The sequence below is a fragment of the Triticum aestivum genome, chromosome 3D (genome assembly GCF_018294505.1).
Source record: "Triticum aestivum cultivar Chinese Spring chromosome 3D, IWGSC CS RefSeq v2.1, whole genome shotgun sequence".
In the NCBI taxonomy this organism is placed as follows: domain Eukaryota; kingdom Viridiplantae; phylum Streptophyta; class Magnoliopsida; order Poales; family Poaceae; genus Triticum; species Triticum aestivum.
Genome location: NC_057802.1, coordinates 361,942,254 through 362,013,694, shown reverse-complemented (window position 1 = coordinate 362,013,694; position 71,441 = coordinate 361,942,254). Strand labels below are relative to the sequence as shown.

Sequence of the window (71,441 nt, the reverse complement as noted above, 5' to 3'; positions counted from 1 at the left end):
CTCTTCGAATTATCAGTTTGGTTTGGCCTACTAGATTGGTCTTTCTTGCAATGGGAGAAGTGCTTAGCTTTGGGTTCAATCTTGCGGTGTCCTTTCCCAGTGACAGTAGGGGCAGCAAGGCACGTATTGTCTTGTTGCCATCGAGGATAACAAGATGTGGTTTTTATCATATTGCATGAATTTATCCCTCTACATCATGTCATCTTGCTTAAGGCGTTACTCTGTTCTTATGAACTTAATACTCTAGATGCATGCTGGATAGCGGTCGATGTGTGAAGTAATAGTAGTAGATGCAGGCAGGAGTCGGTCTACTTGTCTCGGACGTGATGCCTATATACATGATCATACCTAGATATTCTCATAACTATGCTCAATTCTGTCAATTGCTCAACAGTAATTGTTCACCCACCGTAAAATACTTATGCTCTTGAGAGAAGCCACTAGTGAAACCTATGGCCCCCGGGTCTATTTTCCATCATATTAATCTTCCAACACTTAGTTATTTCCGTTGCTTTCTACTTTGCTTTTATTTTACTTTGCATCTTTATCACAAAAATACCAAAAATATTATCCTATCATATCTATCAGATCTCACTCTCGTAAGTGACCGTGTAGGGATTGACAACCCCTTATCGCGTTGGTTGCGAGGATTTATTTGTTTGTGTAGGTGCGAGGGACTCGCGCGTAGCCTCCTACTGGATTGATACCTTGGTTCTCAAAAACCGAGGGAAATACTTACGCTACTTTGCTGCATCACCCTTTCCTCTTCAAGGGAAAACCAACGCAGTGCTCAAGAGGTACCAAGAAGGATTTCTGGCGCCGTTGCCGGGGAGGTCTACGCAAAAGTCAACATACCAAGTACCCATCACAAACCCTTATCTCCCGCATTACATTATTTGGCATTTGCCTCTCGTTTTCCTCTCCCCCACTTCACCCTTGCCGTTTTATTCGCCCTCTCTTTTCCGTTCGCCTCTTTTTCGCTTGCTTTTTGTTTGCTCGTGTGTTGGATTGCTTGTTTGTCACGATGGCTCTACCTAGATTTGGTGATCTTCACCTTAAAAGGTTAGAAGAGATCGAAAGCAACGTCAGGAGTTTTATGGTTTTGCAATTTGAGCATAATAATTTCTTCAGAAACGAGCTTAAGGAACAAAAAATCTTTATGAGTTATATGAATAAAGAGCTCGATGATATGTCTAAAGAATTTGATGGTTTGAGATCCCAAATTGCTCGTCTTGAAAAGTTGATAGCTGAAATATCGGATAAGCAGGCTACCTCACTTAATAAGATGGCCGCTAAACCGGATTTCTATGAAAATAAAGATGAAGATCTAAAAGTTATTGATGTGTCCCCTATTAAATCTTTGTTTTGCAGTATGAATCTTGATAATGATGGGACTGAATATGATCCACCTTTACCTAGAAGGCGTTCCAAAAATTCGGAGTTTTTAGATCTTGATGCTAAAATTGATAAAAGTGGGATTGAAGAAATCAAAACATTAGATGTTAATGGACCCACTATTTTGGATTTCAAAGAATTTAATTATGATAATTGCTCTTTGATAGATTGTATTTCCTTGTTGCAATCCGTGCTAAATTCTCCTAATGCTTATAGTCAAAATAAAGCTTTTACCAAACATATCGTTGATGCTTTGATGCAATCTTATGAAGAAAAACTTGAGTTGGAAGTTTCTATCCCTAGAAAACTTTATGATGAGTGGGAATCTACTATTAAAATTAAGATTAAAGATCATGAATGCTATGCTTTGCGTGATTTGGGTGCTAGTGTTTCCACTATTCCCAGAACTTTGTGCGATTTGTTAGGTTTCTGTGATTTTGATGATTGCTCTTTAAATTTGCACCTTGCGGATTTCACCATTAAGAAACCTATAGGAAGAATTAATGACGTTCTTATTGTTGCAAATAGGAATTATGTGCCCGTAGATTTTATCGTTCTTGATATAGATTGCAATCCTTCATGTCCTATTATTCTTGGTAGACCTTTCCTTAGAACGATTGGTGCAATTATTGATATGAAGGAAGGGAATATTAGATTCCAATTTCCATTAAAGAAAGGCATGGAACACTTCCCTAGGAAGAAAATAAAATTACCATATGAATCTATCATGAGAGCCACTTGTGGATTGCCTACCAAAGATGGCAATACCTAGATCTATCCTTGCTTTTATGCCTAGCTAGGGGCGTTAAACGATAGCGCTTGTCGGGAGGCAACCCAAATTTATTTTTAATTTTTTGCTTTTTGCTTCTGTTTAGGAATAAATATTTTTTCTAGCCTCTGGTTAGATGTGTTTTTATGTTTTAATTAGTGTTTGTGCCAAGTTAAACCTATAGGATCTTCTTGGATGATAGTTATTTGATCTTGCTGTAATTTCCAGAAACTTTCTGTTCACGAAAATAATTGTTAAAAATCACCAGAACGTGATAAAATATTGATTCCAATTGCTGCTTATCAATAAACAAATTTCCTAGGTCTTCCTATTTTGGCTGATTTTTTGGAGTTCCAGAAGTTTGCGTTAGTTACAGATTACTACAGACTGTTCTGTTTTTGACAGATTTTGTTTTTCGTGTGTTGTTTGCTTATTTTGATGAATCTATGGCTAGTAAAATAGTTTATAAACCATAGAGAAGTTGGAATAAAGTAGGTTTAACACCAATATAAATAAAGAATGAGTTCATTACAGTACCTTGAAGTGGTCTTTTGTTTTCTTTCGCTAACGGAGCTCACGAGATTTTCTGTTAAGTTTTGTGTTGTGAAGTTTTCAAGTTTTGGGTAAAAGATTTGATGGATTATGAAACAAGGAGTGGCAAGAGCCTAAGCTTGGGGATGCCCATGGAACCCCCAAGATAATCTAAGGACACCATAAAGCCAAAGCTTGGGGATGCCCTGGAAGGCATCCCCTCTTTCGTCTACTTCCATCGGTAGCTTTACTTGGAGCTATATTTTTATTCACCACATGATATGTGTTTTGCTTGGAGCGTCTTGTATGATTTGAGTCTTTGTTTGTTAGTTTACCACAATCATCCTTGCTGTACACACCTTTTGAGAGAGACACACATGATTCGGAAATTATTAGAATACTCTATGTGCTTCACTTATATCTTTTGAGTTATATAGTTTTGCTCTAGTACTTCACTTATATCTTTTAGAGCACGGTGGTGGATTTGTTTTATAGAAACTATTGATCTCTCATGCTTCACTTATATTATTTTGAGAGTCTTAAAATAGCATGGCAATTTGCTTTAATTAATATCATGAGAAATTTGATGCTTGATAATTGTTTTGAGATATAAAGGTGGTAATATCATAGTTGTGCTAGTTGAGTAATTGTGGAACTGAAAAATACATGTGTTGGAGTTTCTGATTCCCGTAGCATGCACGTATGGTGAACCGTTATGTAACGAAGTCGGAGCATGAAGTATTTGTTGATTGTCTTCCTTTGTGTGGCGGTCGGGATCGCGCGATGGTTAACTCCTACCAACCCTTCCCCTAGGAGCATGCGTAGTAGTACTTTGCTTCGAGGGCTAATAAATTTTTGCAATAAGTATATGAGTTCTTTATGACTAATGTGAGTCCATGGATTATACACACACTTACCTTTCCGCAATTTTCTAGCCTCTTCGGTACCGCGCATTGCCCTTTCTCACCTTGAGAGTTGGCGCAAACTTCGCCGGTGCATCCAAACCCCGTGATATGATACACTCTATCACACATAAACCTCCTTATATCTTCCTCAAAACAGCCACCGTACCTACCTATCATGGCATTTCCATAGTCATTCCGAGATATATTGCCATGCAACTTTCCACCATTTCATTTATCATGACATACTCCATCATTGTCATATTGCTTTGCATGATCATGTAGTTGACATTGTATTTGTGGCAAAGCCACCGTTCATAATTCTTTCATACATGTCGCTCTTGATTTATTGCATATCCCGGTACACCGCCGGAGGCATTCATATAGAGTCATATTTTGTTCTAAGTATTGAGTTGTAAGTAAATAAAAGTGTGACGATCATCATTATTAGAGCATTGTCCCAAGTGAGGAAAGGATGATGGAGACTATGATTCCCCCACAAGTCGGGATGAGACTCCGGACTAAAAAAAGAGGCCATAAAAAAAAGAGAAAAGGCCCAAATAAAAAAATGAGAGAAAAAGAGTGAAGGGACAATGTTACTATCCTTTTACCACACTTGTGCTTCAAAGTAGCACCTTGATCTTCATAATAGAGAGTCTCTCATTTTGTCACTTTCATATACTAGTGGGAAATTTCATTATAGAACTTGGCTTGTATATTCCAATGATGGGCTTCCTCAAATGCCTGAGGTCTTCGTGAGCAAGCAAGTTGGATGCACACCCACTTAGTTTCTTTTTGAGATTTCATACACTTATAGCTCTAGTGCATCCGTTGCATGGCAATCCCTACTCCTCGCATTAACATCAATTGATGGGCATCTCCATAGCCCGTTGATTAGCCTCGTTGATGTGAGACTTTCTCCTTTTTTTGTCTTCCCACATAACCCCTACCATTATACCTTATTCCACCATAGTGTTATATCCATGGCTTGCGCTCATGTATTGCATAAGAGTTGAAAAGGCTGAAGCGCGTTAAAAGTATGAACCAATTGCTTGGCTAAAACCGGGGTCGTACATGATATGAATATTTTGTGTGGGGAAGATGGAGCATAGCCAGACTATATGATTTTGTAGGGATAACTTGCTTTGGCTATGTTATTTTGATAAGACATAATTGCTTAGTTAGTATGCTTGAAATATTATTGTTTTTATGTCAATATTAAACTTTTATCTTGAATCATATCAAATCTGAACATTCATGCCACAATAAGAAGAATTACATTAAAATTATGCCAAGTAGCATTCCACATCAAAAAAATTGTTTTTATCATTTACCTACTCGAGGACGAGCAGGAATTAAGCTTGGGGATGCTTGATACGTCTCCAACGTATCTATAATTTTTGATTGCTCCATGCTATATTATATTCTGTTTTGGACATTATTGGGCTTTATTATTCACTTTTATATTATTTTTGGGACTAACCTATTAACCGGAGGCCCAGCCCAGAATTGCTGTTTTTGCCTATTTCAGAGTTTCGCAGAAAAAGAATATCAAACGGAGTCCAAACCGAATGAAACCTTCGGGAACGTGATTTTTGGAACGAACATGATCCAGGAGACTTGGACCCTAAGTCAAGGAAGCTTCCAGGAAGCCACGAGGTAGGGGGCGCGCCTACCCCCCCAGGCACGCCCTCCACCCTCGTGGGCCCCATGTTGCTCCACCGAAGTACTCCTTCCTCCTATATATACCTACGTACCCCCAAACGATCAGATACGGAGCCAAAAACCTAATTCCACCGCCGCAACCTTCTGTACCCACGAGATCCCATCTTGGGGCCTGTTCTGGAGCTCCGCCGAAGGGGGCATCAATCACGGAGGGCTTCTACATCAATACCATAGCCTCTCCGATGAAGTGTGAGTAGTTTACCTCAGACCTTCGGGTCCATAGTTATTAGCTAGATGGCTTCTTCTCTCTTTTTGGATCTCAATACAATGTTATCCCCCTCTCTCGTGGAGATCTATTCGATGTAATCTTCTTTTGCGGTGTGTTTGTTGAGACCGATGAATTATGGGTTTATGATCAAGTTTATCTATGAACAATATTTGAATCTTCTGAATTCTTTTATGTATGATTGGTTATGTTTGCAAGTCTCTTCGAATTATCAGTTTGGTTTGGCCTACTAGATTGATCTTTCTTGCAATGGGAGAAGTGCTTAGCTTTGGGTTCAATCTTGCGGTGTCCTTTCCCAGTGACAGTAGGGGCAGCAAGGCACGTATTGTATTGTTGCCATCGAGGATAACAAGATGGTTTTTTTTATCATATTGCATGAATTTATCCCTCTACATCATGTCATCTTGCTTAAGGCGTTACTCTGTTCTCATGAACTTAATACTCTAGATGCATGCTGGATAGCGGTCGATGTGTGGAGTAATAGTAGTAGATGCAGGCAGGAGCCGGTCTACTTGTCTCGGACGTGATGCCTATATACATGATCATACCTAGATATTCTCATAACTATGCTCAATTTTGTCAATTGCTCAACAGTAATTTGTTCACCCACCGTAAAATACTTATGCTCTTGAGAGAAGCCACTAGTGAAACCTATGGCCCCGGGGTCTATTTTCCATCATATTAATCTTGCAACACTTAGTTATTTCTGTTGCCTTTTACTTTGTTTTTATTTTACTTTGCATCTTTATCACAAAAATACCAAAAATATTATCCTATCATATCTATCAGATCTCACTCTCGTAAGTGACCGTGTAGGGATTGACAACCCCATATCGTGTTGGTTGCGAGGATTTATTTTTTTGTGTAGGTGCAAGGGACTCGCGCGTAGCCTCCTACTGGATTGATACCTTGGTTCTCAAAAACTGAGGGAAATACTTACGCTACTTTGCTGCATCACCCTTTCCTCTTCAAGGGAAAACCAACGCAGTGCTCAAGAGGTAGCTGGCGTGCCCTCCATCCTCGTGGGCCCCCTGTTGCTCCACCGACGTACTCCTTCCTCCTATATATACCTACGTACCCCCAAACTACTAGATACGGAGCCAAAAACCTAATTCCACCGCCGCAACTTTCTGTACCCGTGAGATCCCATCTTGGGGCCTGTTCCGGAGGTCCGCCAGAGGGGGCATCGATCACGGAGGGCTTCTACAGCAACACCATAGCCTCTCCGATGATGTGTGAGTAGTTTACCTCAGACCTTCGGGTCCATAGTTATTAGCTAGATGGCTTCTTCTCTCTTTTTGGATCTCAATACAATGTTCTCCCCCTCTCTCGTGGAGATCTATTCGATGTAATCTTCTTTTGCGGTGTGTTTGTTGAGACCGATGAATTGTGGGTTTATGATCAAGTTTATCTATGAACAATATTTGAATCTTCTCTGGATTCTTTTATGTATGATTGGTTATCTTTGCAAGTCTCTTCGAATTATCAGTTTGGTTTGGCCTACTAGATTGATCTTTCTTGCAATGGGAGAAGTGCTTAGCTTTGGGTTCAATCTTGCGGTGTCCTTTCCCAGTGACAGTAGGGGCAGCAAGGCACGTATTGTATTGTTGCCATCGAGGATAACAAGATGGGGTTTATATCGTATTGCATGAGTTTATCCCTCTACATCATGTCATCTTGCTTAAAGCGTTACTCTGTTCTTATGAACTTAATACTCTAGATGCATGCTGGATAGCGGTCGATGTGTGGAGTAATAGTAGTAGATGCAGGCAGGAGCCGGTCTACTTGTCTCGGACGTGATGCCTATATACATGATCATACCTAGATATTCTCATAACTATGCTCAATTCTGTCAATTGCTCAACAGTAATTTGTTCACCCACCGTAAAATACTTATGCTCTTGAGAGAAGCCACTAGTGAAACCTATGGCCCCCGGGTGTATTTTCCATCATATTAATCTCCCATCAACAAGCTATTTCCGTTGCCTTTTATTTTACTTTCTTTACTTTGCATCTTTATCATAAAAATACCAAAAATATTATCTTATCATATCTATCAGATCTCACTCTCGTAAGTGACCGTGTAGGGATTGACAACCCCTTATCATGTTGGTTGCGAGGATTTATTTGTTTGTGTAGGTGCGAGGGACTCGTGCGTGGCCTCCTACTGGATTGATACCTTGGTTCTCAAAAACTGAGGGAAATACTTACGCTACTTTGCTGCATCACCCTTTCCTCTTCAAGGGAAAACCAACGCAGTGCTCAAGAGGTACTAAGAAGGATTTCTGGCGCCGTTGCCGGGGAGGTCTACGCAAAAGTCAACATACCAAGTACCCATCACAAACCCTTATCTCCCGCATTACATTATTTGGCATTTGCCTCTCGTTTTCCTCTCCCCCACTTCACCCTTGCCGTTTTATTTGCCTCTCTCTTTTCCGTTTGCCTCTTTTTGCCCGTCTCTTGTTTGCTCGTGTGTTGGATTGCTTGCTTGTCACGATGGCTCAAGATAATACCAAATTGTATGACTTTACCAATACCAACAACAATGATTTCCTTAGCACTCCAATTGCTCCTCTTACCGATATTGAATCTTGTGAAATCAATGCTGCTTTGTTGAATCTTGTCATGAAAGATCAATTCCCCGGCCTTCCTAGTGAAGATGCCGCTACCCATCTAAATAGCTTCGTTGATTTGTGTGATATGCAAAAGAAGAAAGATGTGGATAATGATATTGTTAAATTGAAGCTATTTCCTTTTTCGCTTAGAGATCATGCTAAAGCTTGGTTTTCGTCTTTGCCTAAAAATAGTATTGATTCTTGGAATAAGTGCAAAGATGCTTTTATCTCTAAATATTTTCCTCCCGCTAAGATCATCTCTCTTAGAAACGATATTATGAATTTTAAGCAACTTGATCATGAACATGTTGCACAAGCTTGGGATAGGATGAAATTAATGATACGTAATTGCCCTATGCATGGTTTGAATTTGTGGATGATTATACAAAAAATTTATGCCGGATTAAATTTTGCTTCTAGAAATCTTTTAGATTCGGCCGGGGGAGGCACTTTTATGGAAATCACTTTAGGAGAAGCTACTAAACTCCTAGATAATATTATGGTTAATTATTCTCAATGGCACACTGAAAGATCTACTAATAAAAAGGTGCATGTGATAGAAGAAATTAATGTTTTGAGTGGAAAGATGGATGAACTTATGAAATTATTTGCTACTAAGAGTGTTTCTTCTGATCCTAATGATATGCCTTTGTCTACTTTGATTGAGAATAATAATGAACCTATGGATGTGAGTTTTGTTGGTTGGAATAATTTTGGTAACAACGCGTATAGAGGAAACTTTAATCCTAGGCCTTATCCTAGTAATTCCTCCAATAATTATGGTAATTCCTACAACAATTCTTATGGAAACTTTAATAAGATGCCCTCTGAATTTGAGACTAGTGTTAAGGAATTTATGAATTCGCAGAAGAATTTCAATGCTTTGCTTGAAGAAAAATTGCTTAAAGTGGATGAATTGGCTAGGAACGTCGATAGAATTTCTCTTGATGTTGATTCTTTAAAGCTTAGATCTATTCCTCCTAAGCATGATATCAATGAGTCCCTCAAAGCCATGAGAATTTCCATTGATGAGTGCAAAGAAAGAACCGCTAGGATGCGCGCTAAGAAAGATTGCTTTGTGAAAGCGTGTTCTTCAAATTTCTATGAAAATAAAGATGAAGATCTAAAAGTTATTGATGTGTCCCCTATTAAATCTTTGTTTTGCAATATGAATCTTGATAATAATGGGACTGAATATGATCCACCCTTACCTAGAAGGGGTTCCAAAAATTCGGAGTTTTTAGATCTTGATGCTAAAATTGATAAAAGTGGGATTGAAGAGATCAAAACATTAGATGTTAATGAACCCACTATTTTGGATTTCAAGGAATTTAATTATGATAATTGTTCTTTGATAGATTGTGTTTCCTTGTTGCAATCTGTGCTAAATTCTCCTCATGCTTATAGTCAAAATAAAGCTTTTATCAAACATATCGTTGATGCTTTGATGCAATCTTGTGAAGAAAAACTTGAGTTGGAAGTTTATATCCCTAGAAAACTTTATGATGAGTGGGAACCTACTATTAAAATTAAAATTAAAGATCATGCATGCTATGCTTTGTGTGATTTGGGTGCTAGTGTTTCCACGATTCCAAAAACTTTATGTGATTTATTAGGTTTCCGTGAATTTGATGATTGCTCTTTAAACTTGCACCTTGCGGATTCCACTATTAAGAAACCTATGGGAAGAATTAATGATGTTCTTATTGTTGCAAATAGGAACTATGTGCCCGTAGACTTTATTGTTCTTGACATAGATTGCAATCCTTCATGTCCTATTATTCTTGGTAGACCTTTCCTTAGAACGATTGGTGCAATTATTGATATGAAGGAAGGGAATATTAGATTACAATTTCCATTAAAGAAAGGCATGGAACACTTCCCTAGAAAGAAAATAAAATTAACTTATGAATCTATTATGAGAGCCACTTATGGATTGCCTACCAAAGGTGGCAATACCTAGATCTATCCTTGCTTTTATGCCTAGCTAGGGGCGTTAAACGATAGCGCTTGTTGGGAGGCAACCCAGTTTTATTTTTAGTTTTTTTGCTTTTTGCTTCTGTTTAGCAAAAAAAATGTTCTAGCCTCTGGTTAGATGTGTTTTTATGTTTTAATTAGTGTTTGTGCCAAGTTAAACCTATAGGATCTTCTTGGATGATAGTTATTTGATCTTGCTGAAAATTCCAGAAACTTTCTGTTCACAAAAATAATTGTTAAAAATCACCAGAACGTGATAAAATATTGATTCCAATTGCTGATGATCCATAAACAAATTGTCTAGGTCTTCCTATTTTGGCTGAATTTTTGAAGTTCCAGAAGTCTGCGTTAGTTACAGATTACTACAGACTGTTCTGATTTTGACAGATTCTGTTTTTCGTGTGTTGTTTGCTTATTTTGATGAATCTATTGCTAGTAAAATATTTTATAAACCATAGAGAAGTTGGAATACAGTAGGTTTAACACCAATATGAATAAATAATGAGTTCATTACAGTACCTTGAAGTGGTCTTTTGTTTTCTTTCGCTAACGGAGCTCACGAGATTTTCTGCTGAGTTTTGTGTTGTGAAGTTTTCATGTTTTGGGTGAAAGATTTGATGGATTATGGAACAAGGAGTGGCAAGAGCCTAAGATTGGGGATGCCCATGGCACCCCAATATAATCTAATGACACCTAAAAGCCAAAGATTGGGGATGCCCCGGAAGGCATCCCCTCTTTCGTCTACTTCCATTGGTAACTTTACTTGGAGCTATATTTTTATTCACCACATGATATGTGTTTTGCTTGGAGCGTCTTGTATTATTTGAGTCTTTACTCTTTAGTTTACCACAATCATACTTGCTGTACACACCTTTTGAGAGAGACACACATGATTCGGAAATTATTAGAATACTCTATGTGCTTCACTTATATCTTTTGAGTTATATAGTTTTTGCTCTAGTGCTTCACTTATATCTTTTGAGTTATATAGTTTTTGCTCTAGTGCTTCACTTATATCTTTTAGAGCACAGTGGTGATTTTGTTTTATAGAAACTATTGTTCTCTCATGCTTCACTTAGATTATTTTGAGAGTCCTACAAAACAGCATGGTAGTTTGCTTTAACAATAATAGGCATTCAAGATTAGTAAAGAGAAAAAGAAATTTTCTTATGAGTGTGTTGAATACTATGAGAAGTTTGATGCTTGATAATTGTTTTGAGATATGAAGATGATGATATTAGAGTCATGCTAGTTGAGTGGTTGTGAATTTGAGAAATACTTGTGTTAAAGTTGGTGATTCCCGTAGCATGCACGTATGGTGAACCGTTATGTGATGAAGTCGGAGCATGCTTTATTTATTGATTGTCTTCCTTATGAGTGGCGGTCGGGGACGAGCGATGGTCTTTTCCTACCAATCTATCCCCCTAGGAGCATGCGCGTAATACTTTGCTTTGATAACTTGTAGATTTTTGCAATAAGTATATGAGTTCTTTATGACTAATGTTGAGTCCATGGATTATACGCACTTTTCTTCCTTCCACCATTGCTAGCCTCTCTAATACCGCGCACGTTTCGCCTGTATCATACACCCACCATATACCTTCCTCAAAATAGCCACCATACCTACCTATCATGGCATCTCCATAGCCATTCCGAGATATATTGCCATGCAACTTACCACCGTTCCGTTTACTATGACACGCTCCATCATTGTCATATTGCTTTGCATGATCATGTAGTTGACATTGTATTTGTGGCAAAGCCACCGTTCATAATTCTTTCATAGATGTCGCTCTTGATTCATTGCATATCCCGCTACACCGCCGGAGGCATTCACATAGAGTCATATTTTGTTCTAAGTATTGAGTTGTAAATGTTGAGTTGTAAGAAAATAAAAGTGTGATGATCATCATTTTTAGAGCATTGTCCCAAGTGAGGAAAGGATGATGGAGACTATGGTTCCCCCACAAGTCGGGATGAGACTCCGGACTAAAAAAAAGTGGCCATAAAAAAAGAGAGAAAAAGGCCCAAATAAAAAAAATGAGAGAAAAAGAGAGAAGGGACAATGTTACTATCCTTTTACCACACTTGTGCTTCAAAGTAGCACCATGATCTTCATGATAGAGAGTCTCCTATGATATCACTTTCATATACTAGTGGGAATTTTTCATTATAGAACTTGGCTTGTATATTCCAATGATGGGCTTCCTAAAAAATGCCCTAGGTCTTCGTGAACAAGCGAGTTGGATGCACACCCACTTAGTTTCTTTTGTTGAGCTTTCATATACTTATAGCTCTAGTGCATCTGTTGCATGGCAATCCCTACTCGCTCACATTGATATATATTAATGGGCATCTCCATAGCCCGTTGATACGCCTAGTTGATGTGAGACTATCTTCTCCCTTTTTTGTCTTCTCCACAACCACCATTCTATTCCATATATAGTGCTATGTCCATGGCTCACGCTCATGTATTGCGCGAAGATTGAAAAAGTTTGAGAATGTCAAAAGTATGAAACAATTGCTTGGCTTGTCATCGGGGTTGTGCATGATTTAAATATTATGTGTGGTGAAGATAGAACATAGCCAGACTATATGATTTTGTAGGGATAACTTTCTTTGGCCATGTTATTTTGAGAAGACATAATTGCTTAGTTAGTATGCTTGAAGTATTATTATTTCTATGTCAATATTAAACTTTTGTCTTGAATCTTTCGGATCTGAATATTCATACCACAATTAAGAAGAATTACATTGAAATTATGCCAAGTAGCATTCCACATCAAAAATTCTGTTTTTATCATTTACCTACTCGAGGACGAGCAGGAATTAAGCTTGGGGATGCTTGATACGTCTCCAACGTATCTATAATTTTTGATTGTTCCATGCTATATTATATTCTATTTTGGACATTATTGGGCTTTATTATACACTTTTATATTATTTTTGGGACTAACCTATTAACCGGAGGCCCAGCCCAGAATTGCTGTTTTTTGCCTATTTCAGAGTTTCGCAGAAAAAGAATATCAAACGGAGTCCAAACGGAATGAAACCTTCGGGAACGTGATTTTCGGAACAAACGTGATCCAGAGGACTTGGACCCTACGTCAAGGCATCAACCAGGAGGCCACGAGGTAGGGGGGCGCGCCCTCCACCCTCGTGGGCCCCCTGTTGCTCCACCGACGTACTCCTTCCTCCTATATATACCTACGTACCCCCAAACTACCAGATACGGAGCCAAAAACCTAATTCCACCGCCGCAACCTTCTGTACCCGTGAGATCCCATCTTGGGGCCTATTCCGGAGCTCCGCCGGAGGGGGCATCGATCACAGAGGGCTTCTACATCAACACCATAGCCTCTCCGATGATGTGTGAGTAGTTTACCTCAGACCTTCGGGTCCATAGTTATTAGCTAGATGGCTTCTTCTCTCTTTGTGGATCTCAATACAATGTTCGCCCCCTCTCTCGTGGAGATCTATTCGATGTAATCTTCTTTTGCGGTGTGTTTGTTGAGACCGATGACTTGTGGGTTTATGATCAAGTTTATCTATGAACAATATTTGAATCTTCTCTGAATTCTTTTATGTATGATTGGTTATCTTTGCAAGTCTCTTCAAATTATTAGTTTGGTTTGGCCTACTAGATTGATCTTTCTTGCAATGGGAGAAGTGCTTAGCTTTGGGTTCAATCTTGCGGTGTCCTTTCCCAGTAACAGTAGGGGCAGCAAGGCACGTATTGTATTGTTGCCATCGAGGATAACAAGATGGGGTTTATATCATATTGCATGAGTTTATCCCTCTACATCATGTCATCTTGCTTAAGGCGTTATTCTGTTCTTATGAACTTAATACTACAGATGCATGCTGGATAGCGGTCGATGTGTGGAGTAATAGTAGTAGATGCGGGCAGGAGTCGGTCTACTTGTGTCGGACGTGATGCCTGTATACATGATCATACCAAGATATTCTCATAACTATGCTCAATTCTGTCAATTGCTCAACAGTAATTTGTTCACCCACCGTAATACTTATGCTCTTGAGAGAAGCCACTAGTGAAACCTATGGCCCCGGGGTCTATTTTCCATCATATTAATCTTGCAACACTTAGTTATTTCTGTTGCCTTTTACTTTGTTTTTATTTTACTTTGCATCTTTATCACAAAAATACCAAAAATATTATCCTATCATATCTATCAGATCTCACTCTCGTAAGTGACCGTGTAGGGATTGACAACCCCTTATCGCGTTGGTTGCGAGGATTTATTTGTTTGTGTAGGTGCGAGGGACTCGTGCGTGGCCTCCTACTGGATTGATACCTTCGTTCTAAAAAACTGAGGGAAATAATTACGCTACTTTGCTGCATCACCCTTTCCTCTTCAAGGGAAAACCAACGCAGTGCTCAAGAGGTAGCAATGCCCAAGACAAATCTGCGCGCCGGACTCCTTGTCATTGAAGCCAGGTTCAGGGGCTACTTGATACGTCCATTGTGACGCCCCCGATTCAATCGTACACTAATCATGCACGCAAACGTGTACGATCAAGATCAGGGACTCACGGGAAGATATCACAACACAACTCTAAAGCATAAATAAGTCATACAAGCATCATTATACAAGCCAGGGGCCTCGAGGGCTCGAATACAAGTGCTCGATCATAGACGAGTCAGCGGAAGCAACAATATCTGAGTACAGACATAAGTTAAACAAGTTTGCCTTAAGAAGGCTAGCACAAACGGGGATACAGATCGAAAGAGGCGCAGGCCTCCTGCCTGGGATCCTCCTAACTACTCCTGGTCGTCGTCAGCGGGCTGCACGTAGTAGTAGGCACCTCCGAGGTAGTAGGAGTCGTTGTCGACGGTGGCGTCTGGCTCCTGGGCTCCAGCATCTGGTTGCGACAACCAGGTAGAAAGGAAAGGGGGGAAAAGAGGGAGAAAAGCAACCGTGAGTACTCATCCAAAGTACTCGCAAGCAAGGAGCTACACTACATATGCATGGGTATATGTGTAAAGGGCCATATCGGTGGACTGAACTGCAGAATGCCAGAATAAGAGGGGGATAGCTAATCCTGTCGAAGACTACGCTTCTGGCAGCCTCCATCTTGCAGCATGTAGAAGAAAGTAGATTGAAGTCCTCCAAGTAGCATCGCATAGCATAATCCTACCCGGCGATCCACTCCTCGTCGCCCTGTTAGAGAGCGATCACCGGGTTATATATGGCACTTGGAAGGGTGTGTTTTATTAAGTATCCGGTTCTAGTTGTCATAAGGTCAAGGTACAACTCCGGGTCCTCCTTTTACCGAGGGACACGACTATTCGAATAGATAAACTTCCCTGCAGGGGTGCACCACATAACCCAACACGCTTGATCCCATTTGGCCGGACACACTTTCCTGGGTCATGCCCGGCCTCGGAAGATCAACACGTCGCAGCCCCACCTAGGCACAACAGAGAGGTCAACACGCCGGTCTAAATCCTATGGCGCAGGGGTCTGGGCCCATCGCCCATTGCACACCTGCACGTTGCGAGGGCGGCCGAAAGAAGACCTAGCCTAGCAGGCGTTCCAGTCCAATCCGGTGCGCGCCGCTTAGTCGCTGACGTCACGAAGGCTTCGACTGATACCACGACGTCGAGTGCCCATAACTGTTCCCGCGTAGTTGGTTAGTGCGTATAGACCAAATGGCCAGACTCAGATCAAATACCAAGAACTCGTTAAGCGTGTTATTTTGAAGTAACCGCGGACGCCGTCCAGGGCCAGGCCCACCTCTCTCCTAGGTGGCCTCAACCTGCCCTGTCGCTCTGCCACAAGATCCACTCGCGGGTACTCCTACGAGACGACCCGACTTTAGTCACCACAGGTATCATGTATAGAGTATATAAGTATATACTCGTGATCACCGCCCAAGTGATCACGGCCCGATAGTATAGCACAGCAGATGGACAAGAATGTAGGGCCACTGATGGAAAACTAGCATCCTATACTAAGCATGTAGGATTGTAGGTAAAGGTAACAACAGTAGTAGAAAGGACAGGCTATGCATCAGGATAGGATTAACGGAAAGCAGTAACATGCTACACTACTCTAATGCAAGCAGTATAGAGAAGAATAGGCGATATCTGGTGATCAAGGGGGGGGGCTTGCCTGATTGCTCTGGCAAGGAGGGGTCGTCAGCAGCGTAGTCGATCGGGGCACCAGCAGCGGCGTCGGTCTCGTAGTCTACCGGAGAGAAGAGGGGGAAGAAACATAGAATAGAATGCAAACAGATGCATAACGATGCATGAGATGACAAAGCGTGAGGCTAGGTGTGCCCAAACGCGGTACTAGGTGATACCGGCAAAAGGGGGGGACATCCGGGAAAGTATTTCCGGTGTTTCGCGTTTTCGGACAGATGAACCGGAGGGGGAAAGTTGCGAGTTCGATATGTTAGGGATGTGTGGCGGACGAACGGGCTGTGTATCCGGATTTGTTTCGTCGTTCTGAGCAACTTTCATGTAGAAAGTATTTTGATCCGAGTTACGGATTATTTTATATGATTTTCTAAAGTTTTAATCATTTTCTGATTTTATTTATTTATTTAAATCCAACATTATCCAGAACAGTTTGGGATGACGTCAGCATGACGTATGTGTGATGTCAGCAGTCAACATTGTGGTTCACTGGAGTCAAAACTGACTTGTGGGTCCAGTGGGACCCACATGTCATTGACAGGTGCACTAACAGGGGGTTTAGACTAACTAAATGGGTTAATTAGCGGGCGGGGCCCAGTAGTCAGTGGGAGATTTGGGATTTAATTAACTAATTTAATTAATTAGCAATTTATCTATTTACAAAAATGTTTTAAACGACGCGGGCCCGCATGTCAGTGGCAGTAGCTGCCACATCAGCGCAGTTGACTTCGGTCAACGTGGCCAGTTGGGGCCCCAAGGCCCACATGCAGTGACCCAGGGGTGGCCCCAGGTGTGCCAGCTCAGCGGAGCCGCTGGAGTAGCTCTGGCGAGCTCGCGCGCAGCGGCCGAACGCCGGCGAGCATCGGGATTCACCTACGGGGCACCAAATCGGGCGCCGTCTCCTGCATTCGAACGAGGGGAGTGCCCCGCGTCTATCTACGGCGTCGGAACGCGCGGGGGTGGCCGGAAACAACGCCGGCGACGAGCGCAGCGGACGGCAGTTCTGGCGCGGACGGGGATCGCGCGACGGGGCGTTCGAATGATGCGAGTTTGGGACCGAACAGACGAGCGCGTCGAGGCGCGTCGAACGGTGGAGGGGGCTTGGCTGGAAACGGCCAGAGACAGCGGTGGCAAGCGGCGGAGCAGACGCCGGAGTTCGGGCGTCAGTGGATCCAGCGCTAGGGGGCACGGGGAGGCATGTGCGCGTGCGCGTTCGGCTCCTGTGAGCCCCAGGAGCACGATGTCGGGCTCAAGCGAGCATGACGACGGCTGTGGCGACGGCCACAAGCTCGTCGGCTGCGGACAGAAAATGGCGCGGTGGCAGACTAGCTACGGCGCGCGAGGGACCTATCGAGGAGGAGCAGGAGGCAAAGGAGCTCACCGTGCAGCACGCAAGATGGCCCGTGGTGGTTTAGTAGCAGCAGGGTCGACGGCGCTCGTCGGAGACGCGCCGGGGATCCAAGGAAGAAGACGAGGCCGGGGCAGCGTTCAAGGGAGCCCGGCGTCCTGCGGCTTGTCGGGGAGGCGTAGTCCAGGGAGGCGGAGCGAGCGGGCACGTCGGAGAGGTGCGGAGGTCGTGGTGGCCGCGAGTTCTACGGCGGCGCTCGGATGCGGTGGGGAACGAGGGGGGAAGAGAGGTGGATCTGAGGGGGGAGGCGCAGAGGCCGAGAGGGAGAGCGGGGGCGAGTGGGAGGCGGGATCGAGGAGGCGGGGGCGTGGCGGCCTTATCCTCTCCTCGACGCCGGCGAGGGGGTCCGGTGGCGACGCGCCCCTGTTCCGACCCGGGTCGGGGGAACAGGGAAGGGAGACGAGGCAGGGGGGCTGGGCCGGCGGTTGGCAAGCTGGGCCAGGTGGGCCGGTCTGGCCTGTGAGCTGGGCCGCCTGGTCCAGTGGGGGGGGTTCTTTTTCTTTTCTTTTCTTTATTTTTATTTTCGGTTTTATTTCACTTTAAAATATTTAGGCACTTTCTAAAAAATGTTTTCTCCACAATAATTACCAGTGCAATATTTGGCACCCACCGAACATTTTTGTTTTGACTTTTGAAAACTTTGGGTGTTTGTCACTAATTCATTTTTTTGAATTTGAAATGTTTTGAACTAACACTTGATTAGCAACAATAACAGAGATGACATGGCATCATCAGGAGAGTTTTACTGTAGCCTAATTATCAGGGCGTTACAAATCTCCTCCACTACAAGAAATCTCGTCCCGAGATTTAGGAGGTAGAAGGAAACAGTGCGGGGTATTCATCACGCAGGCGATCCTCGCGTTCCCAAGTGGCTTCATCTTCAGAATGGTGCGACCACTGGACTTTGAGGAACTTGATCGCCTTCTGACGTGTGCGGCGTTCAGCTTGGTCGAGAATGCGGTCCGGATGCTCTTTATAGGAGAGGTCCTGCCGCAATTCGAGCACTTCATGATCCACTGCTCGGATTTGGTCCTTGAAGCAACGATGGAGCTGCGACACGTGGAACACATCGTGAACCTGAGAAAGGTTCGGCGGAAGCTCCAGTTGGTATGCCACTTTTCCACGCCTTTTGAGAATAGTGAATGGGCCAATATAGCGAGGAGCTAGTTTGCCCTTGATCCCGAAGCGGTGAGCACCCTTCATTGGTGTGACTCAAAGATAAGCCTTTTCGCCAGGTTGATAGACCATGTCTTTATGATGACGGTCATACTGACTCTTCTGACGTGACTGAGCAGTCTTGAGATTCTCACGAATAATGCGTACTTGTTCTTCGGCATGTTGGATAATATCCGGACCAAAGAGTGGACGTTCCCCAGTTTCTGACCAGTTCAGAGGGGTTCGGCACTTTCGTCCATATAACACTTCGAAGGGGGCCATCTTCAGACTAGCTTGATAGCTATTATTATAAGAGAACTCAGCATACGGGAGAGATTCCTCCCATTTCTTGCCGAATGAAATAACACAAGCTCAAAGCATGTCTTCGAGAACTTGGTTGACACGTTCAACTTGCCCTTGCGAGTGAGGATGAAACGCAGTACTGAATGACAGATGAGTTCCCATAGCTTCTTGGAAACTTGCCCAGAATCTTGAAGTGAATAAGCTGCCACAGTCTGAGCTGATAACCAATGGGATACCGTGGAGTGAAACAACCCTGGACATATAGAGCGTTGCCAGCTGACTAGCAGTGATCGTTTCTTTGACTGCCAGAAAATGTGCAACCTTAGAAAGCCGGTCAATGACGACAAGAATTGCATCATTACCTTTCTGCGATTTGGGAAATCCAGTGACGAAGTCCATCTCGACATGGTCCCATTTCCATTCAGGAATAGAGATAGGTTGCAGAGTTCCAGCAGGCCTTTGATGTTCTGCTTTGATACGACGGCAAACGTCACACTCGGCAACATAACGAGCAATGTCTTGCTTCGTATTAGACCACCAGAATCTTTGACGAATATCTTGGTACATCTTTGTACTACCGGGATGAATAGACAAAGGCGTATCATGAGCTTCTTTCATAACCTCCTGTGTCATATCCAGGTTTTTCTCTGCACATGGCACCACTAGGCGGCCCTTGAAGTACAAAGTGCCATCATCAGCAATAGTGAAGAATGAGGGCTTTCCTTTTGCGAGGTAGCGCTTAATCTTGTGGGCTTCAGAGTCATATCCCTGTATTCTCTTGATGGAGTCTAAGAGATTTGGTTCGACAGCCAGGGTATTGAGGGAACCCTAGGAAACAACACGGAGGTTCATCTTGCGAAACTCCTTAGGAGGGGGAGCGAGTGCACCCGGAGGAACAATATGAGGTTCAGCTTTCTGAATTCTTCAACAAGCGAGGGCTGAACTTTGTGAACCTGGAGGTGGTTGCAGTAAGACTTGCGGCTCAAGGCATCAGCCATTACATTAGCCTTGCCTGGCGTATAGGAAATACCCAAGTCAAAGTCTGCAACAATCTCCATCCATCTCTGCTGACGGAGGTTCAGGTCTGGCTGAGTAAACAGATACTTCAGACTTTGGTGGTCAGTGAAGATCTCGCAACGATTACCGAGAAGGTAATGTCGCCACTGCTTCAGCGCATGAATGACAGCAGCAAGTTCAAGGTCGTGAACTGGGTAGTTCTCTTCGTGAGGGCGCAATTGCCGAGACATAAGCAATCACTTTGCGGTCTTGCATTAGGACACAGCCTAATCCTTGACGGGAAGCATCGCAGTAAATGACGAAGTCCTTCTTAGTATCAGGTGGAGCTAGAACTGGGGCAAAAATTCAACTTGTCTTTGAGTGCCTGGAAACTTTCCTGACATTTGTCTGTCCATTGGAACTTGACGCCCTTATGCAATAGGTTAGTCAGAGGCCTGGCGATCTTGGAGAAGTTCTCGACGAATCGACGGCAATAGCTGGCGAGATCGAGAAAACTTATGACTTGCTTAATGTTCTTGGGAGGAGTCCAATCAAGGATAGCCTGGACTCATTTAGGGTTGACGGCAATACCATCCTTAGAGATGACATGCCCAATATAGGTTACTTCGGGTAGCCAGAATTCACATTTGGAGAACTTGGCATATAGTTGATGCTCTCGTAGCTTTTCCAGCACAAGACGAAGATGTTCAGCATGTTCCTCTTCGTTCTTGGAAAATACCAGGATATCATCCAGATAAACCATGACGAACTTGTCGAGGAAATCCATGAATATATAGTTCATCAGATGAGAGAAGGTGGCTGGAGCATTGGTTAAACCGAAAGACATGACGGTGTACTCGTATGAACCATATCGAGTCACGAAGGCGGTCTTTGGGATATCCTCTTCACGAACACGGATCTGGTGGTAACCCAACCTTAAGTCGATTTTAGAGAACACTGACAAACCAGCCAGTTGATCATACAAATCATTGATCCGAGGAAGAGGATACTTATTCTGAATGGTAGCTTGGTTTATAGGACGGTAGTCTTGGACCAATCGGTTTGTCCCATCCTTCTTCTTGACAAAGAGAGAAGATGCTCCCCAAGGAGAGCAACTTGGACGAATGAATCCTTTGCGAAGAGATTTGTCGATTTCCTTCTTAAGCTCAAGGAGTTCATGCGGCGGCATCTTGTAGGGTCGCTTGGCTATAGGAGTGGTGCCTGGTTTTAAGTCGATGATGAATTCGACAGCTCTAGTAGGGGGAATCCCTGGAAGTTCTTCAGGAAATACGTCGAGGAATTCACGCACGACGGGAATGTTTTCAATGCCCTCGAGTGGTGCAGCGTTCAATGCATTCAATGCATAGAGCCTTGCCTCGGCACTTTGCACCAGATGGGCTTGGTAAGTAACTATTTCATCTGAAGGGTGTAGCAGATGGACGGTCTTAGTGGCGCAAACGATTGAAGCAGTATGCGCTTTTAACCAATTCATTCCCAGAATGAGGTCAATGCTACAGGACTTCAGTACGATGGGAGAGACAAGAAACTCCAGTCCTTCGATTTCAACGGGGACGTCGTTGCAAATCATGGAGGTTCGACATTGGCCCGCAGGGGTGTGTACTAATAGTGAAGCATTCATGTCTTCGCTTTTAATGCCATGCATGAATGCAAAATCTTCTGACATGAATGAATGCGATGCTCCTGTATCAAATAAAACGGATGCTGGTACTGAATTTACGAGGAGTGTACCCATCACGGTAGCAGGCTGGTCTTGAGCTTCATTGAGATCAACGTGGTTGGCATGGACACGACAATAGGACTTGGCATTGTTGTTGCGGGGCTGGTTGCTTCCATGGCCAGTTGCTGGAAGGGCCAGTTGATTCTGGTTCTGGTTGCATTCTCTAGCACGGTGTCCTGGTTGACCACACCTGAAGCACAAACCATTATTGGGAGTGGGATGGAAGCCTTGGCTGCCTAGTTGGAGGAGTAGGCAGACGAGGTGCAACATAGGTCAGCCTTGGGGCAGGTGCAGTTGGCTCGTATATGCTGTTGGGAATCCATATCTTACGCTTCTGCGAGGGCGGGCCCGAAGATGAGCCCGTGTCACGGTTGCGCCTGTGAGAGCTCTGGTATTCCTGCAGACCAGTTTCGACATTGATGGCCTTGTTCACCAAGGTGGCGAAATCAGTAAAGTCATGCACTAGAAGTGCGAGCTTGATGTCAGCTTGAAGGCCATCACGGAACTTCTCCTGTCTGCGTGCATCAGTTGCAATGTCCTCTTCAGCATAGCGAGACAAGTCCAGAAACTCCCGCTGATAAGCTTCAACAGTTTTGTTGCCTTGGGTGAGGTTATGGAACTCACGCTTCTTCCGGTCCATGACTCCCTGAGGAATGAAGCGGGCATGGAAAGCAGCTTGGAAGTCTGGCCAGGTGATGATTGTTCCAGCTGGCAGAGTACGCCTGTGGCTGTCCCACCATTGAGCTGCGGGTCCCTTCAGGAAGAAGAAAGCAAAGGTGACATAGCTGGCAGGGGCTACATCGGCAGACTCCATCTCATAGGTGATGTCATAGAGCCAGTCATCAGCATCCAGAGGCTGAGTTGAGCTGCGGTACACAGTTGGGTTGAGGTGCATGAAATCCTGCAGAGTTACTGGGGTTGGCTGCTGGTTCATATTGGGGCCAGGAAACTGAGCCATCATATTTTCCATGAATTGGCGGTTCAGTTTGAACTGTTGGATCATACCAGCCATGTACTCAGGTGGTGGTGGGGCATTGCCACCACTACCACGACCACCTGGTCTAACCATCCTGCTAATATATAACAGGGGTAGTTCAGCATTGAGAAATTTGCAAAGACAAGAATCATTCATGATGAAACATGCATAATGAAAGGAGCACGATAGCTACTACATAGTAGTCGGCATAACTTACAAAAAGGGTCATGCATAGAGTTCAGTACACAGAGTTCAGTACATAGACTAAAACACCATAGGCGGCACACAGGCTCGCGGCGAATGCATCTAACACTAACAAGCAAGCCTACATCAGTCCCAAGAGGTACTGTGGAGGTAGGTGTAGCCTGAAAGCTGGTAGTGTCGCATCGGGAACTCCACGTCAGCAACCTGGGGTCTGCGAATACTCTGGTGCAGAACCTGACGCTCAGGTGGCAGAAGAGGACCAAGTGCGGGAGAGTAGCCTCCCACATCTGGCCAGCCGACACCCTGGGGCATCACAGTCCTGGCTGGGTAGATCGCAGAATGGGGCAGCTCTCTAGATCGGACAAAGGGGTGCAACAGCGTCAGAGCACGGTAAAGGTGCTGACGGGTGGTGTACAACTCGTGGCGAAGAGCTCGGTTAGCTCGATCCAGCCCATCAGCATGCAGAACCAGGTTCTGATGGTAGAAGGGCTCTCGGGTGACAGTGGAGTAGGCAGCAGTATAGTATCCCTACGCACCAACATCAGATGCGATAGCAATGTGCCTGAAAGGGGAGGTGTCCAACTCCCGATACTCTCCACGAAGACGTGTCAGAGCAGCATAAGCAGCATCGTGGACAGCCATATCGATGGTCACTCCAACACCATGAGCGGTGTGCAGCACAGTAGTGGAGTCATACTCCCAAGAGTAGAGGTGGACGATGGCACGGTACTGCTCCTGGTTAAAGTCCTGGTACTCCTCGTAGACGGTGTACTCAGGGTGCCAGCGATAACCCAGATAGGTCATCATCTCAGCTAGCACATCAGGTGATCCCGAGGCACCAATGGCCGTCGTGTGGCGCACGACCTGCCTCGTGGGTTCCATCTGAAAGCAAAGATGTTTCAAAGGAGTCAAATGATAGTGTGGGAATTGTTCAAAATACTATTCTAAGAAATAACTATGGCTTATCCAACTTTGGGGTGAATGTGGTCACGGGATCCTAGTGTTAGAGTTAGTAAATTCGTTTAACCCGAGTAGATGAGAGTTCAGAGTCCCAGAGTAAAGGTCGAGGAGTAAAAGATCCTAGTACCACCCAATGGCGATGTGGGCCCGTAAGACACACAGCCATGTTAGTAAAAGTTTTGTAATGTCTAGACTCGACTTCGGCCAAGGAGTGTGGAAGGGGGATTCCTACAGGCAGTCGGCTCTGATACCAACTTGTGACGCCCCTGATTTAATCGTACACTAATCATGCACGCAAACGTGTACGATCAAGATCAGGGACTCACGGGAAGATATCACAACACAACTCTAAAACATAAATAAGTCATACAAGCATCATAATACAAGCCAGGGGCCTCGAGGGCTCGAATACAAGTGCTCGATCATAGACAAGTCAGCAGAAGCAACAATATCTGAGTACAGACATAGGTTAAACAAGTTTGCCTTAAGAAGGCTAGCACAAACGGGGATACAGATCGAAAGAGGCGCAGGCTTCCTGCCTGGGATCCTCCTAACTACTCCTGGTCGTCGTCAGCGGGCTGCACGTAGTAGTAGGCACCTCCGGGGTAGTAGGAGTCGTCGTCGACGGTGGCGTCTGGCTCCTGGGCTCCAGCATCTGGTTGCGACAACCAGGTATAAAGAAAAGGGGGAAAAGAGGGAGAAAAGCAACCGTTAGTACTCATCCAAAGTACTCGCAAGCAAGGAGCTACAATACATATGCATGGGTATATGTGTAAAGGGCCATATCGGTGGACTGAACTGCAGAATGCCAGAATAAGAGGGGGATAGCTAATCCTGTCAAAGACTACGCTTCTGGCAGCCTCCATCTTGCAGCACGTAGAAGAGAGTAGATTGAAGTCCTCCAAGTAGCATAGCATAGCATAATCCTACCAGGCGATCCCCTCCTCGTCGCCCTGTTAGAGAGTGATCACCGGGTTATATCTGGCACTTGGAAGGGTGTGTTTTATTAAGTATCCGGTTCTAGTTGTCATAAGGTCAAGGTACAACTCCGGGTCGTCCTTTTACCGAGGGACACAGCTATTCGAATAGATAAACTTCCCTGCAGGGGTGCACCACATAACCCAACAAGCTTGATCCCATTTGGCCGGACACACTTTCCTGGGTCATGCCCGGCCTCGGAAGATCAACACATCGCAGCCCCACCTAGGCACAACGGAGAGGTCAGCACGCCGGTCTAAATCCGATGGCGCAGGGGTCTGGGCCCATCGCCCATTGCACACCTGCACGTTGCGAGGGCGGCCGAAAGCAGACCTAGCCTAGCAGGCGTTCCAGTCCAATCCGGCGCGCGCCGCTCAGTCGCTGACGTCACGAAGGCTTCGGCTGATACCACGACGTCGAGTGCCCATAACTGTTCCCGCGTAGTTGGTTAGTGCGTATAGACCAAATGGCCAGACTCAGATCAAATACCAAGAACTCGTTAAGCGAGTTATTTTGAAGTAACCGCGGACGCCGTCCAGGGCCAGACCCACCTCTCTCCTAGGTGGCCTCAACCTGCCCTGTCGCTCTGCCACAAGATCCACTCGCGGGTACTCCTACGAGCCGACCCGACTTTAGTCACCACAGGTATCATGTATAGAGTATATAAGTATATACCCGTGATCACCGCCCAAGTGATCACGGCCCGATAGTATAGCACAACAGACAGACAAGAATGTAGGGCCACTGATGGAAAACTAGCATCCTATACTAAGCATGTAGGATTGCAGGTAAAGGTAACAACAGTAGTAGCAAGGACAGGCTATGCATTAGGATAGGATTAACGGAAAGCAGTAACATGCTACACTACTCTAATGCAAGCAGTATAGAGAAGAATAGGCGATATCTGGTGATCAAGAGGGGGGCTTGCCTGATTGCTCTGGCAAGAAGGAGGGGTCGTCAGCAGCGTAGTCGATCGGGGCACCAGCAGCGGCGTCGGTCTCGTAGTCTACCGGAGAGAAGAGGGAGAAGAAACAATGAATACAATGAATACAATGCAAACAGATGCATAACGATGCATGACATGACAAAGCGTGAGGCTAGGTGTGCCCAAACGCGGTACTAGGTGATACCGGCAAAGGGGGGAAACATCTAGGAAAGTATTCCCAGTGTTTCGCGTTTTCGGACAGATGAACCGGAGGGGGAAAGTTGCGAGTTCGATATGTTAGGGATGTGTGGCGGACGAACGGGCTGCGTATCCGGATTCGTCTCGTCGTTCTGAGCAACTTTCATGTAGAAAGTATTTTGATCCGAGTTACGGATTATTTTATATGATTTTCTAAAGTTTTAATCATTTTCTGATTTTAATTATTTATTTAAATCCAACATTATCCACAACAGTATGGATGACGTCAGCATGACGTATGTGTGATGTCAGCAGTCAACAGTGCGGTTGACTGGAGTCAAAACTGACTTGTGGGTCCAGTGGGACCCACATGTCATTGACAGGTGCACTAACAGGGGGTTTAGACTAACTAAATGGGTTAATTAGCGGGCGGGGCCCAGTAGTCAGTGGGAGATTTGGGATTTAATTAACTAATTTAATTAATTAGCAATTTATCTATTTACAAAAATGTTTTGAACGATGCGGGCCCGCATGTCAGTGGCAGTAGCTGCCACATCAGCGCAGTTGACTTCCGTCAACATGGCCAGCTGGGGCCCCAAGGCCCACAGGTAGTGACCCAGGGGTGGCCCCAGGTGTGCCATCTCAGCGGAGCCGCCGGAGTAGCTCCGGGGAGCTCGCGCGCAGCGGCCGAACGCCGGCGAGCGTCGGGATTCGCCTACGGGGCACCAAATCGGGCGCCGTCTCCTGCATTCGAACGAGGGGAGTGCCCCGCGTCTATCTACGGCGTCGGAACGCGCGGGGGTGGCCGGAAACAACGCCGGCGACGAGCGCGGCGGATGGCAGTTCTGGCGCGGACGGGGATCGCGTGACGGGGCGTTCGAATGATGCGAGTTTGGGACCGAACAGACGAGCTCGTCGAGGCGCGTCGAACGGTGGAGGGGGCTTGGCTGGAAACGGCCGGAGACAGCGGTGGCGAGCGGCAGAGCGGACGCCGGAGTTCGGGCGTCAGTGGATCCAGCGCTAGGGGCACGGGGAGGCATGTGCGCGTGCGCGTTCGGCTCCTGTGAGCCCCAGGAGCACGATGTCGGGCTCAGGCGAGCATGACGATGGCTGTGGCGACGGCCACAAGCTCGTCGGCGGCGGACAAAAAACGGCGCGGTGGCAGACTAGCTACGGCGCGCGAGGGACCTATCGAGGAGGAGCAGGAGGCAAAGGAGCTCACCGTGCGGCATGCAAGATGGCCCGTGGTGGTTTAGTAGCAGCAGGGTCGACGGCGCTCGTCGGAGACGCGCCGGGGATCCGAGAAAGAAGACGAGGCCGGGGCAGCGTTCGAGGGAGCCCGGCGTCCTGCGGCTTGTCGGGGAGGCGTAGTCGAGGGAGGCGGAGCAAGCGGGCACGTCGGAGAGGTGCGGAGGTCGCGGTGGCCGCGAGTTCTACGGCGGCGTGGCCATGGCGGCGCTCGGATGCGGTGGGGAACGAGGGGGGAAGAGAGGTGGATCTGAGGGGGGAGGCGCAGAGGCCGAGAGGGAGAGCGAGGGCGAGTGGGAGGCGGGATCGAGGAGGCGGGGGCGTGGCGGCCTTATCCTCTCCTCGACGCCGGCGAGGGGGTCCGGTGGCAACGCGCCCTGTTCCGACCCGGGTCGGGGGAACAGGGAAGGGAGACGAGGCAGGGGGGCTGGGCCGGCGGTTGGCAAGCTGGGCCAGGTGGGCCGGTCTGGCCTGTGAGCTGGGCCGCCTGGTCCAATGGGGGGGTTCTTTTTCTTATCTTTTCTTTATTTTTCTTTTCTGTTTTATTTCACTTTAAAATATTTAGGCACTTTCTAAAAAATGTTTTCTCCACAATAATTACCAGTGCAATATTTGGCACCCACCGAACATTTTTGTTTTGACTTTTGAAAACTTTGGGTGTTTGTCACTAATTCATTTTTTTGAATTTGAAATGTTTTGAACTAACACTTGATTAGCAACAGTAACAGAGATGACATGGCATCATTAGGAGAGTTTTACTGTAGCCTAATTATCCGGGCGTTACATCCATTTTGCATCATTCTTTTATATCGATATTTATTGCATTATGGGCTATTATTACACGTTATGTCACAATACTTATGCCCTTTCTCTATTATTTTACAAGGTTTACATGAAGAGGGAGAATGCCGGCAGCTGGAATTCTGGGCTGGAAAAGGAGCAAATATTAGAGACCTATTCTGCACAGCTCCAAAAGTCCTGAAACTTCACGGAAGTCATTTTTGGAATTAATAAAAAATACTGGCGAAAGAAAGTACCAGAGGGGGCCCACACCCTGGCCACGAGGGTGGGGGGTGCGCCCTACCACCCTGGGCGTGCCCCCTGCCTCGTGGGCCCCCTGGCAGGCCTCCGGTGCCCATCTTCTGCTATATGAAGTCTTTCATCCGAAGAAAAATCATAAGCAAGCTTTCGGGAAGAAACTCCGCCGCCACGAGGCGGAACCTTGGCGGAACCAATCTAGGGCTCCGGCAGAGCTGCTCTACCGGGGAAACTTCCCTCCGGGAGGGGGAAATCATCGCCATCGTCATCACCAACGATCCTCTCATCGGGAGGGGGTCAATCTCCATCAACATCTTCACCAGCACCATCTCCTCTCAAACCCTAGTTCATCTCTTGTATCCAATCTTTGTCCCAAAGCCTCAGATTGGTACCTGTGGGTTGCTAGTAGTGTTGATTACTCCTGGTAGTTGATGCTAGTTGGTATTTGGTGGAACATCATATGTTCAGATCTATTATGCATATTAATACCCCTCTGATTATGAACATGAATATGATTTGTGAGTAGTTACGTTTGTTCCTGAGGACATGAGAGAAGTCTTGCTACAAGTAGTCATGTGAATTTGGTATTCGTTCGATATTTTGATGAGATGTATGTTGTCTTTCCTCTAGTGGTGTTATGTGAACGTCAACTACATGACACTTCACCATTGTTTGGGCCTAGAGGAAGGCATTGGGGAGTAATAAGTAGATGATGGGTTGCTAGAGTGACAGAAGCTTAAACCCTAGTTTATGCGTTGCTTCGTAAGGGGCTGATTTGGATCCATATGTTTCATGCTATGGTTAGGTTTACCTTAATACTTCTTTTGTAGTTGCGGATGCTTGCAATAGGAGTTAATCATAAGTGGGATGCTTGTCCAAGTAAGGACAGCACCCAAGCACCGCTCCACCCACATACCAAATTATCAAAGTAACGAACGCGAATCATATGAAAGTGATGAAAACTAGCTTGACGGTAATTCCCATGTGTCCTCGGGAGCGTTTTCCTTCATATAAGAAATTGTCCAGGCTTGTCCTTTGCTAAAAAAAGGATTGGGCCATCTTGCTGCACTTTATTTACACTTGTTACTTGTTACCCGTTACAAATTACCTTATCACAAAACTATCTGTTACCGATAATTTCAGTGCTTGCAGAGAATACCTTGCCGAAAACCGCTTATTGTTTCCTTCTGCTCCTCGTTGGGTTCGACACTCTTACTTATCAAAAGAACTACGATAGATCCCCTATACTTGTGGGTCATCAAGACTCTTTTCTGGCGCCGTTGCCAGGGAGTGAAGCGCCTTTGGTAGGTGGAATTTGGTAAGGAAAAATTTATATAGTGTGCTGAGATTTACTGTCACTTGTTACTATGGAACATAATCCTTTGAGGGGCTTGTTCGGGGTATCTTCACCCCGACCAGTAGAGCAAAGAGTTGCTCCTCAACCTACCGAACCTACTAAAAATGTTTACTTTGAAATTCCTTCGGGTATGATAGAGAAACTGCTAGCTAATCCTTTTGCAGGAGATGGAACATTGCATCCCGATTTACACTTAATCTATGTGGATGAAGTTTGTGGATTATTTAAGCTTGCAGGTATGCCCGATGATGTTATCAAGAAGAAGGTCTTCCCTTTATCTTTGAAGGGAGAGGCATTGACATGGTATAGGCTATGTGATGATACGGGATCATGGAACTACAAACGATTGAAACTGGAATTTCATCAGAAGTTTTATCCTATGCATCTTGTTCATCGTGATCGTAATTATATATATAATTTTTGGCCTCGCGAAGGAGAAAGCATCGCTCAAGCTTGGGGGAGGCTTAATTCAATGTTATATTCATGCCCCAATCATGAGCTCTCAAGAGAAATGATTATTCAAAAAAATTATGCTCGGCTTTCTCTCAATAATCGCTCCATGCTCGATACTTCTTGCACTGGCTCTTTTATGATGAAGACTATTGAATTCAAATGGGATTTATTGGAAAGAATTGAACGCAACTCTGAAGATTGGGACCTCGACGAAGGTAAAGAGTCAGGTATAACACCTAAGTTTTATTGTGTTAAATCTTTTATGGATACCGATGCTTTCCGTGAATTTAGCACTAAATATGGACTTGACTCTGAGATAGTAGCTTCTTTCTGTGAATCCTTTGCTACTCATGTTGATCTCCCTAAAGAGAAGTGGTTTAAATATAATCCTCCCATTGAAGTAAAAGTAGTTGCACCTATTAAAGTTGAAGAAAAGACTATCACTTATAATGATCCTATTGTTCCTACTGCTTATGTTGAGAAACCACCTTTCCCTGTTAGAATGAAAGATCATGCTAAAGCTTCAACTGTAGTCAACAAAAGTAATATTAGGACACACAAACCCCCTCAGCAAGTTAAAGTTGAACCTAATATTGCTATGGTTAAAGATCTCTTGGCTGATAATATCGATGGTCATGTTATTTACTTCTGTGATGAGACTGCTAGAATTGCTAAACCTGGTGCTAAAGATAAACATAGACCTGTGGTAGGCATGCCTGTTATTTCTGTTAAAATAGGAGACCATTGTTATCATGGCTTGTGTGATATGGGTGCTAGTGCTGGTACAATACATCATTCTTTATATAAAGAAATTATGCATGATATTGCACCTGCTGAGATAGAAGATATCGATGTTATAATTAAGCTTGCCAATAGAGATACTATTTCACCAATTGGGATTGTTAGAGATGTTGAAGTCTTGTGTGGGAAGGTTAAATATCCTGCTGATTTTCTTGTTCTTGGTTCCCCACAAGATAGCTTTTGTCCCATTATATTTGGTAGACCCTTCTTGAATACTGTCAATGCTAAGATAGACTGCGAAAAGGATGTCGTTACTATTGTTCTGGGTGATATGTCTCACGAGTTTAATTTTTCTAAATTTTGTAGACAACCCCGTGATGAGGAATTGCCTAGTAAAGACGAAATTATTGGTCTTGCTTCTATTGTCGTGCCTCCTAGTGATCCTTTAGAACAATATTTGCTAGACCATGAAAATGATATGTTTATGAATGAAAGAAGGGAAATAGATGAAGTATTCTTTAAACAGGGACCTATTCTGGAACACAACTTGCCTGTTGAAATCCTAGGGGATCCTCCTCCACCCAAGGGTGATCCCGTGTTTGAGCTTAAACCATTGCCTGATACTCTTAAATACGCTTATCTTGATGAAAAGAAGATATATCCTGTTATTATTAGTGCTAACCTTTCAGAGCATGAAGAAGAAAAATTATTGAAAACTCTGAAGAAGCACCATGCTGCTATTGGATATACTCTTGATGATCTTAAGGGGATTAGTCCCACTCTATGTCAACACAAAATAAATCTGGAGAAAGACGCCAAACCTGTTATTGATCATCAACGACGATTAAATCCTAAGATGAAAGAAGTGGTAAGAAAGGAAATATTAAAGCTCCTGGAGGCAGGTATAATTTATCCCGTTGCTGATAGTCAGTGGGTAAGCCCTGTACATTGTGTCCCTAAGAAGGGAGGTATTACTGTCGTTCCTAATGATAAAGATGAATTGATTCCGCAAAGAATTATTACATGTTATAGGATGGTAATTGATTTTCACAAATTAAATAAAGCTACTAAAAAGATCATTACCCTTTGCCTTTTATTGATCAAATGCTAGAAAGATTATCCAAACATACACATTTTTGCTTTCTAGATGGTTACTCTGGTTTCTCTCAAATACCTGTGTCAGCTGAGGATCAAGAAAAGACCACTTTTACTTGCCCTTTCGGTACCTTTGCTTATAGATGTATGCCTTTTGGTTTATGTAATGCACCTGCTACCTTTCAAAGATGCATGATGGCTATATTCTCTGACTTTTGTGAAAAGATTTGTGAGGTTTTCATGGATATCGATAATTTCTCTGTTTATGGATCCTCTTTTGATGATTGCTTGAGCAACCTTGATCGAGTTTTGCAGAGATGTGAAGAAACTAACCTTGTCTTGAATTGGGAGAAATGCCACTTTATGGTTAATGAAGGTATTGTCTTGGGGCATAAAATTTCTGAAAGAGGTATTGAAGTTGACAAAGCTAAAGTTGATGCTATTGAAAAGATGTCGTGTCCCAAGGACATCAAAGGTATAAGAAGTTTCCTTGGTCATGCTGGTTTTTATAGGAGGTTCATTAAGGACTTCTCAAAAATCTCTCGGCCTCTGACTAATCTATTACAAAAAGATATTCCTTTTGTCTTTGATGATGATTGTGTAGAAGCATTTGAGATACTGAAGAAAGCATTGATTTCTGCACCTATTGTTCAGCCACCTGATTGGAATTTACCCTTTGAAATTATGTGCGATGCTAGTGATTATGCTGTAGGTGCTATTCTAGGACAAAGAGTTGATAAGAAATTAAATGTTATTCAATATGCTAGTAAAACTCTAGACAGTGCTCAGAGAAATTATGCTACTACTGAAAAGGAATTCTTAGCAGTTGTATTTGCTTGTGATAAGTTCAGACCTTATATTGTTGATTCTAAAGTAACTATTCACATTGATCATGCTGCTATTAAATATCTTATGGAAAAGAAAGATGCTAAACCTAGACTTATTAGATGGGTTCTCTTGCTAAAAGAATTTGATTTGCATATTATTGATGAAAGGGAGCTGAGAACCCCGTTGCGGACAATTTATCTAGGTTAGAGAATGTTCTTGATGACCCACTACCTATTGATGATAGCTTTCCTGATGAACAATTAGCTGTCATAAATGCTTCTCGTATTGCTCCATGGTATGCTGATTATGCTAATTACATTGTTGCTAAATTTATACCACCTAGTTTCACATACCAGCAAAAGAAAAAGTTTTTCTATGATTTAAGACATTACTTCTGGGATGACCCGCACCTTTATAAAGAAGGAGTAGATGGTGTTATTAGGAGTTGTATACCTGAGCATGAACAGGAAGAGATCCTACGCAAGTGTCACTCCGAGGCCTATGGAGGGCACCATGCTGGAGATAGAACTGCACATAAGGTATTGCAATCCAGTTTTTATTGGCCTACTCTCTTCAAGGATGCTCGTAAGTTTGTCTTATCTTGTGATGAATGTCAAAGAATTGGTAATATCAGTAGACGTCAGGAAATGCCTATGAATTATTCACTTGTTATTGAACCATTTGATGTTTGGGGCTTTGATTATATGGGACCGTTTCCTGCCTCTAATGGGTATACACATATTTTAGTTGTTGTTGATTACGTTACTAAGTGGGTAGAAGCTATTCCAACTAGTAGTGCTGATCATAACACTTCTATTAAGATGCTTAAAGAAGTTATTTTGCCGAGGTTTGGAGTCCCTAGATATTTAATGACTGATGGTGGTTCACATTTTATTCATGGTGCTTTTCGTAAGATGCTTGCTAAGTATGATGTTAATCATAGAATTGCATCTCCATATCACCCACAGTCTAGTGGTCAAGTAGAATTGAGTAATAGAGAGCTCAAGTTAATTTTGCAAAAGACTGTTAATAGATCTAGAAAGAATTGGTCCAAGAAACTTGATGATGCATTATGGGCCTATAGAACTGCATATAAAAATCCTATGGGTATGTCTCCGTATAAAATGGTTTATGGAAAAGCATGTCACTTACCTCTCGAACTAGAACATAAGGCATATTGGGCCATTAAAGAGCTCAATTATGATTTCAAACTTGCCGGTGAGAAGAGGCTTTTTGACATTAGCTCACTTGATGAATGGAGAACCCAGGCCTTTGAGAATGCCAAACTGTTTAAAGAAAAAGTTAAAAGATGGCATGACAAAAGGATACAAAAGCGTGAGTTTAATGTAGGTGATTATGTATTGCTATACAACTCTCGTTTAAGATTTTTTGCAGGAAAACTTCTCTCTAAATGGGAAGCTCCTTACGTTATCGAGGAGGTCTATCGTTCTGGTGCCATAAAAATCAACAACTTCGAAGGCACAAATCCGAAGGTGGTGAACGGTCAAAGAATCAAACATTATATCTCAGGTAATCCCATAAATGTTGAAACCAATATTATTGAAACCGTAACCCCGGAGGAATACATAAGGGATACTTTCCAGAACGTTTCAGATTCCAAAAAGGAATAGGTATGTGGTACGGTAAGTAAACCGACTCCAAAACAGTTCTAATGACAATTTTTCTCCTTTTTGGAATATTTAAGAAAATAGGAAAATAATAAGTAGTCCGGGAAGGACACGAGGCTTCCACGAGGGTGGAGGGCGCGCCCTACCCCCTGGGCGCGCCCCCCTGCCTCGTGGGCACCCCGTGCGCTCTCCGGACTCCGTTTTCTTGCACGATACTTCTTTTGGTCGGTAAAAAATCATTATATAATCCCCCGAAGGTTTGGACTCCCGTATCACGCAATTATCCTTTGTTCCTGTTTCAAGCTATTTTCTGTCAGGGTTGCCAAGGCCAGGCATCATGTCATCCCCCTCCTCCACCAATGGTGACAACGATGCTTGGCTAATGAAGATAGAGATGAAGAGGGAAGAACCCATGGAGATCAACAAGGATGAAGGGATCAAAAAGGCAACGGAGGACCAAGTTCCGACAGCAGAAGACATCCTTCAACTTGATCACAATCTTCTTACCCCAACTGAGATCGAAGCTTTCAAGATGATTGAGTTAGCTCGTATACAAAACAAGTATCTCACACGTGAAAATATTTTGTTGAAGGAGCATATCATCGCACTCAAGGGCATTATCCGCAAATTGGAGGACCTCTTACGCTCAATGTGCGACTATCCATCATCACCGCCATCTTCTTCACCAGCAAAAGAGATATAATCACATGGGTATGGGCACTCCCCTTGGCAACTACCAAGCTTGGGGGAGGTGCCCCAGTATCGTATCACCATCACACTCCTATCTTTACCGTTTTTCTTAGTTCGATCCTTTTCTTAATATCTTGATCTAGAAGAATAAAGTTTTAGTATGATTTAGTTTTGAGTTTTGCTTTATGATCCCTCTATGTAATCGAGTCCGTGAGCTATATAATAAAGATTAGTGTTGAGTCAAGGGCTTGATTATTTTGCTATGATCTTGAGGGAATAAAAAGAAAAAGAAAGAATAAAAAGAAACAAAGAGATCATATTGATCTTGTGGAGAGTAATTACTTCACATATAAAGAGTATGATGAATAAAAGTTGTTGACAGTTGACAGACTTAGTTTTGGTCATCGTTGCAATTAATAGGAAGTAATAAAGAAAGAGAGGTTTTCACATATAAATATACTATCTTGGACATCTTTTATGATTGTGAGCACTCATTAAAGTATGACATGCTAAAGAGTTGATGTTGGAAAAGGAAGACAACGTAATGAGTTATGTTTTCTTATATCTGAAATAAAGTATATTGTCATGGATCATCCAACATGTTGAGCTTGCCTTTCCCTCTCATGCTAGCCAAATTCTTTGCACCAAGTAGAGATACTACTTGTGCTTCCGAATACCCTTAAAACCAGTTTTGCCATGAGTGTCCACCATATCTACCTATGGATTGAGTAAGATCCTTCAAGTAAGTTGTCATCGGTGCATGCAATAAAAATTGCTCTCTAAATATGTATGATTTATTAGTGTGGAGAAAATAAGCTTTATACGATCTTGTGATATGGAAGAAATAAAAGCGACAGACTGCATAATAAAGGTTCATATCACAAGTGGCAATATAAATTGACGTTCTTTTGCATTAAGATTTCGTGCATCCAACCATGAAAGCGCATGAAAACCTCTGCTTCCCTCTGCGAAGGGCCTATCTTTTACTTTTTACCTTATGCAAGAGTCATGTTGATTTTCACCTCTCCTTTTTATATTTTGTCCTTTGGCAAGCACATTGTGTTGGAAAGATCCTGATATATATATCCAATTAGATGTAAGTTAGCATGAATTATTATTGTTGACATTACCCTTGAGGTAAAAGGTTGGGAGGCGACACTATAAGCCCCTATCTTTCTCTGTGTCCCATTAAAACTCCATACCCATAAGTATTGCGTGAGTGTTAGCAATTGTGAAAGACTAAATGATAGTTGAGTATGTGGACTTGCTGAAAAGCTCTTATATTGACTCTTTCTGATGTTATGATAAATTGCAATTGCTTCAATGACCGAGATTGTAGTTTGTTGGTTCTCAATAAAGTTTCTGATTCATACTTTACACTGTGAATAGATTATTACTTGAGCATAAGAAATCATATGACGATATCCATATATGTTGCTGTTATAAGGATAATCATGATGCCCTCATGTCCGTATTCTATTTTATCGACACCTCTACCTCTAAACATGTGGACATATTTATCGTTATCGGCTTCCGCTTGAGGACAAGCGAGGTCTAAGTTTGGGGGAGTTGATACGTCCATTTTGCATCATTCTTTTATATCGATATTTATTGCATTATGGGCTGTTATTACACGTTATGTCACAATACTTATGCCCTTTCTCTCTTATTTTACAAGGTTTACATGAAGAGGGAGAATGCCGGCAGCTGGAATTCTGGGCTGGAAAAGGAGCAAATATTAGAGACCTATTCTGCACAGCTCCAAAAGTCCTGAAACTTCACGGAAGTCATTTTTGGAATTAATAAAAAATACTGGCGAAAGAAAGTACCAGAGGGGGCCCACACCCTGGCCATGAGGGTGGGGGGCGCGCCCTACCCCTCTGGGCGCGCCCCCTGCCTCGTGGGCCCCCTGGCAGGCCTCCGGTGCCCATCTTCTGCTATATGAAGTCTTTCGTCCGAAGAAAAATCATAAGCAAGCTTTCGGGAAGAAACTCTGCCGCCACGAGGCGGAACCTTGGCAGAACCAATCTAGGGCTCCGGCAGAGCTGCTCTACCGGGGAAACTTCCCTCCGGGAGGGGGAAATCATCGCCATCGTCATCACCAACGATCCTCTCATCGGGAGGGGGTCAATCTCCATCAACATCTTCACCAGCATCATCTCCTCTCAAACCCTAGTTCATCTCTTGTATCCAATCTTTGTCCCAAAGCCTCAGATTGGTACCTGTGGGTTGCTAGTGGTGTTGATTAGTCCTTGTAGTTGACGCTAGTTGGTTTATTTGGTGGAAGATCATATGTTCAGATCTATTATGCATATTAATACCCCTCTGATTATGAACATGAATATGATTTGTGAGTAGTTACGTTTGTTCCTGAGGACATGGGAGAAGTCTTGCTACAAGTAGTCATGTGAATTTGGTATTCGTTCGATATTTTGATGAGATGTATGTTGTCTTTCCTCTAGTGGTGTTATGTGAACGTCGACTACATGACACTTCACCATTGTTTGGGCCTAGAGGAAGGCATTGGGGAGTAATAAGCAGATGATGGGTTGCTAGAGTGACAGAAGCTTAAACCCTAGTTTATGCGTTGCTTCGTAAGGGGCTGATTTGGATCCATATGTTTCATGCTATGGTTAGGTTTACCTTAATACTTCTTTTGTAGTTGCGGATGCTTGCAATAGGAGTTAATCATAAGTGGGATGCTTGTCCAAGTAAAGACAACACCCAAGCACCAGTCCACCCACATACCAAATTATCAAAGTAACGAACGTGAATCATATGAACGTGATGAAAACTAGCTTGACGATAATTCTCATGTGTCCTCGGGAGCATTTTCCTTCATATAAGAAATTGTGCAGGCTTGTCCTTTGCTACAAAAAGGATTGGGACATCTTGCTGCACTTTACTTACACTTGTTACTTGTTACCCTATCACAAAACTATCTGTTACCGATAATTTCAGTGCTTGCAGAGAATACCTTGCTGAAAACCGCTTATCATTTCCTTCTGCTCCTCGTTGGGTTCGACACTCTTACTTATCAAAAGGACTATGATAGATCCCCTATACTTGTGGGTCATCACTACTGAGGGAGTCCTGGACTAAGGGGTCCTCGGACGTCCGGCCTATTAACCATGGGCCGGACTGATGGGCTGTGAAGATACGAAGACAGAAGACTGCACCCGTGTCCGGATGGGACTCTCCTTGGCATGGAAGGCAAGCTTGGCGGCCGAATATGTAGATTCCTTTCTTTGTAACCGACCTTGTGTATCCTCCCGGTGTCTATATAAACCGGAGGACTTAGTCCGGAAAGAAGGACACATAACCATAGTCATACAGGCTAGACTTCTAGGGTTTAAACATTACGATCTCGTGGTAGATCAACTCTTGTAATACTCATATTCATCAAGATCAATCAAGAAGGAAGTAGGGTATTACCTCCATAGAGAGGGCCCGAACCTGGGTAAACATCGTGTCCCCTGTCTCCTGTTACCATCGACCTTAGACGCATAGTTCGGGACCCCTACTCGAGATCCACCGGTTTTGACACCGACAATGGTGGTGGTGGTGGAGATGTATTGGCGGTGGGTGAGGGAGTCCTGGATTAAGGGGTCCTCGGGCGTCCGGACTATGATACATGGGCCGGACTGATGGGCTATGAAGATACAAGACCGAAGACTCTCTCCCGTGTTCGGATAGGACTCTCCTTGGCGTGGAAGGCAAGCTTGGCGTCCTGATATGAAGATTCCTTTCTCTGTAACCGACTTTGTACAACCCTAGTCCCCTTCGGCTCCTCTAGTTGTTTCTTTGCTTGGCCGAGCTATGGCTCTGGTGCTCTCTTCCGGTCGTGTCGAGGCATCCTGGCCCAGGACCGCCCAGATCTTGCGTCCTTGCTGGCTCGGGTCGGCCATGACGAGCAGTGAGGTGATGTGGTGGTTGCTACCCGGCGGCGTGGCTGGGCATGGCAGGAGGGTGGAGGTTGGCGGATGGTGGATGTGGTGGACTGGCTGGTTTGGTCAGTGGTGTGGGAGACGATGCCGGGCGAAAGTCTGTCTCTGGCTACGGTCGGAGCCAGCAGCGACGACGTCCGTGGATGTCGCTGCCTTCTTGAAGGCGCTGTTGTGGTGATGCGCTCCTCTCCCTTACCATCCCTAGCTCCATGGGAAACCTTAGATCCGTGCTCTCGCGGATCGGATGATGGCGGTGGCTTTCGTCGTGTCCCTCTTGGGGGCATCATTTTGGAGCAGGGATCAGCCAGAGTGACTAGTGTGTGGTTGTTGGTGGTGTTCTGTAGGGGTTCGACGGCGGTGCCTTTGTGTCGTCCCTGTTGTTGCGGCGTGGGCAGGCGGGGTCTGGCCTGCGGTGGACCGGATTTGGTCACGTGCGGCGGCGCGCTGCAGTGACCATTGCTCTGTGGTGGTGCAGGGAGCAGTGATTCACAGTCTACCGGTGCTCCTCGGAGGTGGTCTGCTCACTTGGGCGAAAGCCACTGCTACTGCCAGAGCCGGCGATGGTGACGCCCGCGGGTGCCGCTTACCTCCTTGAAGGCATCGCTGTCATGGTGACTTCCCCTTCGAGGCTCCTAGGGAAACCCATGTTCCTGGTCCGTCCGGAACGGCCGATGGCGGCGCTTTTCACGTCGCATTCCTTCCTGAAGGCATCAGCTTGGTAGATTGTGTGGTGGCTGCTCACTGCGGGTTGGACGGTGGTGGTGGCGCGGCTGGCTTGCGCTGGTGTGCTCGGAGAAGCGATCCGGGTGTAGACTCGGCTCCTTGATGCCCTTCGGCTTCGCCGGCGGTGCCGCTGTTGTGATGTAGACTCGGCTGCGTATGACTCTTCGTCCGGGTGTGGACTCGGTCGCTCGTTGCCTTTCGGCTGCACCAATAGCCTTGAGGCATCATGGATGGTCTTGGTTGATTGGAGCTCTTCGTCTACGGTGGTGGTGTTCTCGTGCGGCTCAGGTTGGTAATGGTTGCTCAAGACCCTCTCATGGTTACCGTTGTGTTGCGGCGAGCTTGGTGCTCTTGGTGTTGTCTCGACTCATCTTTGCTCAAGGATGGCGCAAGATGCCTCTCAAACTGCTATTCGTTCCGTTCTTTCTGTGGCGGAGCCCCAGTCAAGGTTCGTGTCTGGGATGACACTCGTTGATTGTGGATGCTCCTGAGTTGTGCCATGGGGCCGGTATGCCCGCTGATGCGTTCGGCTGTTGCAAAGTCCTGGTATTGTGATCTTTCGATGACACCCCACATCTACTTGTGTCTCTCATGGTGATGGTCTTAGCCAGCTAGGTCGTGCCTTGTACGGTTTTTGGCCCGGTTTCCCTTATAAACGGGGTCAATTTGTTAAGGTTTTTGATCTGGTTTTCCTTATAAACTGGATCATCAATCTGATATTTTGACCATTTTAAGTAATATATTCAGGTGGGGAAACTCCCCTGGTGATTTTAAAAAAAGCATTGGGCGTCAGACGCTGTCCTGGCCATCAGTTCGAACGCACGCACCTAAAAGCAGGATAGCCACATCAGTTTTTTTATCGTTTGATACAGGGTTGAACCGAACGAACGGACTAGCAAATCGGTGATTGACTTCGTAATCCACATTCCGACATGTCTCTTCCCCACACTTCTCCGCATTCATCTCCCCATTCATCTCCCATCCACATCGAGATAGAGACCGGCGCGTCTCAGCGAGGGCGGAGGTGAGCTCCACATCAGCGCTGCTGCATAGAGGATAGAGAAAAACCGCAGATAAACCTGTTTATGGACAACCCGGCCCGCCGGCCCGAACCCGAAGCCCGGCATTCGGGCCGGGCTCGGGCTCCACTTTCTCACCCAAAGCCCGGCCTGAAAGCCCGAAATATACATATAGACATATATTATTCGAAATATAGGGATAATAAATTAATATAATATCCCGAATATGAGTAATTTAGTTAAAAATGGCACTGTTTATGTACTTCGGGCCAGGCCGGGCCAGGCTCGGGCTCGGGATTTTTCCTTCGGGCTTTGCCAAGCCTGGCTCGACCAATGATCAGGTTTAACCGCAGGTGAGAGAGAGAGAGAGAGAGAGAGAGAGAGGAGGAGGAGAAGTGGTGCAACACGAGGCTGTGGTGGCCAGTCGGCTACCAACATGAGGCGGCAAAGCGAAGGAGATCCGGTGGGCGGCTCGGCGTCTCCCGGAATGGAGGTGGATGAACAAAGCAATGTTGCCCCAACTTTGGAGGTGCGGAGTGCACGGGCAGATGAGCACCAACTCGCCTCTCTATTTCTGGTCCATTGAAGCCTGCGGAGAAGCGCGGCGAGCTATCCACTGCCCCTGCCATGTCCCTTCCACTTTGAGGATGGCCAGGCGGTAGTTTGTGGTTGTGGGGTGGTGGTGGTGGTGGATCTGCTGTGGTGCTGGTGGTTGACGTGGGATGGGTGCGGTGGTGCATCGACTTGACGCAACGGCGTGGGGAAGGCGGTGGTGCGGGACACGATAGGGCACACGCTTGGGGTGGTGGTGCAGCATCGATGGGCAGAAGCAGAAGCTCTGATGCCTCTTCCTCAAGCTCGTCTTCTGGCGCCTCGACAAGTTCGAGTAGTTGTACCTACGAGCAAACGAACACCTCCCCATTGAATTGCTAAATGAAAAGGAACCACTTCTACTTCGGCTCCCATTTAGTGCCGATTTACTGCTAGTCCATGATAGTTTCATTTCGAGTGTGATTGATTTGTATTTTTTGGGTGGCTATTTTGATTGTTGTTACTATTTTGTATTTTCTGTACAAACAAAGCAAATTATCATCAATTGAAATTGGCAAATTGTAGCTACCATCTTTTGTTTCTTTGTAAATAGTTGCCATGGCAAAATAGCTACGAATTTGCTATGAATTTTCATAGACCATGGCAAATTTCTATTCATTTTTAAAGATTGTTTTTCCATGTATGTTCTCTAAATTTGCCATCTATTACAGATCTATAATTAAAGATCTCTAAAATTGCCATGACAAATGATCTATAATATATACCATTTTCTACATTTGTCATGAATTAGACATTGTTTACTTCATATACCATGGCTAATCACTATGAATTGTAGATCGTTTTCCATGGCAAATTATCATCAATTGATGTGGCAAACTTTCATAGCTACCATCTTTTGTTTTTTGTTCTAGTGAATAGTTGCCACGGCAATTTTTGATATGATTTTGCTAGGAATTTTCATAGACCACGGTAAATTGCTATTCATTTGTCAGAGATCATTTTGCCATGCCAATGGACCATGTTCTCTAAATTTCCTTACGGAATTTTTTTTATGATAAAGCCATGGTGTACCGCTTTGGTTTTTTTTTTTTGCGATCATGCATGTGTGTCAGCTGCCTGCTCACTTTTTCATTTGTTGTAAAGCGGCAACTTTTTTTTGAACTTACCATGGCAGGGGCAATGGATAGCTCAACGCGCTATTTCTGTATGATAAAGCCATGGTCTACTGTTGTAGAACATCACGGTTAATTCTGATTCTTCCATCGATATGATTCATAGCATTTGGAAAGTTTCCAATTTTTGCTATGGCAAATTTAGCTTTTCATTATATGTGATGTTCAAATCCATATATACCATGACGACACATTTTCTGTAACATATCATGGCAAATTCTTTCCTTCAAAATGGCACGACAAACTCTTTTATTGTAGATCGTGGGGAACAAATCTTATCTCTTGCAACATGGCAATTTTTTGATGGGACCATGGCAATTTAAGTTCACGAAGCATGGCAATTGTAGTTTATGGATCATTGCAAAAAAAATAAAAATTGGAAAGACCTCCATTGTTAATATCATGATGCTAAGTTTGTTTTGACATCTATACCTACTAATAAAGGGATTGGTGCTTCTGCCCGTCCGTCCTAAAATTACCTCTGAAATTGCCATAAATTACCCACTATGTCACCCATAAGTGAAGAAAATGATTTGATTTTTTCTTTCAAAAAGTCACCGTCGGGTTTGGTTCTTTTACCACGATACCCTCAAATATCACAAGCAAACGAGTACCTCGGTGGCTAAGGCCTCACTCTTCCACCCCAAGACCCGAGTTTGATCCCGGGTTTTACCCTTTTTCTCTCCCTTTTCTCTCTAATTTGCAAGCTTGGACCTCCTCCTCCCATGCACGTGTTCATGGGTCGGCCCATGTGCGGGGCATGACGCCACCTATTTTTATTATTTCATTTTTTATCATTTCTATTTTTTTCCTTCTTTAAATGAATTTAGGTTTTCCAAAAATTCCATATTTTAAAAAGTTGCAACTTTTCAATTTTTTTTGAGAAATCATAAAATATTCATAAATTCAAAAAAAATCAGGAAATCATAAAATGTTCGCGATTAAAAAATTGCTGGTGATTTTTAAAAACTGTGCGCGGAAATCAACGATTTTGAAAAATGTTCGGGAACTAAGAAAACGTTGATTTAAAAAATGATCACGTATACAAAACATATTGGCGAATTTGAAAAATATCCAATAAATTATAGAAAATGTTCACAAAAATTCAAAAAAAATCACGAGTTTCAAAATTTGTTCCCCAATTTTTAAAAAAGTTCATCAATTCAAAAAATATTCATGAATTCGAAAACTATTCATGCATTTCAAAAAAATGCCGGTCTAAACAAAACAAATGTTTGTGAATTCAAAAGGCAGTTCATAGCTTTGGGATTTATCACGTCGAAAGTAAGTGGCAATGGATCCGAATCTTCTTGTGGCAATGGATCCATGGCCGCCTCCCGTCCGGTGTCGAGGTGCGTAAACGGAATGGCCCTGGCGACGGGCTTTGCCCTCTGTGTGGGACCCCCGAGGACTAGAACACATCTTCTTCTCTTGTGTCTCGGTCCAGTTTCTTTGGAGTTGTGCGCGCGAGTCGTTCGGTGGAAATTGGTGCCACACCAACTTCAAGGACCTCTTCGCCGAGATCCAGGCCTCGCCCCCTACATGTCACCACATTAGGTGGCTGACCATAGGTGCCCTTGCCTGGACGCTCTGGACGGTTCGGAATAAACTAGTCATCCAGCGGATTCCCCTTCGACGGGCTACTGACTCAGTGCTCAAACTTTGTGGTCTGTTGCAGCTCTGGCGGCCTCTTAGCCGCCCCAGGACCGGGACGCCATCAACGTCATCATCTCCGACCTTCGTGCGATAGCTCTCCGATTGGAACCGCCGCTTCCTCCGCCGCCTCCTGAGCTTGATTAGTGCCTCCTTGGCTCTCCGGTGTTACCGGCCTTTTTTGTTTCTTTAGGCTTGTTAAGCTGCGCCCTCAGCAGAACCTCTTGTACTTTATGTTGTGAGACTTGGATGTGTGTGTTGTGACTCGTTTGTGATACTTGGTGGTGTGTGACGGTTTGCTTTATTTATAAAGCGAGGTGAAAGCCTTTTTCGGTAAAATAGAAGACACTCATATGTTCGAGTATTGAGCCATACTTATTTGGCTATGGTGCAATATTTTTTGGCGCCCGTTCCAAGGTATGGGCATGTTTCCTAGTAATTCATCATGTGAACTATGAGGTGGAACACAGGACTACAGAGTGGTGTCAATCCAACGGCACATCCGTCCCATGTTTCTTATTTGCCAGAAAGTTCTCATACGTCGCTGCGATGCATCTGTTGGAGGATGGTGCTTTTGGTCTGCTAAAATCTGCTCAACTGCTGGTACTTTTAACAAATTCTTTTGTATATGTACGAGCGATCATTTTTTGTGTGGGTGGATCAGTTCATAGCCAGGTCCAGCTTCGTTGGTTGCAGTAGCATTTGTAGCTGAAGCTTACTCAGCGATGGAGTATCATAGTTTACTGCTAGGATTTAGATTGTGCATAGATCATCGGAGCAGTTGTACAGAGCATCATTGTTCAAGAACGGTAAGGGCCGACTGACAGACTGAGGCTGGGATGCTTTGTGTAAATGATCTTATGCATACAAAAAATAGAAGAACAACCTGCTAAACAAATATAGAAAAACAAAACAGAAAGGAGTAAATTTCTTATATTCTGTTCTTTTGCATGGAAATGCTTTGTTGTTCGCGAATATAAAGCAAAAACTCTGACTATTCAATATGATCAGTCATACTGCTTATTCATAAGTATTTAATACTACTATTCATCTTGCATGCGCCGACACCAAAGAACTCATTCCACCCAACAATCTCTTTGTACGCAAGAACATTCCTACTTCATCCTTCTGTAGATTTTATGCAAAAACGATTTCAACACTGCCTGCACAGCTTCATTCGGCTGCGCTTCGATGTCTGAGATCAGCTTTTCGTAAATCTCCCTTTCGTACTCAGAGAACACCGCCTGGAAGCAACAAAAAAAGGCATGTCACACTCACGCATGCTTGCATTGTAAATGAATTTATTAATATTTAGAAAATTATGCAATGAACTAGGCATGTCACACTCATGTTGAGCAAAGAAGGAAACCTCCAGATTGAGCTCTTTATACAGCGCCTTCACTTTTGCAACACAAGCAGGATCTGATTTCCCGTAATTTTCCTGTGCATGACACAGGCATTAAGATAGTGTTCCTGGACAAAAAATTGTGCGCTTCACAATATTATAGAATGACCCATCAATTCATGTGCCTTACAAATAAGATGTCTTTTTGCCTCTCATCGACACGCACTAGTGCTTGAACAAACAGCCAAGAGCACTTGAAGTCTTCGATATCAGTTCCAATCTGAAACAGGATGATTTCAGAAATCAAATGCATTTTTTTCTTTTCTTTTGACAGTAATAGAGGAAGTGAATCAACTTACCTTGCCCATAACTTCTGGATCACCAAAACAGTCAAGATAATCGTCCTGAAAGGAGAATCTGGCGATTATACCACTTTCGAGAACATAAATACCGAAAAGAAAGTATGTCTTAAAGTGACAAGATAAATGTACTATGAAAAGTATCACCTGAATTTGGAAGTAAATACCCATTTCAACTAGGATATGCTTCACTTGAACATAATCATCCAAACTCCCACCGGACAACAGCAGTGCACAACCGACCTTTGCAATAGGTTAAAGGAATTTTACTGCAGGTGAATCGTAACTAGTGTTGCCAGAAGATGTAAAATGAGCACTTCTTATTTACCGGCAAATAGAATGAATAGTAAGCTGTTTTGTATTCTACAATGCGCCTGTAACTGCATAGAAATTAAAACATGCCCCATTAGCACGAAAAAGAATAAACTACATAATGAAAAATCATTGTTCTCAAGGTACTAAGCATGGACAATATAGCATCGTCGAAGTTCATAATCAGGTGGCAATGGCATACACATCTACAGTGTATTTGCTCAGATCTTTTTGCCCTTCACTTGTTGTAATTTGGTCTAACAACTCGCCAGAAGTCGTCTTGAAGTCGACCTAGATGAGCAGTAACAGAATTAAGCTCCTGCAACAGAAGAGGACATAGAATGGGACTTTTTTGGATATAATTACCTCATTGAATAAGTCTAGGAGATCAACATAGTAAGGTTTCCCGTGAAAATAACGCTTGAAGATCCGTGATATTTGGCTGCGCAGGACAAGTCCATCATTTATAGCAATGAGGCCAACCTGCTCAAGGGGGAAAAGCCACTAGCAGACTGTAATAAATCATCAAAGTCAACTAAAGAACTAAACCCAAATAATGATGTGTAATAGTTTCTTCTGCTAAACAAATACTAATATTAATCTGTCTATTTACATAAGGAAGTCAATACCATGAGGGTATCTGTATCTAGCTAGTGACCTACTTCCTCCTGTGATATTAGAGTCGAGTCATGACTGTTTATATTTACTCAAGTCTTGAATTAGTTAAAGTATTCCCTCTGTAAACTAATATAAGATCTTTTAGATCACTACTTTAGTGATCTAAAAGATCTTCTTTTTTGAACTTCGGCGACCTTTATTAAACAATAAACATGTCTGTTAAGAGAGAGGATATTAAGAAATCAGGGGGGCGGGGGGGGGGGGGGGGGGCTCCCGCCACTCCCCAGTACGTTTGCCCCTGTAACTCGCTCGAGCAAGACAATGCGCAGCAGCATTGCTTTCCCGAGCACAGTGCTCTATCGTCGCCCTGGCAAAAGAATTCATCAACTTTTGACAGTCATCTGTAACCACCGCTGCGGAAGCACGGTACTCTGATGGGTCCAGTATAGCTTGAACAATCTTCAAAGAATCACATTCGATGGCAACAGAGAAAATCCCCCATATCATCGGCTAGACGCAAGCCTTCCAATAACGCTTGCGCTTCCATCGTGGCCGCATCCATGGCGTGTATCTTGTACGAGCAGGAAGCAGCAATAAACGCCCCTGTACAGTCTCGTATCAATGCACCAGTAGCACCTGAACCAGCGTCAGGGTGATAGCTAAGCATCCACATTTAGTTTAATTACTCCGGCAGCCGATCTGACCCATCTCATAGATCGCGTTAGTACCTTCAGTTTGGTAGTCAGGGTATTAGCTACTATACCTCTAATGCTCATGGCTGATCGAGCTGCTGAACCGCAGGTTTCCTTGTGAGAAATTTTCCGGCGATCCCACCATAAGTACCATCCAGCCACCATAATCATCTCAATTCCATTAGCAATTGGGATGTTGCCTCCAGAGATTTCAGCACACAACAGACGTTCCAAAATGACTGAACCAGAACGCTCATCGGTCGCTGCAGCTTCAATAGTTTCACTCAAACCCAGTTCCTTCCACACTGATTTTGCTCTGTCACAAAAGAATAACATATGCCGAAGATCCTCTGGATCAGTACGGCACACAGGACAAATAACTGGAGTGTTCATATGACGATCGGATAAAGTACAGTAGCACGGTACAATCCCATGCAGCACTCCAGTTAAAAACATGCACCTTTGGAGGGACTGTATTCTCCGAAAGTTCTTATATTAGTTTACAGAGGGAGTACAACACAAGGTCTTGTACAAGAACATTTAGACATATCCAGACAAAGCAAAGAGGTACTTGACAAACCTTTGGAAGCCTATACCAACATGGTTTTCCTCGCCTAGTTTGGGAATTATCCATAATATCATCAAGAATGAGGAAATAAGCCTGAAGCTGCACATTACCCAGAAGAACAAGCATGAGAATTACATCTGGTTTCATAATATTGAAATCACTAAATGACCGAAGCACCGATGGTGATAGTAATACCCATTCAATGCCCCAGCCAAGAATGCAAGCAAGGAACTCTTCCTCCTCGCTTGGTTCGGATCCTGCTTTCAACAATTTGTAGCTCTCAACAACAGCCAAGCCGCGGTTCAGCTTTCCTGTACACGGGCAAATCCAAGCCATTAGTCTGTGTTGCAATATACTACCCGTCTCTCTCCATCGGTTTGGACTATTGGAGCAACTGGTTGGAGCATGAATTTATTCAATGGTTTGACGGCAAAAAACGGTGTGCCCCTCTTGTGTCAAAACGCAAATGTCTGCTCACCACCAAGCACGTTGTAGTCCAACATCTGCTCGGAAAAAGGGACGATTAACCGCGACTAATACTAGAGAGGAAGGATTGCATCTCAAAAGAACAGAAAAGAAAAAGAGTATGGAAGAGAGGTAGTAGCACTGACGGCGTCGATCCATCGGAGGGCGTCGTCGTCGAAGCCGAAGGAGTCGTCCCGGAGAAGCTCGGCCTTGAGGGTCTCGTACACGCGCCGGAACGTCGCCGCCGTCGTGCCCGTGCTCGCTTCGCCCTGCGCCGCCGCGGCCATGGGTGCGTGTGTGGCGGCCGGCGAGCGTGTGCCGATCTTGATTTATCCGGTTTTTACTTATTTCCGCGGGGACCAGGGACGTTGTTGCGCTGGTTTCAGAGAGGACCCGGATGTGACGCGCGTCCTGCGGCACGGCACTCGGCACGTCGCGCCGCGCGTCTTGTTTTTGCTCTCCGTCTCCGGTGGTCTGTTTTTTTTTCTTTATGCTCGGCCATTAGCCGGAGACCCGCAACAAACCGTGCTGCAGGCACGAGAAAATACCCCGGTTGACAGCAAGAACGTGCATGCAACCACACAGTTCTGAACTTCTCAAGGTTGACTTCAATATACGAAGAAAAACCAAATCACGTGTGAAGTACCGACGAACTTGTGCCCATAGTTTAGTTTGCACCCGGCGGAGTGGTTCTCGCCCTGTGACAGCTGAGCCGACCACATAAATAACGACGGAAAACGCAGCGTGGAAGCTATGCCAACCAGCGAAACACTCGCATCGCGTCTTGTCACAGCCCTTGGCCACAGCTCATACACAAAGGAGAGAGTCAGAGAGACAAGGATAATTCTTCAGTTACTCATTTTCTGCTTTTGCATACAGCATACATCTTGAACTCTATATTCCACACCCTCTCACTTACAGCAGCTGGCCCTCAACTGAACTCACACACACACACGCAGTAGATGACGCCCTCCAGGTTCAAGTCTCCCAGCCCGGATCAAGTGCGTGCGCGTGTGACCCTCGCCAGGTGCTACACGTGTTGGCCTGCTCAAGCCTGACCGTTCGCGGTCGCGGCGAAGTGCTGGGGATACCTTTGCGCCAGTCCGAACAGCCCGAGCGTTCCGCCGGTGTGGATCATGGCCACTTTGGCCTCTCTGCCGTCTCCGCGGCACAGATCCACGGCCTGCTCCCAGGCGGCCAAGGTGTACACGGGATCCAGCAGGATGCCCGTTTGCCGGGCCACCTGCCGGCACGACGCGATTTCGCCACCCAGCACCTTGCCGAATCTGAAGAAAGCAAGGAAAAAACGAGCACAAAAGTAGTTAAGAGCGGGAAGTCTTGACAATAAGATTTTAAAGATATGGAAAGGACTGAAATGATGGCGACACGAATACTGGCCATGATATACTATCAGTTAAAGGTTGGGAAAAAGTCCGATCCCGCAATCACATTCATCAGGATACTAATCAGAGAAAAGAGTTATCAGTTAAAGTTGGAGAAAAAGTCAGATATCTGCAATCACATTCATCAAGATACTAATCACAGAAACAGTAAACACATATGACCTCGGATTAGAAAATGATGAACAAGTTCTGAATGTTACTTATGTTTATGACTGGTGCTGGAATAAGATTACCAAAGATATCAAGCATGCCACAAACAGTACCTTCTCGGCGAAGAGCGGTCCACCCAATGAACCAGGCCATCTGTTCCTACCAAGTGATGGCAGTCTTCATGGCAAAGCCCCTTGAAATCAGATATCAGGGACTTCTCCTGTTCTTGGTATCTTTCAAGTGTATCAGCAAGCATGACAGCAGTTACCCTCCAATGAAGTCTGCAAGGATGCCAATGATCAAAATTTGATACCTGGCTAACAGGCATGGAAAGAGCAATTCTGAAGTAACACGGGGAATAAAGATAAAAATCCCGAGTTGTCATGATTTTTTTATTCCTGCTGACATATAATTTAGTCTGGCTTATAACAATGTTAAATTGCAGAACACACACTGCAGATGCATCCTTCGTATCCCTCTTTCTTTGCTGGACTAAAGTAAATTCAATTTCTCACTGTTGTGCTCTAGACAGTAGACATGAGAAGGGGTACACTATGAGAAGTACAGCCAACAACCATGGATTAAGATGATAACTGAAACATCTTTTTTACCACTGTCACAGGAACGCGTATGTTTTCGACAATGATACACCATCCATCGAATCATTAGTGGATGGGATCAAAGAGGAGGCCCGGTGTTGGGCAAAGGAAGGCGCCCAGGGGCTTCGGGTTGTTCTGCCCACAACCTGCGACGTCCATTGACCGAACGCATGACTCTGTATCGCTCACCTCCTAGGAGGACTGTTCTATCTTTTCAATGAAATGAAACACAAAGGTCCTTTGCATTTTCTCGAAAAAAATAATTGGACAGGATGATTTTTATTCATTCATGCACGATGCAAGTCAGTATATTCAAGTATTAGTTCCAATTACTGAACGCACCCTAGACATACCGCTCCAAGAGCTAACCCAACAGCTGTTGTGCCTGTCCCAGCATCCACCACAATATGAACTTCCTCATCATTATGAAATGACGACAAACAAGAGAGGTGCTCCACTAGTCGCATAACACCTGAAAAAGCATTGAAATCATGTGAAATTTCGCAATGATCTCGTTCCTGTAGGGTTGTAATAAAAGCCTATAAGGTTTCTTTCGACACAAACAATCAACATTCTAGGACCAAAACTGGATGACATGACCCTAAAGCTCAGGGTGCAAAAGTTCAGTCCCAATCAGATAGATAAAATATAAAAAGAATGCATGAGAAGTTGACAATATTAAGTTGTTCTGTCATGGAAAAAGTATTTGTAATGATGAAAGTGACCTATTAGAGGAAAGCACAACACATATCCAATATTTACCTAGTAGCGCTTGAACAGTGCCAGCCCCTTCCTTAATAATCACCACTCTTCTTGAATCATTTTCAAGGACAGTCTCTTCATCCACAGCTAAATTATCCCTGACAATATCATCAGCCCACAGCACGGTGCCGCTGTTACCAGCAACCTTCTTGGCGTGCTCATAAAGCATCTCATCTCGATGTGCATAGACCGACCGAGATGCATAGGTCACGTTGCCAAACATCAAAGAGATCAAATTGTAGCCTGTCGGCACATCTAGTTGCTCTCCTCTCAGCAGTAGGTGTGGCCTGATTCCCCATTCTGCACAATGGACCGCTGACACAGGAAGGGAACACCTTGTGAATGATGTGAAATTTACACTTAAGCATATCAAGTGAGCCAAGACACCAAATTACACCACACAGAAATCCAACAGCCGAATTACATGGGCAGAAAGCATCTATATCATTTACTGTATGTTTCAGACGAAGCTTAATTAAAAAAGCAAATTTACATGGATCCATATCTCACCGACGGCTGCTGCATGGGCGCTCTGGCAACCCCCGCATGTTATCTGCAATCGGAACAGTGACAATACCGTAAGAACAGAAAACTAGGAGTTGAGGGGAGGATAATGTGGCGGTGGATGCCCACCACGTCGGTGGCACCCCGCCGGCGGAGGAGCGGCAGGAGGGCGTCGAGCTTCCGGGCCTTGTTACCGTTGGCCAGGGGATGGAGGAGGTCGTCCCGCACCACGTCGAATCTCGGAGTCCCCTGCTGGTCCCCTTTACCGCCGCTGCTCTTCGACGCGGTGGTGAGGTTGGAGAAGGCGAACTGGGGAGCAGGGGACGGTGAGTGGGAGGGGAGGACGGAGATGGTGTGGACTTGGGTGGCCGGAGAGGGAAGCATCCACTCCGTGGCGGAGAGAATGTTTCCGACCGTCCTGCCGCCGGCGGCGAGCACCGGCGCTGGCCGCATGAGGAGATGGCGGCGGGAGACGGCGTCGGCGGGACGGATGGTGAACCGGCGAGACACTGACACGCAGCAAAGCTATCTGGGCCACGTAATAGGAGGAGGCGCCTTCATGCACCGTTGGCGGAAACATGCTTCAGTAAAATATTTCCGCCAAGCATGCAGATTTTACGGAAAAAAGGTTTCCTCGCTTTAGATTATACTCTGTTTCCTCCGTCCCAAAATTCTTGCTAGATACATCCATATCTAGACAAAACTAAAATAAGAATTTTAGGATGAAAGGAGTATAAAGCAACCACAACAACATCCGACAACACAACGAGTTCGAGGTTTGAGCGAGAAGCCAAAGCAAAGAAAAGAAAAGAGTGCAAATAGGTTCCGCTGGGGCACAACACAACAAACCCCAATAGAAAACGGCTCCAACTAGCTAATCTGGCTCAGGCGGTGGAGGGGGAGGAGGCGGCTCGATGGAAGCGGCGGTGGAGCAAAGACCCGCAATGATCGCGTCAAGGTTGTTCCGATTATTCCGCTTGCTAAGCGGTCTCCAGAGCTGTAAGAAGCCACACAATTTAAATATCGCGTCAGTCGCACGAGGAATCACATGCTCAATTACTAGTTTATTGCGCACAGTCCATAGGGTCCATGCGAGAGATCCCGTCGCCACCCACAGAGAGGGGCGCATCCCGGATGGCCGACTGAGGATTTCCTGGAACATGTTCGGGAGGTTGTCGTTGCACCAATTGCCACCGACAACATCCCGGAGACAACTCCAAAGAAAAAACGTTGTCGGGCAACGGAAAAAGATGTGATTGGAGTCTTCCGGCACTCCGCATAAGGGGCGTAGTACATCCCCTAGGCCATTGCGTTTGAGAACCTCCGTGCCCGAAAGGAGGCGGCCACGTACCCATTGCCAGAGGAAGATGCGTATCTTCAATGGCAGTTTAATCTCCCAAAGGAGAGTTAACTCGTTGGAACCTGGAGAGGCCAATAGCACGCGATATAAGGACTTGTCGAGAACCTCCCACTGGGTTCAAGTGTCCATGCAGATTTTCACCATAGGCCTCTGTCTTTCATATTTCCCTTCTTAAAATTGCAGCATTTAAAAAAATTCCCACTCATATATTTTCTGTGTATTGCATATGCACTATACTCGAATTCCAAATTTGCATCAATATAATCAAAATTTTCACGATTAAAATCACACAAATCAATAACATTTCAAATTAAATCATAGTATAGGTCGAAATGCAAAAATAAAACCTGATAATAATCATCTAAAGACGAAGTTCAACAAAAAGTAACACCGTTTATAGCTCCAGCACAAATTACATCACAATATGTTGGTACCATTCCCTCCTCCCAAGTGCACTCACTTCATTGCATCCTAGATGTATTCGTCCTTCTAATCTACCAAAAGGTTTTCGCCTTTTCATTCATCCCAGCTGAATCCATCATCATGAGACTATTCTTCTTTGCATCCATCTCTTGTCTCAACCAGTTCTCCTCGAGAAGAAATCTACACCTCAAACTCGGCCTTGACCTTCTCATTCTCTTAATTACATCTTTTCCCACATTGCCATCTTCTCTTGACGTTTTTTGCTAACTTCAACTTTGCTTGCATTGCTTGAGTCGCCCCCTTGGTTGCACTCATCAAACCATCAATCTTGTCTCTCATTGTTGTGATCTCTCTATCTATTTTGAGTATCTCTTTCACCCTCTTACTCCCGTGGGGGCCGCCCATTGCTTGACCCCAGAGTAGGACCCCTAGATCTCATTTCTTCTTCATCACAATGATCATCATATTCTCCAATCTCCGGATAGGATTACACCAGTTTATTCAGTGGGTACCTCATCATTCCCCATCTTCTAGTTCTTATTATTTTTTAGCAATGCACAACAATGTTGAAGTACAATTTGACTTCACATTTTGCTTGTACACTCTCTTGTTCGTATGTGTCATGCAACATACAATTGGAAGATGGTCGCAAAAATATGCTAAATATGTTGTAGAGAAAGATGGAAAGATTACTAACATATTCATGAATTGTGGCACCACTAGAGGCGCATTCTTCACTTGCTACACACAATCCAACCATCGGTTGCAACACTCAAAGATCACACTCGAGCAGTTGTGAGTGACTCGAGTGCCGATTGGACGACCTCTTCACATTTTGATGTTAGCTTGATTGATGGCCGTCCAATACTTCGCTCCGGATTGATCATTACCGCACCCAGCGTGTCACTCTCCCATGCCAAAACCAAATCTTCATCTTCATTATTTGCGTAGTTTGCTTGCCTTGATCTCTTATTTGACGTTTTGGTTCGGAAGCATCGAATGCATACTCTTTCGCTTTGTCTATTCAATTTCTCTAGTCGTCCAGGCCCTTCCCAGTGCTCCACTGTGGACAGGTGCTAAGCATGCCACATAAGCGAAATAATGACATGGCCTAACAATTAAGGATGAGAGAGAGCACTTTGGTGACCTCAGGAAGAACCGATGCCAAGCGCGTGAACCTAGGCAAACCACTTAAATGAAAGAAGGTGACCAATGCATGGAAGACTTTAGATGCTAAATCATTAAATAAAGCAAGCTTAGCAACAACAAGTAAGCACCTATGCATTGGGGAGTTGAGTTGCTAAGCTATTTAATGCATTTAGCACCTCATGTAAGCACCTTTGCATTGGAAGAGGTCTCAAAATGCTCAGGAGACATATCCAGGAGACACCTTGGTCACCGTGTCCCTAGAGTCCAACCGACTCGCCCAACGACACCCTTTCAGGAAGGCGACCATTGAGAGGGAGGTGAGGATGGCACTGACATTGGCATTGGCTGCAGGGCGCTGTGGGCGGCCGAGACCACCACTCAGCTAGGTGCTCGCGTTGCCACTGACCGAGTCAATGACGTGATGGCTCAGGCAGTGACGAGCCAATGTTGCAGGAGATCCGGGGAGACAGGGGAATGCAAAGTAGGGTTCCTTGGCTTGCACACCAGGATGAAGAACTTTCCGGAAGGAGGATTCCTTGGCTTGCGTAGCCAGAAGCCCTTAAGGATGCCTATTGCTGTTGGGCCCTAATGCCGGCCCATCATCCGGCTAGCCCATCGATAGGCCACCCTGGTGTATATAACACCATCAGTCGTCGAGCAAACGTACGTTGAACAAATGCAACAATGATGCAACAGGAAACGGGGATTTATTCGACGACAGTGGACGGCGCCCGAATCGTTGGCGAAATGGTGGAGTAGTCGAACGAAACCGCGGGCAAAGATGGAGAGGGGAGTGCACGAGTGGGGAGAGACAAGAGGGGAAGGGGGGAGGAAGTTAGAGTAAACGGTTCGAAAATTTGACGTGGAAAGAGAATGAGGGAGGTGAACAGAATCAAAGAACGATGGGCCTGGCGATGGCGACGGCGACTCCCCTCCCGCGGTGGACGTCGCCCACGCCGCCCCCTCCAGCCTCTGCGCTGCCTCGACGTCCGCGCCCCCTCCCCCGCCTGCGCCGCCTGCTCCGGCTGTGGCGCCGCTCCCTTGGCCCGCCCCCATCCCCGCGCCCCGCATTCGGTGGGCCGACCTTGCCGACAAGGACCCGCTCCCCTCTCCCGCCGCTCCCCGTCGCACTGCACAGCCCGGTCGCCGGTGGCTCAGCCCACCATGTGAGGGGTTCTTCCGCTGGCTCGCGGCTGCCGCGGTCGCCGACGTTGCCTTTGAGCTCCGCTCGGGCTGATGGGAGGCAAGGCGCGACCTTGCGGGGCGGCGCAGCCCGCCGCCGATGCAATCGGACCTGGGGAGTGGCCGGCCGCTCCGACAGGGGCCCGGCCTTTACATCGTGGCGCCGCTCGGTGGCTGACCCGCGCCCGCGTCCGGTGTCGGCTCCGGCCTCGCCGGCGGCTCACCATGGCCCGGTCCCCTCGGCCCCCCTTGGCGCGGTCTTCCCCCTTCCGCCCATTCATCGCCAGGTTCGGGTCCTCCTCCCTTCGCTTCCAAGCTTCCCGGTCCCTTCGACGTCCCTGGCTGGCCATCACCGGCGGCGGCGCCTGCCCCTCCGAGGGAAACCCTATGGTTTCCTTCTCCTCCATGCCCCCTGGGTCGTCCCTCCTCCGAGCCTGGCCTCTTGGGCCGTGGCCCAGCCCACCAGCCGCCTGCGCTGATTGGGCCCGCCCCGCTTGGACTGGGCCGGCCTGCGGCTGCTGGGACGCCTCTGTGCCCTAGGCCTGCAGCTCCAGTGGCCTCGATATGGCTCCCCTGAGGCCTCCCGACCGCCTCGTCTCCCCCCTCCCGATGCCACCCTCGACTCGTACCGCGCCTCTGCTCCCCCGCTCGATGCGACGCTCCCCTCTCCCTCCCCACCGGCCACCGCGGCTCCCTCTCCCCTTCTCCCGCCTACCTCGCCACGGCCGGCCATGCCCCGCGAGTGGGACTACGGCGAGGCCCGGCACAAGCGGCACGCCGAAGATCGCCGCGACCCCCCTCGCCCGTCTCCCGACGAACTTCGCCATGAGGAGGAGCTCCGGCGTGAGCTTTGGGAGCTCCGCGACGGCTGCCGCAACGACCGGCGTTCTCCGCCCCGCCGTGACAACCGTGGTCGTTCCCGCTCCCCCTGGCTGGCAGTCTCTGGGGACTGGCGCCCCTGGCACCGCTCGCCGTCCCCGGCCCCTCGTCGCGGCCGGAGCCCCTCCCCCTCCCGCTCGAAGCGCCTCCCGTCTCCCCGCTCCCAAGCTCAACCGGCCGCACCTGCATCCCGGAAGTATGTCCCGCCCCATGCTGCCGCGCCTTCGGCTCCGGCCTCCGCTGCCACTCCGGGCGGCGGCTCGTCCCGCGGCCGCCAAGGCCCTGCCAAGAAGAAGAAGCGTCGCGGCCAGGGCCGGGGCAAACAGGCTTCGCTCCCCCGCCGGTCCCGGGTGCCCCCTCTGCCCCGGGCCCCGTCTCCAACCTCCCTCGCCCCTGCTTTAACTGCGGGGTGGCGGGTCACTCACAAGTCAACTGCGTCAACCCCCAGTGTTGCTACATCTGCAAGGATCCTGGCCATCCCGCCCTCCTGTGTCCGGATAGACCGGTGACCTCGGAGCTCATGATGTACGGTCACGGTATCGAGGGGCTAGGCTTCTTCCACCTCGAGGTCCCCGACATCCCGCCCCCACCCCCACACTGCAGGCTATTGTCACTGTGGTCCACGGGGTGGCCTCTCCGGAGATGCTTGAGGCCGAGCTCAACCACCTCTACCATCGTCAGTGGGACTGGGTGGTCACTCCTACCGCTGGCCACATCTTCACCGTGGTCTTCCCCGACTCCGTCAGCTACGGATACGCCACCCACACTGGCCGGATCACCCTCGCCCTCAACCAACTCTTCGTCGACATCACTGAGCCGATCCTCGACACGAAGGCGGTGGCCGTTCTGGATACCGCTTGGATCCTTGTGGTCGGCCTCCCCGACATTGCCCGGTCGGAGCCCGTCATCCGCCAGATGTCCCGGATCCTGGGCAAGGTGGTGGTGGTTGACGAGCTCTCCCTACGCAAAGAAGAGGAGGTCCGGGTCAAGGTCAAGTGCTTAGACTCCTCCAAGCTCCGTGTCACCGTTCGAGTGTTCTTCAACGACCAGGGCTTTGACCTCCGGATCGCCCCCGAGCCCCCCAACCACGTCGGCCGTCCCCGCTTCTTCGACGACGGCCCACCCGGTGACAACCCGGGGGCCGACGGGGACTACCACGGTCGCCACCGCCCCCACTCCCGCCGGTCGGAGGAGGAGGGGAATCGGACGACTCCCACTCCCACTCCCCGTCCCCCTCGCCTACGCCTCCAGCCTCCGGGGGCCATGGCCGCCTCCCTCCTCAGTGGCCACTGTGGATGCTCCGCTGACCCGGTTGCTGAGGCCCCAGAGGCCAGCTACACCTCCAGCATCGGCTTGGTCGTCTGCCCGGCCTCCTCCCCCCGCTTCCCCGCGGCCCCCGACCCCGTCGGGCCGGTTCTGGAGGTGGTGCCGCTTCTGGCTGCGGTGCCGGCCTCCGGCTCGACCTCGCCTGCTCCCGCGGTGGGTGTGCCCCTCGGTACCCTCCCCTGGCGCCACGACCGCCAGTGCCTCGGCCTCTCCGCTTCCCGCGACGCTCCCCTTGGCCGTCCTGCCGCTCCTGGCAGCGGCCCCACAGAGCGCACCTCCACCCGCGGCGCTCCCCGTGGTCGTCCTGCCACCCCCGGCGGAGACCCCCCCACCGTCCTCGCCGATCCTGGTGGACCGGGCGCCCCCCGTCTCCGTCCCTGCTCCGACGTCTGCACGCTCGATGTGACGCCCGGATAATCAAGCTACAGTAAACCTCTGCTAATGGTGCCACGTCACCTCGGTTACTGTTGATAAACTCGAGTTAGTTCAAAAACGATTCAAGTTAAAATTTAAAATATAGGCAAACAATAAAAGTTTTTGAATATTAAAACTAAAATGTTCGGAGTGAACCAAATATTGCATAGATAATAATGGTGGAGAAATCTAAATTTAATAAAATGCTTAAGTGTTCAAAATAATTAAAATAGAGGTTTAAATGTTAAAATAAATGCCTTTTGAATTTTATAAACTATTAAACTATTTTAATTTGGGTTGAGGATTAATGTGGCAATAGTATATTTAAAAGTATTAATTTAAGTGCTAGTGATAATTTTTATAAAACTAAAATGAAAGAAAACTAAAAGTAAAACAGTAAAAGAAAGATAAATAAAAAGAAAAGAAACAAAACAGAAAATTAACTAACAAAAAAGAAAGAAAAGAACCCCCGGGCTCCGGCCCAGCTGGCCTGGCCCAACCAACTGGCCGGCCCACTCCCTCTCCTTATCCCCCCCGGAACCCTAGCCCGATCCCCATTCGCCCCCTCCCACTCGCTCCCCCATTCTCCCCCACTCCCCTGATCCCCCCAGGATCTGGATCGGGAGCGCCCAACGCTCGCCGCCCGACCCAGGCGCCCCCGACGGCCACCTCGTCGGAGCCCCTCGCTGCCGTCGCCCGGAGCCGTCAACCGACGCCGCCTCGCCGCCGCCTTGGCTCCGCAGGGCGCCGTGCTCGAGCCCTCCCGCTGCCCGACGAACCTGCTATGGTGGACGAGCCGCCCGCCGGCGATGACCCCCTCGCACCCGTGCCACGGCCTCCTCCTCGCCTCATCGCCGCCACCGCACACCGCCTCGGCCTGGCTCCGCCCCCGCCGCTCGACGCCATCGCCGGAGCCACCCCGCCGGATCGCCGCCTCGCCATCCTCTTCGTCACCGACCTCGTCGCCGTCCTCCTCCCCACGGGTCGCCCCCGAGCCCGCTACCATGCCCCTCCCGCTCCCCTGTGAGCGCCTCCCTCTCCTCCTCTCTCCCCCACCGCGCCGTGCCCGCGCCCGTTGGCGCTCTCGCGCGCCCCTGTGGTCGAGCCCCTCGCTCGCGCTCGTCCCCACCCGTCGCTGGCCGCGCCCAGTGCCCCGCCGTGGCCACGCCCTGGCCGCGCCCGTGCCGCATCGGCCACGCCCGACGCGCGCACCCGCGCATCGCCTCCCTCCCCGGCGCGCTCACCGCGCCCTGCCGCTGCTCTGCCTCGCCCCGTCACCGCCCGCATGCGCCACCGCGGCGCCTCCCGCCTTCGGCCACCGCAGGCCCCGCCCCGCCGCACCTTGCTCGCCGGCGGCGCGCCTTGGCCGCGGCCACGCCTCGGGCGTATGCTCGCGAGCCCTGGCGGGTTCGTCCCGCCCCGCCACCCGTTACGCCCGCTCCGTCGGGCCACTGTAGCACTGACCAGTGGGTCCTCCCCCCTGTGTCAATGATAGATGGGGCCCACGCCCTTGGAACGCAAAAAAATAAAAAAAATAAAAAAAATAAAATAATTAGAAAAAATGTATAAATAAAACAAATAATAAAATTAAATAAATTTAATTAATTAATTAACTAAATTAATTAAGTTAATTAATCCTAATTAACATGCTAGTTTAATTAAACAGAATTAGTTTAATTAAACCCTAATTAACCTAACAGAGTATGACACGTGGGTCCCACTGGACCCACGCGACAGTTTGACCCAGTCAACCCCTGTTGACTGCTGACGTCAGCATGACATCATGCTGATGTCATAAATCCATTTTCGAATTAAGTTAAATAATTAATTAAATTCCAGAAATTAATAAAATCTTTAGAAAATCATATCTTTTAATCCGTAACTCGGATTAAAATATTTTCAACATGAAAGTTGCTCAGAATGACGAGACGAATCCGGATACGCAGTCCGTTCGTCCACCACACCTCCCTAACTTATCGAACTCGCAACTTTCCCCCTCCGGTCCATCTGTCCGAAAACGCAAAACATCGGGAATACTTTCCCGGATGTTCCCCCCCTTCGCCGGTACCACCTACTGTCGCGTTAGGACACACCTCGCACCGCTCATTGTCATGTCACGCATCGTCATGTTTATGTTTGCATTGTATTTACTGTTTCTTCCCCCTCTTCTCTCCGGTAGACTACGAGACCGACACTGCTGCTGCCCAGTTCGACTACGGAGTTGACGACCCCTCCTACTTGCCAGAGCAACCAGGCAAGCCCCCCCCTTGATCACCAGATATCGCCTATTCTTCTCTATACTGCTTGCATTAGAGTAGTGTAGCATGTTACTGCTTTCCGATATCCTATCCTGATGCATAGCCTATCCTTGCTACTATTGTTGTTACCTTTACCTGCAATCCTACATGCTTAGTATAGGATGCTAGTTTTTCATCAGTGGCCCTACATTCTTGTCCGTCTACTGTGCTATACTATCGGGCCGTGATCACCTGGGCGGTGATCACGGGTATATACTTATATACTATATACATGACACATGTGATGACTAAAGTCGGGTCGGCTCGTAGGAGTACCCGCAAGTGGATCTTTGTGGCGGAGCGACAGGGCAGGTTGAGACCGCCTAGGTGAGAGGTGGGCCTGGCCCTGGACGGCGTCCGCGGTTACTTCGACATAACACGCTTAACGAGTTCTTGGTATTTGATCTGAGTCTGGCCATTTGGTCTATACGCACTAACCATCTACGCGGGAGTAGTTATGGGTATCCCGGCGTCGTGGTATCAGCCGAAGCCTTCGTGACGTCAGCGACTGAGTGGCGCGCGCCGGATTGGACTGGAACGCCACTAGGCTAGGTCTGCTTCCGGCCGCGTACGCAACATGCAGGTGTGCATATGGCGATGGGCCCAGACCCCTGCGCGCATAGGGTTAGACCGGCGTGCTGACCTCTCTGTTGTGCCTAGGTGGGGCTGCGACGCGTTGATCTTACGAGGCCGGGCATGACCCAGAAAAGTGTGTCCGGCCAAATGGGATCGAGCGTGTTGGGTTATGTGGTGCACCCCTGCAGGGAAGTTTATCTATTCGAATAGCCGTGTCCCTCGGTAAAAGGACGACCCGGAGTTGTACCTTGACCTTATGACAACTAGAACTGGATACTGAATAAAATACACCCTTCCAAGTGCCAGATACAACCCGGTGATCGCTCTCTAACAGGGCGACGAGGAGGGGATCGCCGGGTAGGATTATGCTATGCGATGCTACTTGGAGGACTTCAATCTACTCTCTTCTACATGTTGCAAGACGGAGATGGCCAGAAGCGTAGTCTTCGACTGGACTAGCTATCCCCCTCTTATTCTGGCATTCTGCAGTTCAGTCCACTGATATGGCCCCTTTACACATATACACATGCATATGTAGTGTAGCTCCTTGCTTGCGAGTACTTTGGATGAGTACTCACGGTTGCTTTTCTCCCTCTTTTCCCCTTTCTATACCTGATTGTCGCAACCAGATGCTGGAGTCCAGGAGCTAGAGATCCCGAGGATGATTCTACATGGAGTTCGGCTTCGAGGAGTAGTTAGGAGGTCCCAGGCAGGAGGCCTTGCCTTTTCGATCGTTGTTACTTTTGTGCTAGCCTTCTTAAGGCAAACTTTTTTAACTTATGTCTGTACTCAGATATTGTTGCTTCCGCTGACTCGTCTGTGATCGAGCACTTGTATTCGAGCCCTCGAGGCCCCTGGCTTGTATTATGATGCTTGTATGACTTATTTATGTTTTAGAGTTGTGTTGTGATATTTTCCCGTGAGTCCCTGATCTTGATCGTACACGTTTGCGTGCATGATTAGTGTACGGTCAAATCGGGGGCGTCACAAGTTGGTATCAGAGCCAACTGCCTGTAGGAATCCCCTTTCCAACTCCTTGGCCGAAGTCGAGTCTAGTCATTGAAAAACTTTTACTAACATGGTTGTGTGGCTTACGGGCCCACGTCGCCATTGGGTGGTATTAGGATCTTTTACTCCTCGTCTATACTCTGGGACTCTGATCTCTCTTCTATTCGGGTAAGTGATTTTTTGCTAAATCTAACATTAGGGTCTCGTTATCACTTTCACCCGGAGAGCCCCTTATTGCTGATGATCGTCTGCTGCACGTGAAGACCCTGAAGATACTCTCCGCTGATAACCCGAGAACTTGTGTTCATCACTTTTGCAATTGCCTTTGATCGGTAAACCCCTATGGATAACCACGTATACTCGCTATTCATACAATGTTTCCCGGTTGATCTTGTTACTACAAGATACCCCGTAATTCTCTCTGTTGTTACGAGAATCCTTTGAGCTTACTTCCTTACTGTTCTTTGTCACCTGAATGCCCCTACGGATAATTCTCGCACTTACCGAGTATCCGCTTATCCCCATTTGATTCAAGTATTTCACAATAGTCTTCAAAATACTATTCGATCTTCCGAAAATCCTCAGGAGCCTATTGCTTCTGAAATTCTTGTTTGCTTGCATTATGGTTAATCCCATAAGTCCCGTAATCTTATTGGCATCTCTTGTCATTATCATTTTGAGTCCGTTGATTCAATTTGATGCGAATGCTCGCAATCCTCAATCATATCCTAGAATTCATCCTTCCGGCTCAGATGTCGTTTTAAACGTGAGCTGGATCTCGACCTATCAAATTGCCATCGATTGTACCCCTAAGCCTACTCAACTTTTCCATCCTTGATCAGAGCGTTGCTTCTGACCCCTTATTTGGAAATCATAATTCTTTTGCATTTGAACTTTGAGTTAGTCAGTTGTTTCTATAATCTGATCCCCTTGCATTCTTTCTTCCTCTAGTTGAGTACCGATGCTCACATCTGATCCCTTGTGGACAACCAAACCCTTTGTTAGATTATTATCCGACAGTGCCCTCATATTTAATCACCTTGTGAGTTCTTCCCTGATACATAATGCCTTTGGTAAATTGTACCCTCTGCTTTGTCAACCATGCTCTGCTTTTGAGCTGGTGATAATTACTCTTGAAGCTTGTGGCATATATTCCTAATATGCCCTGATGGGTTGAACCTATGCCTTCCATAATATGTGTGAACTCAGAAGTTTTCACGAGTCATACTCATCTGGTATTTCACCAGGTAAAACTTTCAACACTAATGCCTTTACCAAAGCGAGGAGTGAATGGAAGGTTATACATTGAAGAAGTGTGAGTCGACCTTGAACCTTGCGTTCATGCCCATGGACACGATGTATAACTTATCATGGAAGCTGCTTGTAAAAATAATTACCCCCCTTGTTATAAGTTCATCTTGTATCCGTGGTTCGATCATTTATGATCGTGGTTTCTGACCATGTTCTCCTTTAAATACCATTTCTCGTGCAAGTTTAAGCACTTGTCTTCTGCAGAGTAATACCCCAGTCCAACCTCTACTTTGATTTGTCGTCGAGTATTACCCCCCTGGTATCTCAAGATTATCACGGAACTGCATAACTTATTATGAGTTCTCCATCAAGTATTACATTCTCATTGATTCCAATTTTTCACGGGCTCCGAGTTATTAAACACTCAAGGACATCGATAATTGAATCGAGTCCGCACTAAGGTTCAACAACTTTTAGTAATGTTCCTTACTTACGAGTTTGTACCCGATCGCGTCATTCCTAGCCTGTTTGGCTATATCATTATCTTGATGATTTTAACTGTGCTACCTGGTCCTTATTCCCGGAGCACCACTTTCGACGATGAGCTAAGCTTATGTCGATTTTCCTTGTCATATCATTTCACCTTGAACAGCAAGCTTGATTTCGAGTTTGTGATGTACCCGTGGCTCCAATAACCTTTTGCTTCATCATTCCTTTGACTTGATGTCATCGCTGATCGATTACACCTTCATGAAATCTCTCGACAAATGTGTCGTGATCATCATCAGCATTCTGAGCTCTCCTAGGATATCAATTGAAATCGTGATGAGAAATACCATCCTTGCCCTCGATGATTCGTGTTATCATCGACCACTTTATTGCCTTCCATTCAACACAAACTTGTTCATGTTTTGTGTTATACCTTGAGTTCCTTGCTATCCAGCATTTGTTCTTTTGCAAGGATAACCATTCTTCCTGGAGGAAATTGTAAGACCTATTTTATAAGTTGCTCCTGATGAATCATTTGCGTATCCAAAGTCCTGCCCTTGATTGAAACACCATATCATTGCTACCTTGAAGCATGACTATGATACCCCGCTTTTCAACAAGAACATGTGAAGCCCAATGCTAAATGTTTCTTGCTCAATTATTCAAACACCATTGTATGTGTAATATCATGAAATCCCTTCCCCTTACCTTAATGGTTTTCTACTTTCTATCCTGTCATGGATATCATGCTCTGCTTGTCCTTGGGAAGGATATACCCTTGAAAAATGTGTTTAAACACATTTTCCTTTCCATTGTTCTGTTTAATCTGATAATCACATTTTCCTTTCCATTGTTTTGTTTAACCTTCTTGAGGTTTATATGATCTAAGCAGTAATAAGTCACTGCTTTTATAAGCACCTCGGTGCACAACTCTGTCAGTAAGACCCTGTTACTATTGTTAATGACATTCCGGTAACCACCGATGGACGAGAACTTTGCCTATTGGTCCGCCTCGTTCAACGAGCAGGAAAATGGTTCTCTTTGTCCCTCGCCCTTGGTACCGACATTGTTGCAGACATAACTGACAGGTTATGCTCTGACATGCCTTGCTTACATGAACGTGCAAGACTTCACCACCCTTCCTACTTTAACCCACATGGTGGGCCCATAACCCACAGTTCCACAGGATCGAAACCTGACTCTCCTGTACACCCCCGGTTTCCAAAGTTATTCCTCGCGCTTGACTTCTTATGTAACTCAGGGGCCACCTGCCAAGTGATCTATTCGGGTATCAGACGCAATACTTATTCTCGTTGCTCTAAACCCCTTCCACACTTCGTTTTAGGCAACGAACGATTGCCCGCCCGTTTGAAACTTCTCATGGTACCTCCTTACTTTGCTCTCGATATCTTCTTAAGTTTCAATTCAAGAGGTACTTATGCTTCTTCCCCTGAGTTAACCTTTCGATGCCCAATTTTGTTAGAATCCGTCCTTATAGAGTTTTTCCCCTCTTACCCTTTCATAACTACGATGGAGTTCCCGGAGAAAGGACGACAACTATATCATGATGACCTGAAACAGCAGAATGAAGACATCAATGTAATGGATCAACCTCTTCGAGAAGAACACCCAAGACCAAGAACACTCCCTAGAATTTCGTAACCCGAACCTTCACCCTTTACTTCCCTCTTAAATCTCGGGACGAGATTTCTTGTAGTGGAGGAGAATTGTGACGCCCGGATAATCAAGCTACAGTAAACCTCTGCTAATGGTGCCACGTCACCTCGGTTACTGTTGATAAACTCGAGTTAGTTCAAAAACGATTCAAGTTAAAATTTAAAATATAGGCAAACAATAAAAGTTTTCAAATATTAAAACTAAAATGTTCGGAGTGAACCAAATATTGCATAGATAATAATGGTGGATAAATCTAAATTTAATAAAATGCTTAAGTGTTCAAAATAATTAAAATAGAGGTTTAAATGTTAAAATAAATGCCTTTTGAATTTTATAAACTATTAAACTATTTTAATTTGGGTTGAGGATTAATGTGGCAATAGTATATTTAAAAGTATTAATTTAAGTGCTAGTGATAATTTTTATAAAACTAAAATGAAAGAAAACTAAAAGTAAAACAGTAAAAGAAAGATAAATAAAAAGAAAAGAAACAAAACAGAAAATTAACTAACAAAAAAGAAAGAAGAAAGGAACCCCCGGGCTCCGGCCCAGCAGGCCTGGCCCAACCAACTGGCCGGCCCACTCCCTCTCCTTATCCCCCCAGAACCCTAGCCCGATCCCCATTCGCCCCCTCCCACTCGCTCCCCCATTCTCCCCCACTCCCCCGATCCCCCCAGGATCTGGATCGGGAGCGCCCAACGCTCGCCGCCCGACCCAGGCGCCCCCGACGGCCACCTCGTCGGAGCCCCTCGCTGCCGTCGCCCGGAGCCGTCAACCGCCGCCGCCTTGGCTCCGCAGGGCGCCGTGCTCGAGCCCTCCTGCTGCCCGACGACCCTGCTATGGTGGACGAGCCGCCCGCCGGCGATGACCCCCTCGCACCCGTGCCACGGCCTCCTCCTCGCCTCATCGCCGCCACCGCACACCGCCTCGGCCCGGCTCCGCCCCCACCGCTCGACGCCATCGCCGGAGCCACCCCGCCGGATCGCCGCCTCGCCATCCTCTTCGTCACCGACCTCGTCGCCGTCCTCCTCCCCACCGGTCGCCCCCGAGCCCGCTGCCATGCCCCTCCCGCTCCCCTGTGAGCGCCTCCCTCTCCTCCTCTCTCCCCCACCGCGCCGTGCCCGCACCCGTCGGCGCTCTCGCGCGCCCCTGTGGTCGAGCCCCTCGCTCGCGCTCGTCCCCACCCGTCGCTGGCCGCGCCCAGTGCCCCGCCGTGGCCACGCCCTGGCCGCACCCGTGCCGCATCGGCCACGCCCGACGCGCGCACCCGCGCATCGCCTCCCTCCCCGGCGCGCTCACCGCGCCCTGCCGCTGCTCTGCCTCGCCCCGTCACCGCCCGCATGCGCCACCGCGGCGCCTCCCGCCTTCGGTCGCCGCAGGCCCCGCCCCGCCGCACCTTGCTCGCCGGCGGCGCGCCTTGGCCGCAGCCACGCCTCGGGCGTGTGCTCGCGAGCCCTGGCGGGTTCGTCCCGCCCCGCCACCCGTTACGCCCGCTCCGCCGGGCCCCTGTACCACTGACCAGTGGGTCCTCCCCCCTGTGTCAATGACAGATGGGGCCCACGCCCTTGGAACGCAAAAAATAAAAATAAAAATAATAATAAAATAATTAGAAAAATATATATAAATAAAACAAATAATAAAATTAAATAAATTTAATTAATTAATTAACTAAATTAATTAAGTTAATTAATCCTAATTAACCTGTTAGTTTAATTAAATAGAATTAGTTTAATTAAACCCTAATTAACCTAACAGAGTATGACACGTGGGTCCCACTGGACCCACGCGACAGTTTGACCCAGTCAACCCCTGTTGACTGCTGACGTCAGCATGACATCATGCTGATGTCATAAATCCATTTTCGAATTAAGTTAAATAATTAATTAAATTCCAGAAATTAATAAAATCTTTAGAAAATCATATCTTTTAATCCGTAACTCGGATTAAAATATTTTCAACATGAAAGTTGCTCAGAACGACGAGACGAATCCGGATACGCAGTCCGTTCGTCCACCACACCTCCCTAACCTATCGAACTCGCAACTTTCCCCCTCCGGTCCATCTGTCCGAAAACGCAAAACATCGGGAATACTTTCCCGGATGTTCCCCCCCTTCGCCGGTACCACCTACTGTCGCGTTAGGACACACCTCGCACTGCTCATTGTCATGTCACGCAACGTCATGTTTATGTTTGCATTGTATTTACTGTTTCTTCCCCCTCTTCTCTCCGGTAGACTACGAGACCGACACTGCTGCTGCCCAGTTCGACTACGGAGTTGACGACCCCTCCTACTTGCCAGAGCAACCAGGCAAGCCCCCCCTTGATCACCAGATATCGCCTATTCTTCTTTATACTGCTTGCATTAGAGTAGTGTAGCATGTTACTGCTTTCCGATATCCTATCCTGATGCATAGCCTATCCTTGCTACTATTGTTGTTACCTTTACCTGCAATCCTACATGCTTAGTATAGGATGCTAGTTTTTCATCAGTGGCCCTACATTCTTGTCCGTCTGCTGTGCTATACTATCGGGCCGTGATCACCTGGGCGGTGATCACGGGTATATACTTATATACTATATACATGACACATGTGATGACTAAAGTCGGGTTGGCTCGTAGGAGTACCCGCAAGTGGATCTTTGTGGCGGAGCGACAGGGCAGGTTGAGACCGCCTAGGTGAGAGGTGGGCCTGGACCTGGACGGCGTCCGCGGTTACTTCGACATAACACGCTTAACGAGTTCTTGGTATTTGATCTGAGTCTGGCCATTTGGTCTATACGCACTAACCATCTACGCGGGAGTAGTTATGGGTATCCCGGCGTCGTGGTATCAGCCGAAGCCTTCGTGACGTCAGCGACTGAGTGGCGCGCGCCGGATTGGACTGGAACGCCACTAGGCTAGGTCTGCTTCCGGCCGCGTACGCAACATGCAGGTGTGCATATGGCGATGGGCCCAGACCCCTGCGCGCATAGGGTTAGACCGGCGTGCTGACCTCTCTGTTGTGCCTAGGTGGGGCTGCAACGCGTTGATCTTACGAGGCCGGGCATGACCCAGAAAAGTGTGTCCGGCCAAATGGGATCGAGCGTGTTGGGTTATGTGGTGCACCCCTGCAGGGAAGTTTATCTATTCGAATAGCCGTGTCCCTCGGTAAAAGGACGACCCGGAGTTGTACCTTGACCTTATGACAACTAGAACTGGATACTGAATAAAATACACCCTTCCAAGTGCCAGATACAACCCGGTGATCGCTCTCTAACAGGGCGACGAGGAGGGGATCGCCGGGTAGGATTATGCTATGCGATGCTACTTGGAGGACTTCAATCTACTCTCTTCTACATGCTGCAAGACGGAGATGGCCAGAAGCATAGTCTTCGACTGGACTAGCTATCCCCCTCTTATTCTGGCATTCTGCAGTTCAGTCCACTGATATGGCCCCTTTACACATATACACATGCATATGTAGTGTAGCTCCTTGCTTGCGAGTACTTTGGATGAGTACTCACGGTTGCTTTTCTCCCTCTTTTCCCCTTTCTATACCTGATTGTCGCAACCATATGCTGGAGTCCAGGAGCTAGAGATCCCGAGGATGATTCTACATGGAGTTCGGCTTCGAGGAGTAGTTAGGAGGTCCCAGGCAGGAGGCCTTGCCTTTTCGATCGTTGTTACTTTTGTGCTAGCCTTCTTAAGGCAAACTTGTTTAACTTATGTCTGTACTCAGATATTGTTGCTTCCGCTGACTCGTCTGTGATCGAGCACTTGTATTCGAGCCCTCGAGGCCCCTGGCTTGTATTATGATGCTTGTATGACTTATTTATGTTTTAGAGTTGTGTTGTGATATTTTCCCGTGAGTCCCTGATCTTGATCGTACACGTTTGCGTGCATGATTAGTGTACGGTCAAATCAGGGGCGTCACACTCGACTCTGACTCCGCTGCTCCTTGGCTGCGCTGGGCCTCTCCAGCTCCCTCCCGCGGCGGACCCCGACACGGATGGAGAGACCGGGGTGACCACCCCCGTGGCCGCCCAGCCTCCCCCTTCGCGGTCCGTGGCCTACTCCCGCCGCGGCCGGTCTGCCTCCTCCCCGGTGACGGCCTCCCGTCGGAGCACTCGGCTCGACGCTGCGCGTCCCGATGGCAGCCCGGCTTTGCCCATCCAGGAGCGGGCGGAGCTCCGAGCCGCGACCCGGAACCTGGAGCCAGGTACACCTGCAGTTCCCCCCTCTGTTGCTACTTGCTCGTTCTCTGCTCTCGAGTCGGTTCCGCTTGGTCATCTTGTGAAGATCGCGACAGACTCCGCAATCATCTTCAGGGGGGAGGTGGCTCCCCTCTTAGTGCAGATCGAGGCCATCAGGGCCCGTGAGATCCTCGACAGTAGACTAGCGGAAGCCCGTGCGGCTCTGCTCTCGCCTCCCTCCCCCACGCTTGCTGTGGAAGCTGCCACCCCGGCTCCTCCTCGGAGGACCGGTTGCCTCCTTCCGTTGGCTGCTGCCGACTTTCGTGGCCACACCCGGTCTCAGACCGCCGCCCTTCGCGCCCAAAGCGCATCCCGTGTCCTGGGGTCAAGCAGCCCCCCAATGGATTCTTAATGCGCGCCCTCTTCTGGAACATCCGCGGTTTTCGCCATGATGGCCGCCGCCGCCAACTCATTGAGTACATGCGCGAGGAACACATTGACATTGTCGCCATACAAGAAACCATGCGCACAGAATTCTCCGTCCCGAACTCGATCGGCTTAGCTCCCACCTCTTTGCTTGGCATTGGATCCCTTCTAGTGGGAGCACTGGCCATTCCGGTGGCATCCTGTTAGGTGTAAAGGATGCCACCTTCGAGTTGGGTAGTATGGACCGGGGCCAGTTCTTTGTTAGCATGGAACTTTTCGAACAGGCCCTTAACTTCAAGTAGAAGGTTATTATCGTCTACGACCCTGCAGACCATATTAGATCTGCCTCCTTCCTTGAGGAGCTCCACCAGAAGGTTACGGCTGCTACGCTGCCGGTGGTGGTTGGGGGTGATTTTAACCTCCTTCGGTTCGCGGAAGACAAGAGCAATTCGCACGTCAACTTTGCTCGCATGCAAACGTTCAATTACTGCATTGCTGACCTTGGTCTCCGCGAAATAGATAGGGTGGGTGCCAGGTTTACCTAGACCAACCGCCAGGCGTCCCCGACCCAGTCCGTCCTGGACCGGGTCCTAGTATCTCCGGAATGGGGCCTCCGCTACTCCCTAGCTTCCCTCTGGGCCATCACCCGAATTGGCTCCGACCACGTCCCCCTCCTCCTCTCCTCCGTTGATGAGCGCCCCCCGATCCCCCCCGGTTCCGGTTTGAGACATTCTGGTTGTCCCAA

General features: G+C 46.7%; 2 protein-coding genes across 5 annotated transcripts; both read right to left on the bottom strand.

Annotated features, from left to right (window-relative positions):
- Nucleotides 1–45,188: 45,188 nt before the first annotated feature.
- LOC123078902 (farnesyl pyrophosphate synthase) lies at nt 45,189–49,162 on the bottom strand. 3 transcript variants are annotated; one of them, XM_044501551.1, is made up of 12 exons: nt 48,794–49,132; nt 48,661–48,685; nt 48,378–48,493; nt 48,195–48,281; nt 46,671–46,787; nt 46,507–46,595; nt 46,321–46,372; nt 46,140–46,235; nt 45,993–46,037; nt 45,824–45,913; nt 45,658–45,729; nt 45,189–45,532 (listed from the first exon to the last, which is right to left on the bottom strand). In XM_044501551.1, the coding sequence occupies exons 1-12, from the start codon at nt 48,932–48,934 to the stop codon at nt 45,404–45,406; spliced, it is 1,059 nt and encodes a 352-aa protein (XP_044357486.1). In that variant the 5' UTR covers nt 48,935–49,132; the 3' UTR covers nt 45,189–45,403. The 3 variants fall into 3 exon arrangements, with proteins under 3 accessions (XP_044357486.1, XP_044357485.1, XP_044357487.1); XM_044501550.1 differs by having other exon boundaries at nt 45,993–46,235; nt 48,794–49,143; XM_044501552.1 differs by lacking the exons at nt 45,189–45,532; nt 45,658–45,729; nt 45,824–45,913; ... (3 more) ...; nt 46,507–46,595; nt 46,671–46,787 and adding exons at nt 46,795–47,558; nt 47,686–48,085 and having other exon boundaries at nt 48,794–49,162.
- A 272-nt stretch (nt 49,163–49,434) lies between these two features.
- On the bottom strand, nt 49,435–52,608 carry LOC123078901 (putative D-cysteine desulfhydrase 2, mitochondrial). 2 transcript variants are annotated; one of them, XM_044501548.1, is made up of 6 exons: nt 52,195–52,608; nt 52,072–52,114; nt 51,562–51,876; nt 51,142–51,271; nt 50,314–50,481; nt 49,435–49,933 (listed from the first exon to the last, which is right to left on the bottom strand). In XM_044501548.1, the coding sequence occupies exons 1-6, from the start codon at nt 52,516–52,518 to the stop codon at nt 49,696–49,698; spliced, it is 1,218 nt and encodes a 405-aa protein (XP_044357483.1). In that variant the 5' UTR covers nt 52,519–52,608; the 3' UTR covers nt 49,435–49,695. The 2 variants fall into 2 exon arrangements, with proteins under 2 accessions (XP_044357483.1, XP_044357484.1); XM_044501549.1 differs by lacking the exon at nt 49,435–49,933 and adding an exon at nt 49,940–50,109.
- Nucleotides 52,609–71,441: the final 18,833 nt, after the last annotated feature.

Excerpts from the sequence above, each read along its gene's own strand:
- LOC123078901 (XM_044501548.1), bottom strand. The coding sequence starts at position 52,518 with ATGCGGCCAGCGCCGGTGCTCGCCGCCGGCGGCAGGACGGTCGGAAAC. Across the intron at positions 52,115-52,194 it reads GGCGGGGTGCCACCGACGTG|ATAACATGCGGGGGTTGCCA; the intron begins GTGGGCATCCAC and ends TTCCGATTGCAG. Across the intron at positions 49,934-50,313 it reads GACCGCTCTTCGCCGAGAAG|ATTCGGCAAGGTGCTGGGTG; the intron begins GTACTGTTTGTG and ends TGCTTTCTTCAG.
- LOC123078902 (XM_044501550.1), bottom strand. The coding sequence starts at position 48,934 with ATGGCCGCGGCGGCGCAGGGCGAAGCGAGCACGGGCACGACGGCGGCG. Across the intron at positions 48,686-48,793 it reads CCCTCCGATGGATCGACGCC|ATGTTGGACTACAACGTGCT; the intron begins GTCAGTGCTACT and ends TTTTCCGAGCAG. Across the intron at positions 48,494-48,660 it reads GGACTACAACGTGCTTGGTG|GAAAGCTGAACCGCGGCTTG; the intron begins GTGAGCAGACAT and ends GCCCGTGTACAG.